Here is a 58663-nt window from a genome sequence, read left to right as displayed (position 1 = left end):
AGCTCAGGGATGATGTTCACCATACAATGCACAATCCCTTCTCTAGAAAGGGTTATCTTACTTAAAATGTTAATAGTGTAGCTGAGGACTTCTAAGATATAGTTTTTATTTTTTGACCTTATAAAACTCAAGAGACAAGAAAACCAAAGCAAAACAACTTAGACAGCTGTAATAATCTTTTTTACTTTACATGATTTTATTGGCTTTTTGACAGAGTCTTGCTCTCTATCTCCGACTGGTCTCAAATTTGCAATTCTCCTGGTTCTGCCTCTTGGTTGCTGGGATTAAAAGCATGTGTGGCCACATCCAATAGTTTATAAGGAAAAACAGTCTTGGGTTTTCTAGCACTTAAGTTCACTTGCTTTTCCTAGCATATTATTAAAATGGCACATCCATAACACAGCATAGTACAATAGCAGTCAACCAAGATTAAAAACTGATCTATTCATCTCCATCAGACCCTCCAAGGTGCATGGAACATCGCAAAAGAGGTGGAAGTAAAAATGTAAGAGCCAAAGGATGGGGAAAGAGTACATAGACTGCTCTCTTCCAGACATAAAGTGGCCCTGGCATTCATGATCTCAAGGTTGTCATTACCTGCACATTCCCAAGCCCATCAACATGTTATCATGGGTGACAGAGGGTGGCATAAATAAATAAATAAACAAACAAACAAATAAATGAAAGACATCAAAATAGAAGAGGGACTAGCTGGATAGAAGGCATTCAGTGGGAAGAGGGGTGGGAGAAAGAAGACAAAACAAAGAGAGGGAGTTGTGATCAAAATACACCATGTATATGTATGAAAATTATCAATAAAAAAGTCAAATAAAAAATGGATCTAAGACTTTAGATATAATAAGTTTTATTCATCTGGTGGTACTTGATGCTCACAGGGCACCGTACAACAAATTTAAAAAATACAATATGAAAAAAATTGAACAGCCAAAGAGATTAATTCCATCAGAGGGCAATGGCCCACAGGAAAAACAACAAAAGCTCACCGAAAAACCCACCCTCTGTCCCCTTAGAACATTTTCTTCCTGTTGAAGTTTGGCCATAAGAAACATCAAAACAAAGTGCAAAAGAAAAATCTTTGAGAAGAGTTAAAATTTCACATAGCGTCTTTCACAGATATCACAAAATGCTTTCCTTATTTAGTAAGTACATAAACAATCTGAACATCTGTTAGCATCTATTTGGTCCAAATTTTTGAGGGCGTAGCCTTCAGCCTTTTTTCTCCCCTATATTTTCAAATTATTTATATTAGCAAAGTCACTTAAGGGGTAGTAGTCTCTTTTGAACTATATTTCCACTGCAAATCTTAGATAGCAAGGGATCAAGCAAACTAAAGTTAAGTACTTAATTGAAAATACAATTAAACTCTACTAAGATTAGTTTTAAAGCAAATTTTGACTTTGAGAACTAATTGTAATCAATTCTCAAGATTAATAATCACTAAAGGTCATAAATACAAAGCAGTATACAGGGGAGAGATATTGCTAGAAAATTGGTAAGAACAGGAAAGTGGCTGGGAAACTGGTGTTTAATTTCACTGCACAATGACATGTTCTCAGAAAATCATACCACACAATAAACAGTGAAGGCTTGCAAATTCTCCTTAGGACAGTTAACAGTATCAATTCTATAAAAGCCAAGTACAAGCTGTTTCTATCTAAACTTGTTAATAATACATGTTAATCTGCATAGAAGTGTTTAGAGTAGCAGAGTCATATGACAGTAACACTTCTTGCAGAATTTCCTTTCCCTTTAGAATCCACTATAGTAGTAGCAGATGGAGACAAAACAAAGTAAGGATGGATGTTAATAAAAGGTCTAAAACTAAGAATGTGGTGGGCATATTAGGAAACACTGTGATACTTTTATTTTTGTCAAAAAAAAATCCCAAAACATTAAGTACTTCCTTAATGCTTGGTTCCTCTAGAACTAAATGGTATTCTGCTTATGCTGCACACGTAGACCAATGTATTAATTACTACATACAAAACCAAGAAAATCTCAGCATCTTAGTTGCTGCTGTGCAGTAGTACCACAGTATAGAAGAGATCTGTAGGATGCGCCTCCCCTTTGCATTATATCAGTTTCTAAGGGCAAAGGCTACATCATATGCATCTTTGCACCCCCTGAATCTAAGTGGCCAGTATATAGTAGGTACTCAACAGGTGTTCCCTGAATGGATATACTTACTTATCTTGAAAGCCCAAAAGATTGTCTTATTCTTAATATGTTAGCACTTGTTAGGCAGCCTTACTCCCAAGCAGAGGAAAATAATTCTAATGTAAAGATAGCTTCTCTACTTTCTACACACAGACCTGTCGAGTTAGACATGACTTGAAACACTTCCTTTACACACGTTCATAAAGCATTTTGAAAAATCAAGAGGTGAAAGGTGCTATATAAGTACAAAATATTCAAGAAGTCAGCCAAGGTGCTTTATTTCTATGGTGATGGAATGGTTGTGCTAGAGTGAGGACTGCGCCCCCAAAGCTACTCTTCTCACTGTCATCAACAGAACAACAAAATGCCATATTCTGGTCACTACATTCTATAATAAACTAAGTGACAGAAAATAAAATCAAGCCATTTACACAAATCAATACTTTATCAAAGTTCTGCATTTTACAAGTCATGTTCAAAAACCACACACAAATTAGCATTTTGTACACAAATGTTTTATTTCTCAATTAAACATTCCCTTTAAACACAAGGAATGAATTCTAAATCTTCATAAAGATGAATTAAAAATGAATTCTTTCCAGTATAGTGTGTGTAATCACTGTGTCCTTGGTCACTACTGGCATTTACTGTTTAACATAAAAAAACAAAGGTTATTTAAAAATCATGCTACTGGGTTTCTAGTTCTTCCTCTATGACCAGCTCTATACTGATCTGCAGTGTTTGAAAAGTTTGTATCACCAAACTGAAGCAAGTTCAGGTGTGAAACAGCTGTGTATTAGACACAAAATAAACAAAATTACAAGATATAGTCAAGTTCATAACGAATATAGGAGTTCTTATCATCATTGTAGATTCTTGGGTAATGTGCTATAAGTGCATCCTGGGAACCAATGTAGATGGAGTTGTAAATTTTCCAGTACACATCTCTGACTTTCCGAGCTGGGTGAAACAGACCCTAGAATAATTAAATGGTAACATTATTTCAATTTTCAAGAACATAACCTTAATATAACTATAAATATATTATTTTAAGTATTTCCCTTTAAAGGGGAAGAAAAATATTTGGGAAACTACACAAAATAATGATGGGCAATGACAAAAATAAAATTCTTCCCCAACATAAAACTGTTCTCCCATATGGCTTAATATATACCCTACTGATAATTAGAAACAGTGATTTACTTCAAAATATTAAATTACTTTGCTGAGTCATCTTTTTAAAAACATTTAACCTACCTGTAAACAATACTGCAACATTCTACATGGTCCAATAGCAACTCTGAGGCCCTCCAGGGCTCCCATCACTGCCTGGATTACATGGGGAGAAGTCTCAAACACATTGGGCCATACATAGTTCAGTAAGTGATTCAGAGAATCTTCACAACCAAATCCATAAACCCCAAGTGACATGTGCTGTACCACCGCACTAGCTGTCTGTCTGTGTACAAGGTCCCTGTAAGAAAAGAAAAGTTTTCTCTTTGGTTAGATAGTCTAAGATTTTTTTTGTTTCCTTTTTCAAGAGAGAGCAAGAAACATAGAGGACACACAATGGGTGCACAAGACCTCTAGCCACTGCAAACAAACTCCCGACACATGTGCCACCATGTGCATCTGACTTATATGGACACTGGGAAGTCAAGCCTGGGTCCATAAGCTTCGCAGATAAGTACCTAACTGCTAAGCTATTGCTCCAGCCCCTAGCCTTAGGTTTATAGGAAATACTCATTTGCCCATTAAAAATAAAATGAGAGCTAGGTGTGGTGGTGCACGCCTTTAATCCCAGCACTCGGGAAGCAGAGGTAGGAGGACTGCTGTGAGTTTGGGGCCACCATGAGACTACATAGTGAATTCCGGGTCAGCCTGGGCTAGAATGAGACACTACCTCAAAAAAAAAAAAAAAAAAAAAGAGCCGGGCGTGGTGGCACACGCCTTTAATCCCAGCACTCGGGAGGCAGAGGTAGGAGGATTGCCATGAGTTCAAGGCCACCCTGAGATGACAGAGTTAATTCCAGGTCAGCCTGGACCAGAGTGAGACCCTACCTTGGAAAAAAAAAAAACCAAAAAAAAAAAAAAAAAGAACTGTTCTGGGCTGGAGAGATGGCTTAGCGGTTAAGCGCTTGCCTGTGAAGCCTAAGGACCCCGGTTTGAGGCTCGGTTCCCCAGGACCCACATTAGCCAGATGCACAAGGGTGTGCACGCATCTGGAGTTCGTTTGCAGTGGCTGGAAGCCCTGGCATGCACATTCTCTCTTTCGCTCTCTGCCTCTCTCCCTCCCTCCCTCTCTCTCTGTCACTCTCAAATAAATTTAAAAACAGAACTGTTTCATCCTGTGTTACCTGAATTTATGTTTATGACAAATTAATGAGTTACTTGTTCCAAAATTATTTTGAGTACAAACATGAGTTTAAATACTACTTGCATTATCAGGTGTGGTGGCACACGTCTTTAATCACAGCATTGGGAAGCAGAGGTAGGAGGATTGCCATGAATCTGAGGCCACCCAGGGACTAGAGAGAGAACCTACCTTGGAAAAAAAATAATAAATTAAGTAGCATCTATACACAGTACCCTAAAAAAGGAAAAACACCACAACTGTATAGGAAAATAAGATCTAGGCTGGAAAGATGGCTTAGCAGGTAAGGTACTTCCTTGCAAAGCCTAATAACCCAGGTTCAAATACCCACAAAAAAGCCATATGTACAAAGTGGAGTTGGTTTGCAGTGTCTAGGGGTCCTGGCATGTGCTCACTCATATTCATTCTTGTTTATTTTCTTTCTCTTTCTCTCTGCTCCCAAATAAACATTAAAAAGAAAAAGGAAGGAGGAGGAGGGAGAAGGACTGAGGAGGAAGAGGGGAAGGAAGGAAGGAAGGAAGGAAGGAAGGAAGGAAGGAAGGAAGGAAGGAAGGAAGGAAGGAAGGAAGGAAGGAAGGAAACAAGATCTGCCACAATGGTGCACGCTGGAATCCCAGAACAGCACTTGGGAGGTGAAACAGGAAGTTCAAGAATTCTCAGTAGGGGCTGGAGAGAAGGCACCTGCCAGCAAAACCAAAAGATCCTGGTTGATTCCCCAGTATCCACTTAGAACCAGACACACAAAGTAGCACATGCAATATGGAGTTCGTTTTGCAGAGACTAGAGGCCCTGGCATGTCCATTCTTATTTTCTCTCTTATTCCTTGTAAATAAATTAATTTAAAAAAACAAAAAGAATTCTAAGTTACACAGTTACAAAGCCAGGTCCAGACTGGGCTAGGCAACATGAGCCCCTGTCTCAAAACAAAGAACACAAACAAACAAAAATCTTAATATCCTTCTTTCTCTTAATTCTCAATATATTTTCCAACCAAAGTAGTTTCTCGAGTTAGTACCTCAGTTTACTGATAAGCAACAAAATACAACTTCTGTTGTTTTGTGAAGCTGTACCTCACTGTAGCCCAGGCAGGCCTTTGAACCCCTAGCAACCCTCTCACCTCAGCCTCCCAAGTACTGGGATTAAAGGTGTGCACTATCATGCTCAGCTCCAGAATATAATTTTTTTTCATCAAGTCTCATCCATCAATGACTGTACTTTGACACTCAGGCTCTCCTCCTCACAAGAAACATGGGAGCAAGTAACTCCATTTTGTTTGACCCCAGGAAAGAGGCTTCTTCTACAGAGCACAACTATTCTTGTTTCCACATCTTAACATATATACCTTCTATAGTTTATTCAATATAGTTGCCCATAGGAAGGTCACTAATGAGTGTCTAGTTGTACTAGCAACTGAAACCACAGTCTCATGCTAGGATGAGCCCCATCCATACCACTTTCAAAGTATTTTGAGGGTTGGAGAGCAGTTAAAAGCACATGTTTGTAAAGCCCGGCAGCACAGGCTCATTTCCTCGTAAGCTAGGCACACAAAGCAGCACGTGCATGTGTCTCAAGTTTGTCTGCAATGGCAGGAGGCCTTGGCATGCCACTTTTTCTCTTCCCATCTCACGTTCTGTCTCTCTCAGATTAAAAATACAATTTTATTTTGAAAAGGGATATTGCTAGGCTGCACAGGCTAGCTTTGAGGTTGCACTTTTGCCTTGACCTCTGGAATAACAGAAATTATAGGCAGGTGCCACAGCATAACAAATTTAATGAAAAACTTTAATCTGTACACAGAAGTAACTGAAAAATAGACAGCTGGTGAAAGTACATGGACCTTATACTTTCCATTACAACCTTGTTGGAGTATTCTCTAAGTCTGTATGTCAAAACCTATATGGTAAAAATATATTTATAAACACACGTGAAAGGAGACTAAAGGGGTATAAGGATTTGGAAGAAAAAGTCTAAGTAATTACAGCACAAAGATAAAAAATTATGTTTACAGTTCTGAAAACTCCAGGGAATTGCCTTAATAAATTCTAAAAATGACGGAAAACTTGCATTTTCTTGCTTTAGCTCACATCACTTACCGATCCATTAAAGCGTCCTCAAGCAATGGTGTTACTGCATAAATGTAGTCCTTGCCCATCTCACCAATGTACTCAAATAAGAAGGACAGGGACTTTAAGACTCCGTTTTGAACATTAAGCTCAGGAACTCTGTACTCATTCATTAAGGCAGGGAGTACTGTGAAGGGTGAACACGTTTCTGCAACAATAGCTATTGCCACAGTGGTACAAACTCTGTTCTGCCTTTCCTGAACTTTGAGGTTATTTAAAAGTGTTGCCAATACATCATGAGGGCTAGAAAAAGAAAAATATTGTCAGCAAGCTGTCATGTTACAAGTCCAAACTTTTTCACAGGGAAATAAACAGTACAAAGCAATGGAACAACTGGCAACCAATAATTTTAATATACAATTTAATGCTTTCACATCACAAGAATTGTTTCTACTTAAGAACTTCATACAAATTATCTGAAATATTTAAATTAATTCAACTGGGACTCATTTTCAGTCTTTACATTTTCTAGAAACACAGGAAACCTAATTAAACGTTCAGACTAAATGGTGAAAATAGACACCAGCTAGGCAGCATTATAAATGCAGGAGTATCCACAACTCTGGACTGCTATGTTCAAACATATAAAATCTATGTATGTTATTATCTTTCCTACCATAAATTCTCTCACGCTTTAAGATACCTACCACCCACCCATCCATCATTCAGTTTTCTTAAACAGGGTCCTCCCCAGCTGGCCTCAAGCTTGCACTAATCCTCATCCTCTTGCTTTGCCTCCCCAATCACAGGCATGAGCCACCACATCTTAGAGGGACAATGGAGTTAAAATTTTACACAATAGCTATGTGTTACCAATATTTTTATTATCACCACTGAAATAAACATTACTATAGCTAAGAAATAAGGAGTGTATGTTTGTCATGGTGAAAGTCTATATTTTTTGAAATTTTTTCCTTAGGAAATTATATGTTCATATAGTCATTTCCTACAATTACTGCTTCTCCTAGTTTGGTTCTCATAAAAAAGCAAAGAAGCCGGGCGTGGTGGCACCTTTAATCCCAGCACTCAGGAGGCAGAGGTCGGAAGAACTTCGTGAATTCAAGGGCACCCTGAGACTGTATAGCGAATTCCATGTCATCCTGGACTACAGTGAAACTCTACCTCGAAAAACCAAAGGGGGGAAAAAAAAAAGAAAAAGGAAGGAATGGAATTCACTTGCAGAAGCAAGACACCCTGGTATACCCATTCTTTTTTTTTTTTTTTGCAAACAAATAAAAAAAAAAAAAAGAAAAAACACAAAATGCTGCCAGGTGTGATGGTGCACACCTTTAATGCCAGCAATTGGGAGGCAGAGGTAGGAGAATCATCCTGAGTTCGAGGCCACCCTGAGACTATATAATGAATTCCTAGTCAGCCTGAGAGTGAAACCCTACCTTGATAAAAAAAAAAAAACCACAAAATGCTAATATAAGACATGAATCATATGAACTAAATGAAATCTCCCTTAATATTTGAAGCAATATCCTACAAAATAAATAAAGAAATAAATATGAAAGTATCCTGAAAATGGGACTGTTTCTACTTCTGAAAATACCTAAATCTAGCTAAAGGAAAATTTAAAGCTCAATTAGCTGGACATGGTGGCACAAGCCTTTAATTGTAGCACTTGGAAGGCAAAAGTAGGAGGATCACTCTGAGTTCAAGGCCACCTTGAGAGTGCATAGTCAGCCTAGGCGAGACAGAGTGAGACCCTACCTCAGAAGGAAGGAGGAAAAAAAACAATTTTGAGTTGATTAATCACATGATGCCTAAAGATATTTCAACATGGAATCACCTTCTAATACCACAATGCATTTATTATAATGTAGTATAAAATGAAAATACTTACCCAATGGCCTTTGCAATATAACCAAATGTATTGACTGTAGCTCTACGAATAGCTTTTTTGTGGGCTTTTAAGAGTTCTAAAAGCTCAAAGCAAATTCTCATCCACTCTCTTGCAGACACATATTCAGCTCCCCTAATTAAAAACAAATATTTTTGTGGTGTTAAGGTTTTGTTTGGTTTTGTTTTCCTTTTTCCCAGCACTGAGTACTGAACCCAGGGCCTTGTGCTCGTCCTCTGAGCTAAGCCCCAGCCCCAGCTTTCATTCATTGTTCCTGTGGTGCTGGGTATCGCACCCAGGGCCTCATACATATCAAGGCAGCCTCCTACCACTAATCTATACCTCTAATCTGAAGAAAAAAGTTTTAAAAGGTAAATCTGCATATTTAGAACATTTTAAACATTAAATCACTTTATTATCAATTATTATCACTCTTAGGAAAGGCTTGTTTGGTATTAGAACTATTGTACTACTTCCTATTACCAGCCAAATTGAAATATGACAAAATATTAATATTGAATGATTATATATACTTGTATCAGTAACATTAAACAAACTGCTAATTGACAAATATGAAAATTAAAATGTTTAGGTAAATTGCTTACCTGTCAGCAATACGCCCAACAAGATCAATACAATTTTCTTGTACTTTTTCATGTCTATTCTTTAAGATGGGAGTGAGTCTGGGCAGGAGATCTTTAATTGGTGGGGTCATCTTATGCATACCTATTTAATAGAAATCAAGAAATTATCAATGAGCATTTGAACTGCAGCCTTTCTTTGTCTTTACTTTGCAATGTAAAGCATATTATCTAGGCATCAATATAAACTTACAAGCTACCTATGGAAAGAGAAAGCCCCAGATTCTGACCAGACTCAGAATTCTTTTTAACTTTTTATTAATAGCTTCTGATTACATGTAGAAATGAAAGACATCAGTGAAGTGATTTAAAGAATGATGGATATTCAGTAACAAAAAGTTTTATCTGGTTCTCAAACGTATTTGTACACTGACATTGAAATATGGGGACAGCTTATGTTCCGGCCATACATAACAATATAAGCCAGAGGTAGACATGTTAATTAAGCAAAATTTTCCAGAAAGGGCCCCCTTACCCTTTAACTGCAAAACAAACAGATCTCCAGTCTCCCTGCAATGCAGGGCATACTTGGATGGTATTTACACCTATGAAGAGAGAAAAAAGGAGGCAGCTGGCAGGGGCTCTTGCTCTGACTAGAATTGCTTGCTCTGTTTCTCTCTCCATTGCTTTTCCCATGTATCTCTAACAAACAATATGGTTTACAACTCCCTGCAAACCAGAGTCCCACACTGGCCATGTGACTGATTTTCAGCAAGTTACTATTTTTCAAGTATGTAGGATTGGGCTGAATTGGGAGTTATATGCAAATGCAAGAGTTATAACATTTATTCTGCATGACGACTCCTTACATAGACAGCTAGCTATTTTAACTTCTTGGCCCTATCTGACCTCAGTCTTAAAAGAGTTATTTGTGACAGACAGTAAGCTATGTTCAAATACAAAGAGAGGTCATAAGAAAATAGAACATAAGAAATCATGTTTATCATTTTTCTCTCCATACCCAAAATATTGTATACTCTGTTAATACACTTTAGGTTAGAAAATTGAATAGTTTTAAAGACTTGGGTATAGGACAAGATAACTCAATCAATCCACTGTCCAAGCTAATGTCTGTGAACATATATCAAACCAAAAATGAAAAGAATTTTTTTAACTTGTCATACTACCTTACTAAATACAAAAGACTGAATAAATACAGGTATCTAAAACTAAATCAGAACTTCAGGGTTGTCTCCTCCCTTGCAAAACATGGCAGAATGTGTTTCAGGTGATGTTACTAATTCTATAAGGGTCTTCTATTCCATGACCTCAACTTTTTGGGTTGCAATTATTTCCACAACTATTGTGTGGTCCTAAATTTGTTGTTTGTACTATTTTAAAGTAAAAATACAGACAGGCACAGGGAGGTTAAGACTTTTGTGGCATACCCTGATCATCTTGAAGTACTTTAAAAAAAAAAAAAAATCAACCAATCCCTAAAACTTCAAAAATATAAAGTTTAAAAAACAACAAAAAATATATATAACCAGCAAAGTCCATACCTATTACATTAACAATAGCCTTCAGTGCTCCAAGAATGCTGCCCAACACTTCAGGGTACTCTTCACCCAAATACTCATATAACACCACACCCAAATGCCCCATCAGTTTTTCCTATAAGAAAATAAACAGGTTAAAATTACTGCTTACATTAAACTATCTGCTACAGAAATACAAATCTGGTATAGAAGATTACCTCTTGGCAAGTCTTCATGACAACAGCAGTTCGAGAAATCAAATCAGCTGCTTGTTGCCTAACTTTTGCTGATTTGTTATTTAAGCGCCATAAAACTGTACCACAGATCTGAGGCAAGTATGGCTTCACTCGTTTGCCAAGAGCATTAACAACTGTGCCAAAGCCATTCAACATTACTGAATCCTAAAAAAGAAAAACTATATTATATATTTTTTAAAAATACATTCACTAAAAAACAATTCAGTTTTCTTGAGATTGACAGTTGATACGTAACATTCAGCCTTTTCCAACCACCCAAATGCCATATTTTTAAATTCAAATCCAAACCTGAGATAAAAGAACATTTGATTAAGCAACTGAGTAAAATAAGTGTTTCATAACATTTCAAGTTTACATTGCATTTTAAGAGATAGTTACCTGAAAATACAGTTTTCTACAGTTATCAAAGTCAGCAGCAATTTGCCACAAAAATGAGTTATCATTACCTCTGTAGTCTGTTCTTGGAAAGCATAAAGAATGCCATCAATCAGCTGCTCTTCGAGTTTATGATCAATATCTGCTGCTCCCAAGTTGCCCATAATTTTCTCAATTGTTTCCATGACCATTTTTCGGTATTGTTCAGCTTCATCTTTCAGATCATCCACAATCCTAGATATGATTTCTGCTGCACCTACTTTGTTTGCCAACTCCACAGTAGTATCAACTAACTAAAAAGACAAAAGAAAAAGCTTCAAATCTATTGCTTTTCTAAGGAAATAAAGCAGTGTAAACAAAATGTTCTAAGTATATTACTTAGCTAATAAAAATAACAAGAATGATCAACTCATTATTAAACTTTAAAACTGAATACAGCTAGATGTGATGGCTCATGCCCTTAAACTGAGAACTCAGGAGAATGAGCCAAGAGTATCAAGACCTTTGGGCTACAGATTAAGACTCCAGGGCTGGAGAGATGACTAAGCGGTTAACCGCTTGCCTGTGAAGCCTAAGGACCCTGGTTCGAGGCTCGGTTCCCCAGGTCCCACGTTAGCCAGATGCACAAGGGGGCGCACGCGTCTGGAGTTCGTTTGCAGAGGCTGGAAGCTCTGGCGCGCCCATTCTCTCCCTCTCCCTCTATCTGTCTTTCTCTCTGTGTCTGTCGCTCTCAAATAAATAAACAAACAAATAAAAAAAAAAAAAAAAAAAAAAGACTCCAGCTCAAAAATAGCCACAGGCAGCTGGCGGTTGTCCACACCTTTAATCCCACCACTGGGGAGACAGAGGTAGAAGGATCACTGTGAGTTGGAGGCCAACCTGAGACTACATAGTGAATTCCAGATCAGCCTGAGCTAGAGAGAGACCCTATCTCATAAAACAATCAAACAAAAAAATAGACACAGGCGAGAGAGATGGCTTTTCAGTTAATGCACTTGTCTACAAAGCCTAAGGACCCACGTTTGACTCTTCAGATCCCACATAAACCAGACACACAAGGTGACACAAGTGCACAAGGTCACACTTGTCTGGAGTTTGATTACAGTGGCTGGAGGCCCTGGTGCATCAATTCTCTCTCTCACACACACACATAAAAAAGGCCAGTCTGCTAGGCTAACCTCCTCCTCAAAAAAAAAAAAAAAAAAAAAAAAAAAGCCAGGTTTGGGCTAAAGAGAGAGAGCTCAGTGTTTAAAGGCACTTGTTTGCAAAGCCTGACGGCCTGGGTCCAATTCCCATTATCGATGTGAAGCCAGATGCACAAAGAGGCACATGCATCTGGAGTTCATCTGCAGGGGCAATAAGCTCTTGCAAACCCATATTCATTCATTCATTCTACACCCTCCCCTACTCTCTCCCCTTATAAATAAAAAACATTAATAAATAAAGCAAGCTGGACATTGTGGCACACGCTTTTAATCCCAGTACTTGGGAGGCAGGGTAGGAGGATCGCCCTGAGTTTAAGGCCACCCTAAGACTACATAGTGAATTCCAGGTCAGCCTGGACTTGAATGAGACCCTACCTTGGAAAACAAAACAAAAAAATATTTTGTGCATGTGCATGTCTGGTAGTGGTGTGTGGTGTATGCACATGTGTGTGCAGTTCTATGAGGGCATGTGAAGGCCAGAGGACAGCATCAGGTGTCTCTCCTCCATCATTCATCACATGTTTTCTTGAGCTGGAGTCTCAAAATCAACCTCAAAACCAATAAAAACAAAATCGACAAAATCAACAAAAACAAAATTAAATTAAATATAAATATAAAATATTATGCGTACGCGTTGTGTTTAAAAAAAAAATAGTCAGGGTCTGGAGAGATGGCTTAGCGGATAAGTGCTTGCCTGTGAAGCCCAAGAACCCTGGCTTGAGGCGCAATTCCCCAGGACCCATATAAACTAGATGCACAAGATGACACATGCATCTGGAGTTCATTTGCAGTGGCTGGAGGCCCTGGTGTGCCCATTCTCTTTCTCTGTCACTCTCAAATAAATAAATTCTAAAAAAAAACTTAAAACAAACAAAAAATAGCCATGTTTAATGGCACACATGACTGTAATCTCAGAACTTGGGAAGAGCAAAGGACCAGAAGTTCAAGGTCATCCTCACTTATATATACAGTAACTTTGAGGTCAACTACATATATATGCATCCTGTCTCAAATTAAAAACAAGAGCAAAAGAACTGTATATGTAAGTCCATCTCCTTTCACATCAAAGCACACAGGAATTGTAAAATACGTCAAAGTAAAATATTTTATGCAATATGCAAAGTGAATAAAGAATTAGTCAAAAAAAATTGAAAAACAAATTTTAATAATTAAAGGTTACCTGTCGGTAGTTTCTTCTATCCAAAGCCATTCTGTGCTGCCAGAAGTGTTTAAAGAAAGGAGGAAGAATCTCTGTTTTAATGTAGTTTGCTTCTACACCATCTGTCCCACAGCATTGTTTTACCACCTAAAAGGTTCAAAAACAATACTAAATCAAACACAATTTTGATGCAACATAATATAGGGTTCTTTTTTGTAATGTTATTAAAATTTTTAAACCATAAATCAGGTAAATAGGCTAATAAATCTCTACCAACAATATGAAATGATAAATTACCTTAAGGACAATTTTCTTCATTTCTTCATCAGGAGACTGGAACTCTCGGATAAGGATTAACATCACTTCTCTAGTATAGTAGTTGGCATACTCAGCATCCATGAGAGGAATAAGATACCCAATGGCCTTTAAAAAGGCAGCCAAACCCTATTTTTGAAATAAAAAAAAATATATGCTTCAGTAAATTTGATTTGCACAGCCTTACCTTTAAAAAGTTAAAAAACAGGGCTGGAGAGATGGCTTAGCGGTTAAGCGCTTGCCTATGAAGCCTAAGGACCCCGGTTCGAGGCTCGGCTCCCCAGGTCCCACGTTAGCCAGATGCACAAGGGGGCGCACGCATCTGGAGTTCGTTTGCAGAGGCTGGAAGCCCTGGCGCGCCCATTCTCTCTCTGTCTCTATTTGCCTCTTTCTCTCTCTGTCTGTCACTCTCAATTAAATAAAAATGAACAAAAAAAAAAAAATCTGCTGGAGAGCTGGCTCAATGGTTAGAGCCATTTCCTGCAAAGCCTGCCAGCTCAGGATGTTCCCCAACCACCCACAAAAAGCTGAATAGGCATTGGTTTGCAGTGGCAAGAGACCATGCCACATACACACGCATGCACGCCCACACACATGCAAATAAATACAGCATCTAACGGGTGAAATTACCTTTCCTCTGTGTTGGCGGATACCCTTCCATAGAGGTTTGAGCACAGAATCAAAAGATTCAATACCATACGGAGTTGCTGCTTCAGCTAAGGCAGCAATGGCCAAAGCACTGATGGTCCGAACTTTCTGCTGCTCATCCACAAGACCTATACAACCAAACACAGGTTTGAAATATGTCCCAATGCCACCTAATATCCACACTATAATTCATATGCTACCAATATAATCAACCAACCAGATAGCCAAAATGCAAAATCTTTTACATTACACAAAATTAAAAACTTGTATGGAGGGCTGGAGCAATCAATGGCTTGGCAGTTAAAGCGCTTGCCTGTAAAGCTGAAGGACCCAGGTTGGATACCCCAGGACCCATTGCAAGTAAGCCAGGTGAACAAGTTGGCAAATGCACCTGGAGTCCACTTGCCGTAGCTAGAAGCCCCAACACGTTCATCTGCCTCTTTCTCAAATAATTAAAAAAAAAAAAAAAAAAAAAAAAAAAAAACGGGCATGGTGGCGCACGCCTTTAATCCCAGCACTTGGGAGGCAGAGGTAGGAGGATCGCTATGAGTTCGAGGCCACCTTGAGACTCCATAGTGAATTCCAGGTCAGCCTGGGCTAGAGTGAGACCCTACCTCAAAAACTCAAAGAAAAAAAAAATAATAATTTAAATAAGAAATTTTTTTAAAAATTAAAAAAAAACTAGTATGGAGTACAGTTTAATGGTAGAAAATACTATGAACCTCATTACAAAACATATTAAAGCCTTGCCATTATTTCCCCAAATCAGTTACAGTTCAGAGAAGTTGATATGTAAAAGAAAAAATTATATTATAACTTACCATGTTCAATGATTTCAACTAAACTTCTGAGGTGTGGCAAAATAGCACAGCCCATAAGAATAGCTATCTGCTGTACAATCTTAATACCAGTGTGCCTCGCTTGCCAAGACTTCTTGCTTTTGCACACAGCTTTTAAGAAGGGCAATAAAGAAGGAATGCCCAGGGCAGATGCTACAACAGCAAAAGCTCGAGCTGTTGTGTTTCGGACATACTCATCCATGTTATCGATATCAGGTCTCATGGTAGAGATCATAGTAGCCAGACCAGCAGCCTAAAGAAATAAATACGAGGACAGTCTGAGTTGGTACCATTAATTATGAACCCATCAATACACATAAACTTTCTTCTACAGAAATATAATGTAAATACCTTTGCCAAATTGGAAATAATCTCTCGACCTTCCACTCTAGCATAGTAATCTTCATCAATCAACAGTGGTTCGATGACCACAAGAATCTGAAAAAGAAAGTACATAGAAGGAGGTATACTTCCACAGCAATTAATGGCATCACATGCAACACTAACATGAGAAAAACTTTGGGGCTGGAGAGATGGCTTAGCAGTTAAGACATTTGCCTGCAAAGCCAAAGGACCCCAGTTCGCCCCAATTAAGCCAGATGCAAAAGGGGGCGCAGGCATCTGGAGTTCGTTTGCAGTGGCCGGAGGCCCTGGTGCACCCATTCTCTCTCTGTCTGCCTCTTTCTCTCTCTCAAATAAATGAATTATATTTTTAAAAATTTTTAAAAAGGGCTAGAGAGATGGCTTAGTGGTTAAGTGCTTGCCTGTAAAGCAAGACTCTGGTTCGAGGCTCGATTCCTCAGGACCCACGTTAACCAGATGCACAAGAGGGCACAGGCATACGGAGTTCGTTTGCAGTGGCTGGAGGCCCAGGCATGTCTATTATCTCTCTTTATCTGCCTCTCTGTCACTTTAAAATAAATAAATAAAAATAAGCAACAACAAATTTTTTTTTTTAATTTTTTAAAAAGAACTTTGTATGGAGGATGCTATTACTATTATTTGGTAAATGGATATATTACACCCACCAAATTGCTTCTAAATATTTAGGTTTATGCCCACATAGCAATGCTGCTCTCATTTTTGGTTAGTTTCATCTCAGCACAAATGGAATACCTCCAACACTCAGGGGCCACTGATGAAGAGGGCAGGAAGAATATATAAGATCCAAATGATACAGGAGTGCTTTGGAAGCTGCCTTATGACACAAAGTGCGTTCATGACCTCATGTCATTACCTGCACAGGATCTACATAATTTTGAAGCCATCAAAATGTTGTCATGGATGATGGATGAGGGCAAAAGCAGAAACAAACAAAAACATCAATAGAAGAGGAACTAGTTGGGAGGAAAGAGCTTAATGAAAAAGAAATGGGGGACATGAGACAAAATATCGGGGAGGCTGAGAAGAAGGCTCAGTGGTTAAACGTGCTTGCTTTCAATCTTCCAGGAGGGTTTCAATTCACAGGTCGGACACAAAAAGTGGAGCAGAGAGCCGGGCATGGTGGCACTTGCCTTTAATCCCAGCACTCAGCCACATAAGCCAGACGCACATGGTGCCACAAGTGTCTGGAGTGCATTTTCAGTGGTTAGAGGCCCTGGTAGCCCATTCTCTCAGCCCTTTCCCCCAATAAATAAAACATATAATCTTTGAAAAAGATCTGAGCCAAGCATAGTAGTACATGCCTTTAATCCCAGCACTTGAGAGGAAGAGGTAAGAGGATTATGATGAGTTTGAGACTAGCCTGGGACTACACAGTAAATTCCAGGTCAGCCTAGGCTAAAGTGAGACCCTACCTCAAAAAAAAACAGGAGAAATAACCGGAAACTGGTCCATGGTAGTGCACATCTATAGTTTTAGCACTCAGGAAGCTGAGACAGGAAAGTCTTAAGTTTGAAGCCAGTAACAAAGTGAAACTGTTTCAAAACCCCCAAAAGATCAGACAGCATGCACATTCAACACTGGTTAACTCTGACCTGAAACTCAACACCCAGTCCACCACACACACAACCCAGACCTGGGGAGGCAGAGGCAGAGACAGCAGAATACTTAGGTTTGGTCATCTAGCTCATCCAGGTAAATCAGCAGAGCAGCTAGAGAAGACAGCCACAATGACCTCTGGCCACACACACACACACAAACACACACGCAAAAAGCACTGACTGAACACATGAGAACAAACCTTGTGTACATATGGTCGTACTAAGTCATCAAGTTTGTACAATATTCTATCAATAACTTTCACAAGTAAGTGACGCTCTTGATCCTCAAGTGTAGGAGACATCAGAAGAGGAAGAATCTGATTAAACAAAGGTCCAGCTCCAAATTCACGTGCTTTATCAGTAATCTGACGCAATGCAGCCTGGCGGGAAAAGATAGAGTAAAACAAAAGTTATGGTTTGTTTTTTTGGGTTTTTCTTGTTTTGTTTGTTTGTTTTTTTTTTTTTGTTTTTTGTTTTTTTGTTTTTCGAGGTAGGGTCTCACTCTGGTCCAGGCTGACCTGGAATTAACTATGGAGTCTCAGGGTGGCCTTGAACTCATGGTGATCCTCCTACCTCTGCCTCCCAAGCGCTGGGATTAAAGGCTTGTGCCACCACGTCTGGCTAAGTAATATATGTATATATATGTTAAAATATTTTTTATTTTATTAAAATATATCTTTTTTAAAAATATTTTTTACTTTTACTTACTTATTTATTTGAGAAGCAAACTGGGAGAGGGAGAAAGAGCATGGGCATGCCAGGGCCTCTAGCCACTGCAACGAAACTCCAGATGCATGCACTACCTCGTGCATCTGGCTTACATGGGTTCTGGGAAACTGAACCTGGGTCCTTTGGCTTTGCAGGCAAGTGCCTTAACTGCTAAGCCATCTCTCCCTATCTCCTAATCTAGTATTTTGAAATAGCAAACTATCCCAGAAAGATTTTCTATAGCATTTTAATGTGCATCTTTGCAGACACTTCAAGTAGAGCAGCATGACTTCATTTCTAGCAACTGATCTAAAGTTTGAACTCAGTTCAATGTTTTTTTTTAAGTAGTTAAGGAGGAAGAAAATGAGTTTACTTCATAAAACATAAAGTGTAACATAGCAATGAAATACACATGTTAAAAGTACTTCATACAAAAAAAAAAAATCAAAAATTTTAAAAAGTGAAATCCTCAAGCACCGGTACTCAAATTCAGAAGGGCACACTTCCAAGGACCTTAAGAAAACTCGAAGCTGTAGCACTCATCTGGAATGTTTTCTTTTATCCAAGTGTTTTCTTCCACACTTATGCAGATGCAAACATGACCTCACACATGGCTCCCAAGGGTTCCACTGTCACTGTCACCACCCTGCATTTCCATCTGCACCTGCACCTGCATCCTTGTAATCATCTCCTGCATGCGGCACAGCTCAGTCTCCTTTTCTAATAAGATCTGGTATTTATTCATGTCCTCATTCTCCACTTTCCTGCCACCTCTCTTGAGTCTCTCAGAATGGAAGTTTTCACAGTGAAGGTCCTGGGTCACTTCTTGGAGATCCTGCATGTGAGTGATGAGCATTGTTCTCAGCTTCAGAAAGTCACTGTGCTCTGGGTTCTCCACCTCCACAACACCCCATGGGTAGAGGCGACCTCTGACCTTGCCTTTGGCTTCAATCAATTGGTTGGAACCAACCACAGAGAACAGGATACTGGCCTTGAGAAGTCTAGTCTGCTCTTTAAAATCCTCATCTTCATCTGATTCTGCATCAGGTAAATGATAGATTTTGATGCTATGTTCTTCAATTTCATCCAAAATCCTTTTTTTCAGCCACTCACGTTCCTTCAGAGTAAGAGTATCAGCTTTTGCAATGACAGGCACAATATTCACCTTGTTGTGTATTGCTTTCATAAATGCAACATCTAAGGGCTTCAGTCCATGCCCAAAAGGCGAAATGAAGTAGAAGCGACAGTGCACCCTGTTATCAACGATGTGCCACCTGTTCAATCCACTCTCATCGTGCAGGTACCGTTCAAACTGCTCGTCAGTGTAGGAGATGATGGTCTTGAAACAATCCCTGCAGTTGATGGCATCCCCATAGCCAGGTGTGTCTACAACTGTAAGGCGCAGCTTGAGCCCCCTGCTCTTCAATCTCAACAGTTGAAGCCTCAATTTGGACAGTTCTTTCAATTTTCTCTGCAGCTCCAGGTATAATTCTTTCTGGGTAGAGGTCAGTCAGGAACAGGTTGTTTATGAGAGTTGATTTTCCTAGACCACATTCACCAACCACCATCAGTGTGAACTCAAAACCTTTTTCACAGATTTCCGGTGAACTTGATTGGGAAGATTTACAAATCCAACATATCCTGGAGTTTCTGGATTTATAAACTGAGCTGGCTGTTGCTTAGACATCTTCCTTGGTTTTTCTTCCGCCAACCAGCCGCAGATCCGGGCTACACCGACCACAGTGCGGACCTGCCCTCCCCTCGCGCTCAGTTCAATGTTTTTAGCTAATTCAAAAAGGGTAATTTACACGACTGTAGAGATGGCTCAGCAGCTAATACACTTGCCTTCAAAGCCAAAGGAAATAGGTTCGATTCCCCAGTTCCCACCAAAAGCCAAATGCACAAGGTGGCACATGTGTCTGGAGTTCATTTGCAGTGGCTAGACACCCTGGAAAACCCATTCTATCTATCTGGCCCCATTCACATAATTAAGTAAATAAATAAAACATTTTTAAAGGGTAATTTACTGTACCTCCAGAGCCACAGAAGTATATACATACTTTCCTTTAGTTCCCCCCAAAGGGCCTTCCATCATCTTTAAGCCACATATAGTGTTAATACAATTCCTCACATACTTCCACTAATTACCTTTAAGTCCCAAGCATATTTTAAATACCTCAAGAAGAAATAAAGAGATTTTAACTTGTCCATATTCTTTATAGAACAAAATCCTTTCATAGCCAGGTGAAAGAGGCAGGAGGATTGTTGTGAATTTGATGCCAGCACCAGACTATGTAGCCAATTCCACGTCAACCTGGGCTAGAGCATCTTGAGCCCTATCTCAAAAACCCAACCCCCCCCAAAAAATGTTTTGATGAAAGAATTAAAAACAGGCTGGGGAGATGATCAGCTGTTAAGAGCACTTCCTGTGCAACCATGAGGATCTAAGGAGGCCAAAGAGATTATTTAAGTTTGATTCCCCAGAACTCACATACACAGCTAGGTGAAGCCATGCCTGTTTGTAACCCCAGTCCTGTGGGGAGCCAAGACACAGAACAATCACCATGTCTTAAAAACAACAACAACAACAAAAAAAAAAAAAAACACCACCAGCAAGCTTCAGGACCAGGATCTGTAAGAGATGCTATCTCAAGAACATGAAGAAAAGTAATAGAGTAGGACACCCAGCATTCCCCTCCAGCCCCCACAGGAAGAGTGCACTCCACCACCGGCAAGCATACACACCACGTCCACACACATGCCAAAAATGAAAAGGAATTAAATTCATCAGGCTTGAGGCACACGCCAGGCCAGGCAAAATTATTCCAAGATTAAGGATTGCCTGGGCTACAGAATAATTTCAAAGCTAGAGTAAGCAAAGTCCTAAAATATATAAATGCTAGGTGTGGTAATGCATGCCTGTAATCTCAGTGCTGGGGCAGTGAAGAAAGAGGATCCCTAGGACTTCCTCATTCACTGGTCTAGCCAAATTGGTGGGCTTCAGGTGCTGTGAGAGACCCTATCTCAAAAAAATAAGCTACAAGGCTAAACAGATGGCGCAGCAGCTAAGGAATATGCCTGTAAAGTCTAGTAACCTGAGTTTGATTCCCCAGTACACATATAAAGCCAAATGCACAAAGTGGTACATGTGTCTGGAGTCTGTATGCAGTGGCTAGAGGTCTATTCTCTGTAGACAGGTGTGGTGGTGCACCCCTTTAATCACAGCACTCAGGAGGCAGAGGTAGGAAGATCACTATGTGTCCAAGGCCACCCTGAAACTGAAACTACATATAGTGATTTCTAGGTCAGCCTGGGCTAGAATGAGACCCTACCTAAAAAAAAAAAAAAAATCAAATTTTTTAAAAGGAACCAAAAAAAAAAAAAAGAGGAAGAAAAGATACAAAACAAATTAAGAAACTTTTATTAAATTCAACCTATTATAGCCTTCATATGCATGTACATATGCATCCACACCACACATTAGGGGGAAAAAAAGGAAAACTAAAGTAACAAGAACTGGGTATGGTAGCCTGTTCTAGTGATCTTAGTGCTCAGGATGCTGAGACAAAGGGACTGCTGCAAGTTCAAGACCCATCTATGCTACATACTGAATTTCAAAGTTGGGCTACCAATAAGACCCTATCTCAAAAAGAGAAAAAACAGCTGACAAGATGGCTCACTGGTAAAGCACTTGCCATGCTAGTGTGAGGACCTGAACTAGGCTCCCCAGAACCTATGCAAAGCGGGATGCAGTCTCATGTGTCTGCAGTGCTCCTACAAGACGGAAGGCAAACAGAAGAATCCCCAGAAGCATGGGCCAACTAGCCTGGAAACCCAGCAGCAAACAGAGACCCTGCATGAAATAAGGTGGAAGTCGACCAACATTCAAGGTTATCTTCTTGACCTTCACATGTGCACCAATGAATGCATGCACGCACACACGTGCACACACAGAAAAAAAACCAAATAAAGAATATGATAATTTAATATACTGGACTTACTTTTCTCATTGGAGGTGTACCATTCTTAATTTTTAAAAGCAATTTCATAATTTTTCTCTCTTTTTGCTCTTCTGGACTAAGTGTTGATTCATCAACATCAACCTACAATGAAATGTGCAGAAAGATCAAGACAATGATTCATAACTGCCAAACAAAAAGCTGTACTTCCTATCTGCCACTGTCACTTACCAATAGTTTATCAAAGTACTGAATGTCATCAGGTTTTAAAAACGGAAGATTTCCAGATGGCTGGTCATTAACACTTTTCATAGTTCTGTCTTCAGTCTGCATGTGAAAACCAGTCATACCGCCCAAAGGTGTGGGAGTTGCCGTCAGCTTCCGAGCTGGTGTTCGAATAGGAACATACCCAGCTGGAGGTGGAAGCACCTGACAAAATGTTCAGAATAGTTAGGAAAGTTTCAGCATTGAAATACAACATCATGAATATTTTGCAGTTAGAATATTCTACAGTTGGGCTGGAGAAATGGCTTACCACTTGCCTGCAAAGCCAAAGTACACAGTACACACATAAAGCCAGGTATACAAGATACTGTAAGCATCTAAAGTTCATTTTCAGTGGCTAGAGGCCCTGGCGTGCCTAAAATATATAAATGCTAGGTGTGGTAATGCATGCCTGTATCAATCTCTCTCTCAAAAAAAATTTTAAAAATTTTCAAAGAATTCTATAATTTTTTAGTTAGGAAGCCTTTTTATTTACATGGAAAAAAATAAACCTAGCTACTATACATACCGCTTTCTATCTTAAAAAGATTAAGTATCTAATGGAAAATATGTATTTATTTGCTAGCAAAATTTGTTAAGAATATCAGACTTGTTAGTAAATTGAGGATGTATATGAAGCAGTCTTCTAAAATTCTGATCACTTTCAAACAATCATCTATATAAACATATTGGTAAGCCAATCCATCAACTCAGCAAAAATTTAGAAATTATAAAGCCTGAGTCAGTAGAGTATGGTGGCACATAGGTTTAAATTCTAGCACTCAGGAGGCTGAGGGTGAGATAATTGCTGAGCTCAAGGCCAGCCTTTGCTACAGAGTAAGTTCCAGGTCAATCTGGATTAGGGTAAAACCCTGCCTCAAAAAAATAACATAAACAAAACCAAAACCTGATTTCGGAGTCAGGCATGGTGGTGCACACATTCAATCCCAGCATTTAGGAGGCAGAGGTAGGAGGATCCCTGTGAGTTCATGGCTAGACTGAGACTACATAGTGAATTCCAGGTCAGCCTGGATTAGAGTGAAACCCTACCTCAAAAAACCAAAACAGGCATGGTGGTGCACACCTTTAATCCCAGCACTTAGAGGTAGAGGTAGGAGGACTGCCATGAGTCCAAGGTCACCCTGAGTCTACAAAGTTAATTCCAGGTCAGCTTGGGCTAAAGCAAGACCCTACCTCAAAAATACAAACAACAAAAAACCCAAAACAAAACAAAATACCATTTTTTGGGCAGCCTAAACAGATCCACTTGAAAAGGATGTAACTATGGTGTCTAAAAGCATCAATGAAGACTGGAGAGGGGGCTTACATGCAGTTAAAGGCACTCAATTACAAAGCCTGCTAGCCTGGGTTCAATTCCCCACTAAGGAAAACCAGATGCACAAAATGACACATGTATTTAGAGTTCATTTGCAGCAGTAACCATACATACTTTCACTTTTCATCTTTCTCCTCTCCTCTCCTCCCTCCCATACCCCTCCTTGCAAATAAACAAAACTATTTTTAGTGGGCTGCAGAGATGGCATGTCGGTTAAGCTGCTTGTCTGCAAAGCCTAAAGGACCCAAGTTTGATCCCCCAATACCCAAATAAGCCAGATACACAAGGTGCAGCATGTGTCCTGAGTTCATTTGCCATGGCTAGGGGCCTTGGTGTACCCATTCTACCTGCCTCTTTCTAGCCCTCAAATAAATAATTTTAAAAATTAAAAAAAAAAAAAAAGGCCAGGTAGGTGGTGCACATTTTTAATCCCAGCACTTGGGTGGCTGAGGCAGGAGGATTACTGTGAGTTTGTAGCCATCCTGGTACTACAGAGTGAGTTCAGGTCAGCCTGAGCTAGAGTGAGACCCTACTTTGAAAACCACACAAAAAAAAAAAAAAAATGCAGGGCTAGAGAGATAGCTTAGCCATTAAGGCACTTGCCTACAAAGCCAAAGGACCCAGAATCAATTCCCCAGGACTCATATAAACCATATGCACAAGGTGGTGCATGCATCTGGAGTCCATTTGCCATGGCTGAAGGCCTATTCTCTCTCTCAAATAAATAAATAACCTTAAAAGAAAGAAAGAAAAATCAATGGAGCTGGGCATGGTAGCACACACTTTTAGTCCTAGCACTCAGGAGACACAGATAAAAGGATCAACATTGAGTTCATGGCCACCCTGAAACTATGTAGTGAATTCCAGGTCAGCCTGGAGTAGAAAAAGACTCTACCTTAAAAAAAAAACAAAAAGAAAGAAAATAAATCAACGACTACAACTGAGAAAGACACACATCGGTAGTCAATACATAAAGCATTACATGGAGACTATAAGGCTTTGGGCCAGGCATGGTGGTGCATGCCTTTAATCCCGGCACTTAGAAGGCAGAGGTAGAAGGATCACCATGAGTTTGAGGGCACCCAGAGACTACATAGTGAATTCCAGGTCAGTCTGGGCTACAGTGAGACCCGACCTCAAAAAAGAGAAAGGAAAGGAGGGAAGGAAGGGAGGGAGGGAAGGAGGGAGGTCTTAGCTTTTCACTTGTTTCTTAGGTTCTGATTGATCAACTCATCAATTGTACCTTCAATTTAGTGTCTCTGGTGATTACATGCAGAGCTTTACGCTCTCAGGCAAGTGCTGTACCACTAAGCTATACTCCTGACCCATAAGTTTTAAAGAATATGTTTACCTAAAACAAAATATACAAAGCTAACTGGAATGAGAAAGTAGTGCAAAGTGCAAGCTGCTATAATTTAATAGTCAGGGCTGGGGAGGTAGCTCATTTGGTAAAGCGCTTACCTTCCAAGCATAGGAACCTGAGTTTGATCTCCAGCACTCATGTAAAAATATCAAGCATGTTTGGTTGCATGTGTATACTCCCAGCACTGGGGAAGATGGAGATAGGAAAACTCCTGGGGCTCACTGAACAAAAAATGTAGCCTAATTGGTGAACTTCAGGCCAATGAGACACCCTGCCTCAGTGGAAGGGGACCATGTTCCTAAGGACAGCATCCTAGGTTGTCCTCTGGCCTCCACATGTACGCACTGGCACTACATGCATGCATGTACTTCTTTAAAAAGGGCAAAAGATGGGCTGGAGAGATGGCTTAGCGGTTAAGTGCTTGCCTGTGAGGCCTAAGGACCCTGGTTCAAGGCTCAAGTCCCCAGGACCCACGTTAGCCAGATGCACAAGGGGGTGCATGCATCTGGAATTCATCTACAGTGGCTGGAAGCCCTGGCGTGCCCATTCTCTCTCTCTCTCCTCTCTCTCTGTCGCTCTCAAATAAAAATAAGCCAAAAAAAATACTTTAAAAAAAAAGGGCAAGAGTAACAGGCTCTCTAAAGGCAATTCGATGATTTAGGATACAGTCTTGGCAGCTATTATTACAACATATAGACCTTTAGACTAGCAAACACTTCCATAGTATCAGGTACTGAGAACATTTTATAACTCAAACTTCAATAAAACTGGGCTACACAGCAAGACCCTGTCTTAAAACAATAAACTTCAAATTTCTCTGGCAAAGTGTATTATTGTGTTCATTGGCAATATGAACTTATATACATAAAATTTCACTGAAGCACCAAGTAAAACACAATGATCTAATGACAGCTTAAAACTGGAATGCTGGAAAACTGAAGTAAACCATTACCTTCTGCTAATTCAGGGGTTCTCAAAATATGATCTATTAATCCTAGAAATCAAGATTTCTCATTTTCAAAACCTGAAGCTTGCCAGGCACAATTGAACATGCCTTTAATCCCAGCACTTGGGATACAGAGGTAGAAGGATCACCATGAGTTCAAGTCCAGCCTGACATTATATAGTGAATTCCAGGTCAGCCTAGGCTAGAATGAGACCCTACCTCAAAAATTAAAACAAAAACAAACAACAACAAAAAAAACTAAAGCTTCATGTTACTCTTTTCATCTAACCAACTACCTTTTTGGAACCAAAATGGAAATGTACTCAGAAAAACAACAGAATAGAATTTGGGCAAGGCCAATACAAGATTATCAAACAATTTTTCTTTCATCAGCTACTTAAATTCATATCCTAAATATCGCAATCATAGTCACTGCTACTACCTTATATCCTTCTGGGAACATAGCATCTAATTCTTCATCAGAGAGTGGGCGATTTCGCTCATCAATTTCTCTCTCCCACCGCCAAGCCTGAAGTTGTTCAGGAGTCATGCTCATTATGTGACCTACCAAAAAAGCACAACTTTTAACAATCGATAGTGAAAGACTTTTATTATTGCCTAGGTCCCTCGGATAGAAAAAATTTGAAGATAGATCCTAATGGCTGATTCCCTTTGTATTACAAATGCAAACAAAACTAATTTTTTAATATTCTTATTCTTGCTAAAAAGCTGAAGTCAGTGGAACAGAGAAGGCCAAAATAATAATAATGATAATTGTTATTATTGTTGTTGTTGTTATTATTATTATTATTATTATTAAGTGATTCCAAAGAGAACAAACATTATTTTCAATGAAAAATGTTTCTACCTGGAGTAGGGGTAGCCATGTTCATGGCTGGTGTGCCAATGGGTGTTTTTCCAGGGGTCAGAACAGGAGTACTTCCACCCATTTGACTAGCTGGTGTTTCATCCCAACGTGACTTTCTTTTACTTGCGCCTGGAGTTGGTGTTTCACCAATTGAATCTCCACCTCTATCAGTTCGAGGAGTCTCAGCCCATCCACTTCCGTGTCCAGGGGTATCTTCGAAGACAAAGAAAGAGCCAGTAAGAACACACTGTTAACCACTGCCAAAACAACACTGTTAGGGAGATGGCAGGCGCTTGCCTACAAAGCTTAAGGACCTGGGTTTGATTCCCCAGAACCCATGTAAAGATGTACCGAATGCACAGGGAGGTATATGCATCTGGAGTTTATACGCAATGCCTAGGGCTATCAGCATGCCCGTTCTATGTATGTGTCTGTCTCTTCTCTTCTCTCTCTGCTTGTAAATAGACAGACATATAGATATATAAATTTCTTAAAAAGCTAAACCTAGGCTGGAAAATGGCTTAACAGTTAAGGTGCTTGCCTGTGAAGCCTAAGGACCTACATTCGACTCCCCAGATCCAATGTAAGCCAGAAGGAAAAGGAAAGAAAAAGAAAAGGCACTTGGGAGGCAGAGGTAGGAGGATGGCTAGGAGGATGGCTAGGAGTTTGAGGCCAGCCTGAGACTACATAGTGAACTGCAGATCAGCCTGCTCTAGTGCCAGACCCTATCTCAAAAACTAAAAAAAGGAAACACACACACGCACACAGAGCTGGAGAGATAGGTTAACAGTTAAGGCGCTTGCCTGCAAAGCCAAAGGCCCCAGATTCAATTCCACAGTACCCATGTCAAGGCAGATGCACAAAGTGGGTACAAGTGTCTGTTGGCTAGAGTTCTGGCATGCCCATTTTTTCTACCTGCCTCTTTCTATCTCTCCTTACAAATATGAAATAAAATAATAAAAAAAATAAAAAACACTGTTAGGACTAAGGATACTGTGTATGCCGTTAATCCCAGCACTCAGATGGCGAAGGTCAAAGAATCCTCTGAGTTCAAGGCCAGCTACAGAGTGAGTTCCAGATTAGCCTAAACTGAATGCATCCCTACCTAAAAAAAAAACTGCTTTCAAACAGATTACATACTCATCAGTAATCTCAAAAGCAGAATGTCCTAGAGCTGGAAATATGGCTCAATAAATAAAGTATCACCCAAACATGAAGACTGATAATTCAGATCTCTAGAATCCACTTACATGACAGGCATAGCAGCATGTGCCTATGATCCCAGTAATAGAGAAGCAGAAACAAGCAGATCCCTAGGAGAAGCTTGCTAGCTAGGCTAGCCAAACTGATGAGCACTGGATTCAGTGAGAAGTTGTCCCAATAAGATTATTCAAGACACCTGACTCTACCTGTGGCCTCCATTATATTCACACATAATCATGCTCAAACATACACATGCACCCACATACATACATACATATTCACACACCACACAAATGAATGAATCAATGAACAGAAGGCTACTCCTACAATAGGCATATATAAAGTTTTCATGTTCTAATGCTTTCCATTATTTTTTCTTTTTCACTGATTATAATTGCATACATAGTAACTCAGGAAAACAGTAATATTTTTTTGACCATTCAGAGTATCAGTATACAGAGCTATCCATTGTTTTATCTTAAGCCATATCCTTTATTTCTGTGAAGCTGAAAGCACTGTTCATGGGGAATTCCATACTGTTTCATTCATCCATTATATATTAAGCACTACTACACATTGTTAACAATTTATCAAGCAGGTGTGGTGGCTCATGCCCGTAATCTCAGCATTCCAGGAGCTGAGGAAGACTGCCATCAATGAGTTAAAGGGCAGTCTTGACTTACATTAGTGTTTCAATACCAAACTAGATTACAGTGTGAGACTCTTGTCTCGAAAAAAGAAACTTTTTAAAATATAGCAAACATACTATTAATTTAGCAGAGCTATTCTCACTATACTTAGAGGTTACCAGGACCAGAAAAAGGGAATGGGAAGTCTTATTTAATTGGTACGGGTTCTACTAGGACACAAAAAAGTAACTGTGATGTGTGCTCCACAATGAATATAATTAAAATCACTGAATTATGCACTTAAAATTGTTTCTTTCGGGCTGGAAAGATGGCTTAGCAGTTAAGTGCTTGCCTGTGAAGCCTAAGGACCCCAGTTCGAGGCTCAATTCCAAAGGACCCACATAAGCCAGATGCACAAGGTGGGTGATGCATGCATCTGGAGTTCATTTGCAGTGGCTGGAGACCCTGACACACCCATATTCATTCATATTCTCCCTCCTTCCCCTCCATCCCTCTCTCCCTCCCTCTGTCTCCCTCCCTCCCCCCCCCCTCTCTGTCTGTGCCTCTCTCTCTCTCTCTCTCTCTCTCTCTCTCTCTCTCTCTCTCTCTCTCGGCCTCTTTCTGTCGCTCTCAAATACCTAAATAAAAATAAAGCAAAAAAATTTAAATTCTTACCCCATTGTTTCTTTTGGGGGGTTAATTTATTTTGTGTATATATGTGCCTAGGCATAGGCATGTGTTTAGAGGGCAAAGGACAGTCTAAGGGTGTGTCTTCTCTCCTCACACCTTCATTTGAAACAAGTTCTGTTTTGCCACTGTCACTTGCAAGCTTCAAGGTTCTCCTGGCCTTACCCTCCAATGCCATAGGCATATTGGGATTATAGCACAAGCACCACCATGTGTCTGTCTTTAAATGGGAGCTGAGGTGGTTTGAACTTCGGTAGTAGGCTTGTAAAGAAGCACATTTAACTGGTAAGCCAACTCCCAGACCCAAATTGGTGCATTTTAGGCTAGGTATATTTAACCACAATGAAAAAAGTATTTAAAGTGACATTCCTTTAAAAAAAAAAAAATGGGGCTAGAGGGATGGCTTAGTGGTTAAGGTATTTGTCTGCAAGGCAAAAGGACCCAGATTCGATTCCCCAGGGCCCACATTAGCCAGATGCATAAGGGGGCACACACATCTGGAGTTCATTTGCAATGGCTGGAGGCCCTGGCGTGCCCATTCTCTCACTCTTTCTCTTTGTCAAATAAATAAATAAACAAAAATATAGATATTTTTTAAAAAATGGTGGCACACACCTGTAATCCAAGCACTATGGAGGTTGAGGCAGTAAGATCAGCAGTTTAAAACCAGCCTGGGGGCTAGGGGAAATGACTTAGCAGTTAAGACGCTTGCCTACAAAGCCAAATGACCCAGGTTCAATTCCCCAGGACCCATTTAAGACCGATGCACAAGGTGGTGCCTGCATCTGGTTATTTGTTTGCAGTGGCTGGAGGCTCTGGTGCACCCTTTCTATCTGCCTTTCTCTCCCAAATAAATAAAAATAAAATACTGGGCTGAAGAGATGGCTTAGCGGTTAAGCGCTTGCCTGTGAAGCCTAAGGACCCCGGTTTGAGGCTCGGTTCCCCAGGTCCCACTTTAGCCAGATGCACAAGGGGGCGCACGTGTCTGGAGTTCGTTTGCAGAGGCTGGAGGCCCTGGCGCGCCCATTCTCTCTCTCTCCCTCTATCTGTCTTTCTCTCTGTGTCTGTCGCCCTCAAATAAATAAATAAAAAATGAACAAAAAAAAAATTAAAAAAGCGTGTGTCACCACGCCCGGCTTTATAAAAAAATAAATAAAATACTAAAACTAGCCCAGGCAACAGAGTTAAAACCCTGTCTCCAAATAAGTTTTCTTGTTTGCTTGCTTGTTTTTTGTTAAAGGAGTAGAGGGTTGGGGTGTAGTTCAAATGGTACAGTGCAAAACCCAGATGCAGACCCCAGGGCATGTGCAAGCTTCTCAAGGGTCACCTGCTTATCTCTTTATCTGTTGGCAAAGCAACTGGTTATGTGCTTACCCAGCAAGGACTAGAACATATCTCACTCTGAAACAAACCACTCAAGTCAACATCCCACCAAACATGTATACCCATTCTACCGGAAGTACCTCTCTCTGTTTTGGGGGTCTCATCCCATCTGTTTTTGCGAGCACTGGAAGTTGCACCCCCATGGCCTGGTGTTGCATGGCCTGGTGTATCGCCTCGTCCAGGAGTAGCAGCTCCCGCAGGTGTATGGCTGGGTGTAGGATCCCATATTTTTGAACCTGGAGTTGCTCCAGGAGTCTCACTTCCTTTTGCACGACCTGGTGTCTCATCCCATCTTAAGGAAGGAGTATGTCCAGGGGTCTTAGGAAAGAAAAAGAATTTTATTTCACACATGTACAAACCCATAGAAAAATAAACAGAAATTTTCTGTTAAACCAAAAAACTTTTAAAAAGTTGAGTGTGACAGTGCACACCTTTAATCCCAGCACTGAGGAGGTGAAGGTAAGAGGATCCCTGTGAGTTCAAGGGCAGCCTGAAACTATAGAAAGTACCAGGTCAGCCTGGGCTACAGTGAGACCCTACCTCAAAAAAACAAGGGCTGGAGAGATGGCTTAGCAGTTAAGGTGCTTACCTGTGAAGCCTAGGGACCCAAGTTTGATTCCCCAGAACCCACGTGTGCACAACGTGGCACATGTATTTGAAATTTGTTTACCATGGCTGGAGGCCCTAGCGCACCTATTCTCTATCTGCCTCTTCCTCGCTCCCCTCAAATAAATTTTTTTTTTTTTGAAAACCAACAATACATTCTGGGCATGTGCCTTTGATATACTACTAAGACCTCTGTAACTTTAGGGATATCAATAAGGTTTTCTACCCAGATCTACAATGGAAGACTTTTTGTCTCTAATTTACACTAGTCCTTCAAATTGAGGATTAAATGTATGCACCACCACACCAGGAAAAAAAAACACTAAATGCCAGTCACACAGTATTAAAGTTAATCATTAATTGCATTCAAGAGAATCACATTCTGTCACGTATCACTGAGGGAATGGAGAGTCCCCAGGATCTGTCTAAAAGCATACTGTTCAAAATTTGCTAGGTTTAATGTAACCCAATTCTGAGAATTGGGAAAACACTACAATGGTTTGATGGTTAATTTTTCCTGAGATATAAATTATCTGCAGTAGTCAAGACTAGAGCTAATAGCAATTTAGATTAGGTTGATAACAAGAGACGCCACAGAAAGTTGCTAGATCCTGAATTATCAGGTGGAACCACACATACACAATGGCTTTCTGCAAAGGATGGAAGATAAATTAAGAATACAGGCTGATTCTTATCTTTGGCTGGAGCCAAACACACTTAGAAAAGACCAGTGGAAGCTGGGGCGTGGTGGCTCACGCCTTTAATCCCGGCACTTGGGAAGCAGAGGTAGGAGGATCGCTGTGAGTTCAAGGCCATCCTGAGATTACATAGTGAATTCCAGGTCTGCCTGGGCTACAGTGAGACCCTACCTTAAGAAACCATAAAAAAAAAAAAAAAAAAAAAAAGGCCAATGGAGCAGGCTGGAGAGGGACAGAAAAATAAATAAACAGAATAGCTTATTTTCTTTCAAAAATAATCTTGAGGGCTGGAGAGATTGCTTAGCAGTTAAGCACTTGTCTGTGAAGCCTAAGGACCCTGGTTCAAGGTTCCATTCCCCAGGACCCACGTGGCCAGATGCAGTGGCTAGAGGCCCTGGTGCGCGCGCGCTCTCTCTCTCTCTCTCTCTCTCTGTGTGTGTGTGTGTGTGTGTGTGTGTGTGTGTGTGTGTGTGTCTGTCTGTCTGTCTGTCTGTCTGTCTATCTGGCTCTTTCTCTCTCTGTCACTCTCAATAAATAAATATGATAAACAAAAAATTTTAAAGGAAAAATAACCTTGAAATATCAGCAAGAGATGGTGGCTCATACTTACAATCACAAAAATTGGGAAATATAGGCAGGAAGTCAAGAATACAGTCATTCTTACCTATATATCAAGTTCAAGACCAGCCTGGGCTACATGAAACCCTGTCAGCTACCTACATAAGACCATCATAATAGGAAGAAAATATCATGACTTCAAAATAAGAGACAGACTGATGGGGTGGGAGGGTATGTGATAGACAGTGGAGTTTCAAAGGGGAAAGTAGGGAGAGAGAGGGAATTACCATGAGATATTGTTTACAACTATGTAAGTTGTCAATAAAAATAAATAAGTAAAATTTCAAAAGGTGTCAGGTTAGATAAATATCTATGTCTGAGGAATAGAGAAGAATTTCTAAATTTTGAGTTGCTACATATAACTACTACATAGACAGAAATGAGATCCTTGGAAATGAAAATAAGTGGGAAAAAAATTCAAATGACACCACACTAGAGTAACCCAATGTTCATAAGCAAGAAAGGAGATCCAACAATCAAGAATGAGAAATAGCTGCCAATGAGGGGAATATGAAGAGAAAATGAAGCCCAAAGGCTAAGAAAGAAAAGGGTCTCCAGCTTAATGGTGAGGCTAATAACAAAATCTCATTGGAGAAGACTTCTGGATGTAACAAAGTTAATGGACTGTAATAAGATGTTTAGATGGAGGGATATATGCCAAAGACCAGAACTAGACAGCAGAGAGCTCATTCCAAAGGCTTTGTGGTAACGAGAAATGGGATGGTGTCTAGAAAGAGGGTATAAAGGTCAATGGAGGGCTGGACAAGTGGCTTAGCAGTTAAGGCGTTCGCCTGCAAAGAGAAAGGACCTAGGCTCCATTCCCCAGGACCCACGTAAACCAGATAACCAAGGCAGTACATGCTCTGGAGTTCATTTGCAATGTCTGGAGGCCCTGGTGTAAACGCGCGCGTGCACTCGCTCGTTCACACTCTCTCTCTCTCTCTCTCTCTCTCTCTCTATATATATATATATATATATACTCTCTCTCTCTCTCTCTCTCTCTCTATATATATATATATATATATATATATACCTGCTTTCTCCCTCCCTCCCCCCCTCCCTCCCTCCCTCCCTCCCTCCCTCCCCCTCTCTCTCTCTCCATATATATATATACCTGCTTTCTCTCTCTCTCAAATAAATAAATAAAGTATATTTATTTTTAAACAAAAAGGTCAGTGGAAAGTTTTCTGTGGGGCTTAGAAATGAAGAAACAAGAGCCAGAGGTGGTGGCACATGCTTTTAATCCCAGCACAACAGAGGCAGAGATAGGAAGATAGCTGTGAGTTTGAGGCCACCTTCAAACTACACAGTGAATTCCAGGTCAGTCTGGGCTAGAGCGAGACACTACCTCAAAAAAACTTTAAAAAAGAAATGGTGAAACACATTTCCTAATGTTAGTAACAGAGAACCTAGGGTAAGTACTCTCTGTGAAAACAGAGAATTACTAAAGATTATAGATTCTATTGAGGGTGAATTGCAGAGAAATGACAATGTTACATATACTTTACCACAGCAGATATTTTTTTCTAAGCAAACATGTCCTCTAGAAGCATTAGCCCAAAAAATAATAGTGTTACTAAACTGCCAACTGTAGTCAAAGGCTTAAATTATCCATGTAGAAAATTAAGGAAAACTACTACTAAACTTCCAAAATGTAACATCATATGTTTAAAGTTAATAGCTGGACAGATGGCTTAGTGGTTAAGGCGCTTGTCTGCAAAGCCAAAGGACCCAGATTTGATTCCTCAGGACCCATATAAACAAGATGAATAAGGTGCTGCATGTGCCTGGAGTTTGTTTGCAGCAGCTGGAGGCCCTGGCACATTCATTCATATTTTCTCTCTCTCTCTGCCTATTTCTCTCTCAAATAATAAAAATAAAACATTCTGGGACGGAGAGATGGGTTAGTGGTTGAGTCATTTGACTGTGAAGCCAAAGGACCCACCTGGTTTGATTCCCCAGGACCCAGTAAGCTAGATGCACAAGGTTACACATGCGCCTGGAGTTCATTCAGTGGCTGAAGGCCCTGGTGTGCCTTTTTTTTTTTTTACCTCCCTCTCCCTCCCTCTCTCTCTCAAAAAAAAAAAAATTGGGGGGGGTTTGAGGTAGGGTCTCACTCTGGTCCAGGCTGACCAGGAATTAACTATGTAGTCTCAGGGTGGCCTCAAACTCATGGCGATCCTCCTACCTCCGTCTCCCAAGTGCTAGGATTAAAAGTGTGTCCCACCACACCTGGCTAAAAAAATTAATAAATTTTAAAAGTAGGGGCTGGAGAGATGGCTTAGCAGTTAAAACACTTGCCTATGGAGCCTAAGGACCCCAGTTCGAGGCTCAATTCCCCAGTACCCACGTAAGCCAGATAGATGTACAAGGTGGCACATGCATCTGGAGTGTTTACAGTGGCTGGAGGCCCTGGTGCACCCATTCATTCATTCATTCTCTCTCACTCTCTCCGTCACTCTCAAATAAATAAATAAATAAAAATTTAAAATTTTTAAGTAAATATATTTTTTAATTTTTTTAAAATAAATACTACAGATCCCTAAACTCTGAGGTATATATGATCATTTGCCTCAGATTGTTAGTTTTTATAACAATATTTATGCCTACTGAGTCATCTGTTCTATCAACATGCCTGCCTCTAACAGGCTGACACTTTCTTCTAATGTACCGCATTCATGTTATGAGCTAGGATAGGAAGTTACCAAGCCTAGTCAGTGTCTACAGGAAGTCCTGGGCAAACTCTAGGTGCACAGTCTGCACCAGCTCCTTTGGTTGATTCCTAGTTACCTCCTGGCTAGTCACAGCTCCTACGGAAGGCTAGACTTTTCGGTTGCAACCAAGTAAGATTCTACCAATAAGAATGGTGCTGGAGATACAAGTAACTAGCAATGTGCCAAAGTACAGCAGAGTCGCAACAGAAAGCTCTCTATTTATACAGGAATCTTTTACGCTTTTATGACAAAAAGTGCAAAATAAAAATTCAGGTAGATTTAATACTACTTTAGATGCCATTAAATTTTGTCCATAATTTACATTATATGCTTAAAGTATGTTGTTATAAAGACATAGTTTAGTCTCATTGTAGACTGAGATTATACAAGAATATATATTAGAGATTATTCTAAAATATGTCCTAAGGATTTCTCCCATTCAAATGATAATGGAATTTATTAAGAGAAAAATTTCCAAACTACCTTTATGCTGCTCTTTTTGGTTGCAAATGAATCAATACAGATATGGGTTTTAAAACCCCATGGAATACATCTCACATACACACCTCCTCATGTATGTGTATATAAGTGTCACTATAAGTAAAAGTTCAACAGAAATAATAAAATAAATAATTTTTAATATCTAAAAAAAAATTCATACTCCAGGGGCTGAGATGGCTCAGCCGTTAAAGGCATTTGCTTGCAAACTCTGCTTGCCTGGGCTCAATTCCCAGTACCCATATAAAGCCAAATGTACAAAGTGGGAGGCAGGGGCATATGTCAGGAGTTCATCTGCAATGCCAAGAGGGCCTAGTACAGCCATGCATGGAGTGTCCACACACTCTTGTACACTCTCTCTCAAATAAATAAAAGTATTTTAAAAATAAATAAGAATGGAATTTCAAATGGGAAAGTGTGGGGGTGGGGAGGGAGGGAATTACCATGGGATATATTTTATAATCATGGAAAATGTTAATAAAAATTAAAAAAATAAAAAATAAATAAAACTGGTCTGGAGAAATGGCTTGGCAATAAAGCACTTGCCTGCAAAGCAAAGGACCTCAGTTCGGTTCCCCAGTACCCACGTAAGCCAGATGCACAAGGTGGCATGCGTTTGCAGTGGCTAGAAGCCCTGGCACGCCCACTCTCTCTCCCCCTTTCTCTCTCAAATAAAGAAATGAGAATCTTTTTAAAAATAAGTAAAATTGCCAGGCATGGTTGCACACACCTTTAATCCCAAGACTTGAGAGGCAGAGGTAGGAGGATCACTGTGAATTCAAGGACACAGTGAGACAACATAGTAAATTCCAAGTCAGCCTACCTCAGATTGAGACCCTACCTCAAAAAACAAAAATAAATAAATTGACAAAGCTATAGCACTCCTAAAGCATATATCCTAAGGATTCATCTCATTACCATAGAGATACTTGCTCATGTTTAATGTCACTCAATTCACAATTGCTGGGAAATGGAACCAACCTAGATGTCCCTCAACTGATGAGTGGGTAACAAAGATATGGCACATTTATATAATGGAGTTCTACTAAACGGTAAAGAAAAATAAAGTTACGAAATCTGCAGGAAAATGGATGGATCTAGAAAAGATTAAACTAAGTGAGGTAATCAAGGCCCAGAAAGCCAAGTGCTGCATGTTCTCTCTCATATGTGTATCCTAGCTACAGATGATTGGACTTCTGTGTGAGTAGGAAGAAAACTCAGTAGCAAAGGCCAGTAAGCTAGAAAAGAGATATAAAGTGAAGAGAAAGGAAGGGAGGGGGGTACTTAAGAGGATGGTATTATATATGTGTAAGTAGAATAATAGATTAATGAAGGGTAAAAGGCCCAAGCGAGGTCTGCTGATGGCTGGATAAATGTATATACTATGCTTATCAAACTGACCAGTAAGTACTTCTCTTAATATTCATACCCTTATATTAATGCTACTCTCACTTTGGGTAGAGAATCTTCTCTTTTCAGATAGCAGTGACTTTGGGTCGACTCAGAAGGTATCCTAGTGCTGGAAAGAAGTGACTGGAGTACTGAGTAACATCTTGATCACACCTTCCAAGGCTCAGGGTCTAATGTGGAAGAGGTGGCAGAAAGAATGTAGGACCCAAAAGAAGGGTAGGACTCCTTACAATGTGCTCCCTCCAGACATTAAATGGCCTGGATATCCATGATCTCACTGTGCCTGACGCAACCTACAAAAGGCCATCATAAGAGGAGGAAAAGATCATGACATCAAAATAAAATAGAGACTGATTGAGATGGGGAGGGGATATGACAGAGAATGGAAATTCAAATGGGAAAGTGGGGGGAGGGAAAGTATTACCATGGGATATTTTTTATAATTTTGGAAAATGTTAATAAAAACTGAGAAAATAAATTTAAAAACCTTAATATATAAGTAAGTACAATGATTGTGATGGAGAGGTAATATGATGGGAGAACGAATTTCAAAGGGGAAAGTGGGGGGGGATTAACATGGGATTTTTTTTTTATAATCATGGAAGATGCTAATAAAAATTAAAAAAAAAAAAAGACTAAAGGGTAAACTTACAACAATGAATGAGCTAGATAGTATTCCTTCCTATCTATACAAACCCTGAGTTCTGGCCCTCACAGAGCAATTCTTACCAGACTTCAAGGCTGAACTGAATAATACTAACTTGAAATATTTCATCTTTTGTTGGCCTCAAATGGTGGAGGGCTGCTTTCCTATGGGAATGAATTGAGAGAATATTTCTTACGGACTTTGTGAATAACTTTTCTGGGAATATTTCTGAGGGATGTCTTTTCTTTTTAAGCTCTTGTCTTGATCCCATAACTAAGTTAAACATATGCTGTATAATTATTTACAACCAAGTACTCAACTTGATTAAAATGATGCATTTGAGTTAAAAAAAAAAGAAATTGAAAAAAAAAATAAAAATTTTTAAATTTTAAAAATGAATAAAAATTTTTACTACAAAAAGAGCCCAAGGTATGGAATGAACTGTGGCCCTCTACACCCATTCGTGTATTGAGCTTCTAACCCTGATGTGACTTATATGTGGAGCCTAGACTTTTAGTTGAAGGATCAAAGTTAACTGAGGTTACAGGGTGATGTCCTCATAAAGGAGGAAAAAGTCCAGAAAAGGAAATTTAAGAAAGCCATGAGAAAGTGACCATTTGTAAACTAAAGAGAAATCTTTCACCAAACACTAACCCTGCAGGCAAGAGCTTAGACTTCAAATATCCAATCCATGGTGGCTTGCTGTGGAAACCCAAACACTAATATGGTCTATAGAAAAAAAAAATTTAACCAGTAACAAATAAAAACATTACCTCTGCTTGATCCCAACTTGAAAGCTTTTTGGGAGTGGCACCAGGGGTCTGATCGGCAGTTTGATCCCAACGCCGTTTTCGTTTTGAAGGAGGCTGGGAGGCTGCTGCTCCATTGACGACTTTTAGCTCTCCAGCTTTAGCTTTTTCTGCTAGTTGTTGCCTAATTTCTCTCTGGGGGAAAAAATTTTTTTTGAAAAAGCGGAAAACTTTTTTTTAGACAAGCACTCAACTCTATAACCCAAGCAGACCTCAACCTCTCAGTTATCCTACTACCTTAGCCGCTTGAGTGTTAGGATTAAAGGAGTGGGGGCTGGAGAAATGGCTTAGCAGTAAAGGCGACTGCGTGCAAAACCAAAGGACCCAAGTTCGATTCTGCAGCATCTACATAAAGCCAGATGACAAAGGTGGGGCATTTGGGGTTTGCTTGCAGGGGCTAGAGGCCCTGGTGTGACCATTCTCACCCACCCTCAATAAATAAATACAGGACTTAGCGGTTAAGGCAGATGCCCACAAAGCCAAAGGACCCAGGTTCGATTACCCAAGGCCACTTAAGCCAAAAGCCCAAGGTGACACATTCATCTGGAGTTCATTTGCCCTGGCATGCCCATTCTCTCTGACTCTCTCTCAAATAAATAAAAGTATTTTGTGACATGTCCATTCTCTCAGTGTATCTTTCTCTCTGACTCTCAAATAAATAAAAGTATCTTAAGCAGGGCCTGGTGTCACCCACCTTTAATCCCAGTACTCTAGAAGCAAAGGTAGGAAGAACACTGAGAGTTCCACATCAGCCTGGGCTAGAGCAAGACCCTACCTCAAAAAAATAAACAAACAAATACATAAATTTTAAAAAGTATTTTGTGGGCTGGAGAGATGGCTTAGTGGTTAAGCGCTTGCCTGTGAAGGCTAAGGACCCTGGTTTGAGGCTCAATACTCCAGGACCCACATTAGCCAGGTGCACAAGAGGGCACATGTGTCTGGAGTTCATCTGAAGTGGCTAGAGGCCCTGGCGTGCTCATTCTCATTCTCATTCTCTCTGCCTCTTTCTTTCCGTCACTCTCAATATAAATAAATAGAAATTAAAAAAAATTTTTCAAAAATATTTTGTGAAGAATACATTTTCAGGGATTTTTTTTGTTTGTTTGGCTAGTTGGGGTTTTTTTTCGAGGTAGGGCTTCACTCTAGTCTAGGCTGACCTGGAAGCCACTATGTAGTCTCAGGGTGGCCTTGAACTCTACCTCTGCCTCCCCAGTGCTGGGATTATAGCTAATTACCAGATGTTTCTCTGTGTGGAGTACTGGAATTCACGAGAAGGCGTATTTTTTCCTGAGTGTAAAGTTGGCTTTTGGAGTTGCTTTGCTGCAACCATTATTTGCCATTAATGACATTCTTTTTTCTTTTTTGGGAAACTTAGAGGAAATTTTAAAAAAGACTACTATGGCTGGGCATGGTGGTGCAGGCCTTCAATCCCAGCACTGGGGAGGCAGAGAGGTAGTGTGATCAGCATGTGTCTGAGGCCACCCTAAGGGTACAGAATGAATTCCAGGTCAAGCTGGGCTACAGACCCTACCTCAAGAAACAAAAACAGCCCGGACCAGAGAGAAACCCTATCTTGAAAAACTGAAAGAAACAAACAACAACAACAAAAAAAAAGCGGGACCTGGTGGTACCTGCCTTTAATCCCAGCACTTGGGAGGCAGAGGTAGAAGATCACTCTTTGAGGCCATCCTGAGACTACATAGTGAATTCCAGGTCAGCCTGGGCTAACGTGAGACCCTAAATTGGAAAGGGGAGGCAGTGGGCAGGGTGGGAACAGTCTCTCACTCTCACTTTTCCTTACAGTATCTCACAACCATTAAAATAAAAGGCAAGCTGACATACCTCCTCTTTAGTCAAGTGCTGTTCTCGCATAACATCCATGTAAGTTCTAGCATTCATTTTAGGATCAGGGGTCTTCCCTCCTGCAGAAAAGAACAGCAACAGGACAAGAGTACAATAAATAAAGGATAGTATATTTAACTGATTTCTGCCCTGCTCTAATATTATGTTATTCCATATCATTTAATTTATTTTTTGATGGAAAACTTTAATAATTATACATCTTACTTTTTATTGAGTTTGCTGATCAATTTAACCTGTTTGAACACAAACATATCTACAGCAGTTTAAAACAAATATTTTAATGCATATAAAAACAAAATGACAGCACAGTTTGGTCTTCAGAAGTGATGGGTTCCTGGGTTGCTAATCCGGAATACGTACACTTTCGTGCCTTTGTCTCCATCAGCAGTTCTGACTTCAAGCAGCAGAATAGAAGCCTAGAAAATTATCTCTTTACCATTAGTAACACTTTGGAAAGATATTTATATTCAAAACATTACCTGTTACAAGCTGTTAAAATCCTGACTACAAATAACTGACTAGGTAAGTTCTTTCATACAGTGTTCTAAATGTAGCTCAGAAAATCTGATTTTTAAAAATTTACCTATAATCTTATTCTGATGTCACATTACTAAAAAGGGCTTCATAGTTGTTAAATTTTTTGACCCAAAACAATTTTATTTCATAAAGTATAAATTACAACTGGAAACATATTACTTAAGACATATTACTTCTACCAGTTATGAAGCCCACAGAAGTACTGTACAAAGAGATGTGTTAGTCTCTTGGTTCAAGTTTCAACATCTGCTTTTTAAACTTCAAAGTATCTTAAAGAAGCCCAAATAGTATATAACAAGATTAACAAAGGTACACTATACTTTAGAAATGTGATAATTAGCTATACAAGTAGTATAGCATTATAAATTTGAAAAAAAATAATAAAATTCTAAGACATTTCCTATGCTGACAATCATGCCCAATTTATAGTGTCATTCTTTCTGACACTAACTCTGATAAGACTTCCTTTGGAATACTTTTTCACCATAATCTAGAGAGGATGTGTTGAACTGCACCCTTAAGAATGCAGACAGGACTGGCATATAGCAGTACTGCTGTAGGAAAGAAATTAAGGACAGTTAGTATGGGCCTGTGAATTCTGACATACATGTTTAAATCAATTACAATTATGCAAGTAAAGAAAAGAATATCCCTATTAATTCATGCAGGCTGAAAGTCTAACTTGTAAACCTGCAGCAGAATCTAATTTTTTTTTTTTTTTTTAAACAGGCACCTAATTTTGACTGTGGAACTCACTCACCTGAGGAAAGCTTCCATCAGGCTCACTATGCCCCTTGTGCTGACTTGCACACTAAAATTAGCAAAACAGACTCCAACTATTAAAATGATCAAAGTCTTTGTATACATACTTTTGCTTTAACTTTAAGTATGCTTAGAGCAAAGTAGGTGCATTTACTAAGCTATAACAAACAGGGGACTCTAGTGTGAGAAACAGTTTCTCAAAAGTAACATTTCTAAACTCTAGGTTTTGGAATGAAAACTTTCAATAGTCTGAAAGTATTTTGAGCAGAAAAACACATTTGTTCAAAGTATAGAAAGAGTACCCAAAACAAAAGTAAAAGAAAAACCTTTAACCCTTTGCGTTTCTATGGCATTGGCTCATTATTTTCTTGTCCTTCTACCTGGAAAGAAAACTTGTATTATAAAGGCGAATATTGCATCTGTGACTTCAACCAAATATATAAATCTATAACGGGGATTTTTAAAAACAAAAAGCAAATTCATAAGCATGCCAAAAAAAATCAAAGGGCTAAAGACAACTTAATACAAATAAATGTCTGAATACTTATAGAAAAGTGGGAAATAAATTACCATCTGCAAAAGGATCAAGACGTTCCGGGGAAATTATCATGGTCCGCCTATGTTTTTTGTATTCATCTTCCCGGTCTGCAATCTTCGGAGGACGGTGCTCAGCAAATGGATCATACTGGGGAAAAAAAATGGCATGTCTCATTTAATGCCCACTTGATTAAATAATTAAGTAGCATAGCATCAACAAAAATCAAAGCATTATTGTATATATGTAAGTACAATGATTGTAATGGGGAGGTAATATGATGGAGAATGGAATTTCAAAGGGGAAAGTGGGGGGGGAATTACCATGGGATTTTTTTTTTTTTAATAATCATGGAAAATGCTAATAAAAATTTTTAAAAAATCAAAGCATTATAAAACATTCTTGCACTCTCTCTCAAATAAATAAAAGCTTCTCAAAAATAAAATTGGGCTGGAGATGGCTTAGTGGTTAAGGAACTTGCCTGCAAAAACATGCACAAGGTGGCACATGCATCTAGAGTTCGTTTGCAATGGCTCTAAGCCCTGGTGTGCTCATTCTCTTTCTATCATGCCCTCCCACCCCCCCATCTATCTCTCTCCCTCTCGCTGAAATAAATAAAAATATTTTTCAATTAAATTGGTTGAGAGGGTGAGGGGATATGATGGAGAGTGGAGTTTCAAAGGGGAAAAGGGGAAAGTGGGGTGAGAGAGGGAATTACCATGGGATATTGTTTATAATTATGGAAGTTGTCAATAAAAAAAAATTTTGATAAATAAAATTGACAGGCATGGTGGCATATGCCTTTAATCCCACCACTCAGGAGACAGAGATAGGAGGATTGCCATGAGTTCAAGGCTACCCTGAAACGACATAGTGAATTCCTTGTCAGCCTGGGCTAGAGCAAGACCCTGCCACAAAATAAAAAGTCTTTGGCTGGAGATATGGCTCAGTGGTTAAGATACCTGTGCCTGCAAAGTCTAAATACCTGGGTTCAAATCCCCAGTACACACATAAAGCCAGATGCACAGAGTGGTACATACATCTGGAATTTGTTTACAGTGGCTAGGGGCCCTGGTATACACATTCTCATTCTCTCTCTCTGCTTTTGCAAATAAATAAATAAAAATATTAAAAAGAAAAACAAAGCTGATACAGAAAACAAAACAAAAACTAACAAGAGTAGGGATTGGTGAAATGTATATTGCTCAGTGGTGAAAGTTTGGCTAGGCATATGAAAATAACATATGGAAAATATATGCATGTCATTGCTTCACCAAACGAATACTATTATAAACACAATTTTATCTAATTCTCCCCAAATCAGCTCTCTCAAAGCATTCTCAGAATTGAATACTAAAGTTTATGGGCTCCCACAGGACCTCACTTTTATTAAGCTCAATAAAGTTTTTTAAAAAATCACCTGTTCTGTTGACTGTGGTATATCATTAAGCAATGCCACAGGAGCATGATATCCAGGCTTCTTCTGACCAAGCAAACTTGTAGATGATGAGTAGTCATCGTCATCCTGCAATGAAACCCCCCAAAAAGCCAAAACAAAATGTTAGAACTTAAATATCAGCATAATGAAATTTCTAATTTAAGGGTAAAGTGGGGAGAGGGAAGGAATTCCCATGGGATATTGTTTACAATCATGGAAGTTATCAATTTTTTAAAAAAAGGAAAACTAAAAATAAATTTGTAATTTATCAACTAACAATTCTACTGAGAACTCTTCAGCTTCCCTTTGGTCAGTCAAGTTTTTTAACATGGTTTAACTATAGAATCCTAGTGGTATGATTAAAAAGAACAATGTTTATATGCTGTTACCTTCTTGGCATTAAATACTGCAACTCTAGGGCTGGAGAGATGGATCAGCAGTTAAAGGCACTTGCTTGCAAAGCCTAACAGCCTGGATTCAAGCCCCAGGCCCACATAAAGCCAGATACACAAGGTGGTACATGCATCTGGAGTTTGTTTGCTGTGGCAAGAGGCCCTGACATACCCATACTCACTCACCCTGCCTTTCTGCTTCTGTCTGTCTGCCTCATGAATATTAATAAATAAAATATTTTAACTAGTTATTCTTAAGATTTTAGCTCCTCAAATATTTAAAAATATAAAATGAGAATTTCTTTCTTAGCATGCGAAATACACATTAGCTATTAAAAAGCCATTACTGTCTTTTATCATTGGCGTAAGAGAACCAAATGCTAAGGCTAGACAAGAGTGCATATCTATAATCTGTAGTCCCAGTACTCAGAAGCAGCAGCAGCAGGAGCATCCTGAGCTGTAATGAGCTCAAAATGAGTTCAAAGCTAGCTTGAACTACAATAGCAAGATCCTGTCTTAAAATACTGAAAAAGAAAAGTGAGGGACAAATGCCTCTTAGCAGCCTCTAAAAATTTCATCTTTGAGACTTTCATATTTCCACATATCTCTCAAGAAAAAAATGTGCTGCCAGGAATGGTGGTGTACTCCTTTAATCCCAGGCAGAGGTAAGAGAGATCAATGTTGAGTTCTAGGACAGCCTGTGGTTAGAGTGAGTTCCAGATCAGCCTGGGCTAGAGTGAGAAAGGGAAAGGAAAAGGGAAAAGGTAAGGAAAAAGGGAAAAGGGAGGCAGGGAGATAAGTTTTATGCCAATAGTAAAATGTGACTTGAATGTCACAAAAATAACCAGTTAGACAATCTGTAAACAAAGTTTGTCTATCTAGTGGGAAGCCTTGCATGGTGGCACACGCATTTAATCCCAGCACTTGGGAGGCAGAGTAAGAGGATTGCCTTGAGTTCGAGGCCATCCTGAGACTACATAGAGAATTCCATCTCAGCTTTAGTTAGAGGGATAACCTACCTCAGAAAACCAAAAAGTTTGTCTAACGGTAAATCATGTAAAAAGTGTGCAGAAGTCAGTCACAGTGGCTTATGCATACACTCCTAGCATTTGGGAGGTTGAATTAGAAAGACTGTTTAAGGCCAGCCTGGAATAGAGAATTAATTCAAGACTAGACAAAGGCCAGGTCTCAAAAAAATAAAATAAATAAGGGCTGAAGAGATGGCTTAGCAGTTAAGGCATTTGTCTGCAAAGCCGAAGGATCCCAGTTCAATTCTCCAAGACCCACATAAGCCAGATACAAAAGGAGGCACGTGTGTCTGGAATTCGTTTGCAATGGCTGGAGGCCCTGGCGCACCCATTCTCTCTTTCCCTCTCTCACAAATAAGTAAGATACATCTAAAAAATAAATAAAACCAACAAAAAAGGGGGCTAAAGGCCTGGAGAAATGGGTTAGCGGGTAAGGCGCTTTCCTGCAAAGCCAAAGGACCCAGGTTCAGTTCTCTTAATCCCAGCGCTCAAGAGGCAGAGGAAGGAGGATAGCTATAAGTTCCAGACCAGTCTGGGACTATATGAATTCCATGTCAGCCTGGGCTAGAGAGAGACTCTACCTTGAAAAAACAGAAACAAGTCATAAAAGCTAAGCATGCTAGCATCAAGTCACTAGGACAAGTTAAGTACATATATGTAATCCTAGCATTTAATCTGGTCTACATAGTGACACACTGTCTCAAAAACAAACACTGAGGAGGATGGGCTAAGGCATGAATTGCTCGGTGTTAAAGTGTCTATAGTGAGCAAGACCAAGGGTTTGATCCTCAGAAATAATGAGGTCAGAGAAACTGGGTAAAGTAACACACAGGCCTGTAGTGACATACAGTCAAGTCACTTCTTCCACAGGCTATTCAAGATAAAATTAGGAGCCAGGCTGGTGGCACACACCTTTAATCCCAGCACTAGGGAGGCAGAGGTAAGAGGATCACCTGAGTTCGAGGCCACCCTGAGAATACAGAGTGAATTCCAGGTCAGCCTGGGCTACAATGAGACCGTACCTCGAAAAACCAAACCAAAAAAAAAAAAAAATAACAAAAAAAAAATAAAATTAGGTAGCAACAGGGATTCACTTTACAACAAAATGATTTGTACGTGCTACGTGACAGAAATCTTCAATAGAAAGACTGAGGTAGGTACATCCAGGCAGTTTCTGAACCTTAGAATGCTGGCACACAAGGGACTGAGGCACCTGGATTCCATAGGAAGATTCTGTCTCAAAAACAATAGAGGGAGGGAGGGTAAAGGGAGGAAAGTGGGGGACCCAGTGACTCACAACTATAATCCCATAACCCAGGAGGTAGAGGTAGGAGGCTCAGGAGTTCAAGACCAGCCATGGCTACATAGGCAGTTTGAGGCTAGCCTGGGATACATGGGGACCCTGTCTCAAAATTACCCACAAAATTAAATTTTAAAACAGTGCCTCTCCTCCCAGGCTCAGGGAACATTGTGGAAGAGGAGGTAGAAAGATTCTAAGAGTCACAAGATGGAAAGGAAAAGCCTATGGCATTGTCCAATGCTACAAGACTGACTAGTGCATTCATAACCCCACACTGAATAATAGTATAACCTTATTGAGGAGAACCTTTAGAGGAATGGAGGTGGGGAAGAGGGAACCTAATGAGAATGACCAATATGCAATATGTTCAAACAATGAAGTTCACAATTAGCAAAAATCAAATTAAAAATAATCAGCTCTCTCCAGAGTAAACTAGGTTTAAAAAAAAAAGTTTCTATTTCTTGCTTTCTCTAAAAAACTTAAGCCCAATCAGTGACTTACATCTTCAAGTTCAGTTGCAGCAATTGATGTCACGTATCCAGCAAATCTGCTATCACTTCCACCATAAATTTCCTGATCATAATAACCTGTAGAATCAAGACCCACTCCCTGGGCTTCATCAAGAGCTGCCTTCTTGCCTTGTATTTCTCGAATCTGTGCTTCAATATCTGTAAAAAAGAGAACACAATATGAAGTTCCAAGCAGCACCTGTGATACTTTATATTGTCAGTCTGACAGGACCAAGAATCACCAGTGAGGAATTATCTAGATTAGGTTAGCCTCTGAGCATGCCTATGAGGAATTGCTTGATTAGGTTAACTGAGACAGGAAGACCCACTTTAACTGGGGGCAGCACCATTCAATGGACTGTAACATCTTGGACTGGATGAAAAGGATACAAGGCAGACACAGAAGCATCATCGCCTCGAGTTCAAGGCCAGCCTGAGTGAATTGAGACCCTACCAAAAAAAAAGAAAACTAACTAAATAAATAAAAAGATAGAGGGGGAGACTGGAGAGACGGCTTAGCAATTAAGGCATTTGCCTGTGAAGCCTAAGAACCCTGGTTCAAATCCCCAGATCCCACGTAAGCCAGATGCACATGGCAGCACAGGTATCTGGGCTTTGCAGCAGCTAGAGGGCCTGACATACCCATCATGCTCTCGCTCACTCTCTCCATCTCAAATAAATAAATAAATATAAGCCGAGCAGGGTGGCTCATACCTTTAGGTAGGAGGATTGCTATGAGTTCAAGGCTACCCTGAGATAACATAGTGAGTTCCAGATCAGCCTGGGCTAAATGAGAAAAAAATTAAAAAAAGAGGGGGGCTAGAGAGCTGGCTCAGTGGTTAAAGAGCTAGCCTGCAAAGCCAAAGTGCCTATGTTCAATTCCTCATTACCCACATAAAGCCAGATGCACAAGGTAGCACATATACCTAGAGTTTATTTATAGTAAGTAGCTAGAGGCCCTGGTGTACCCATTCTCTCCCTCCCCCTCAAAAATAAATAAATAAGTACTCTGGGGCTGGAGAGATAGCAAGCAGTTGAGCACTTGCCTATGAAGCCTAAGAACCCCGGCTCAAGACTCGATTCCCCAGTACCTACATAAGCCAGATGCACAAAGTGGCGCATGCATCTGGAGTTCATTTGCAGTGGCTGGAGGCCCTGGCGTGCCCATTTTTTTCTATCTGCCTCTTTCTCTCTCTGTCTCTCTCAAATAAACAAATAAATAATTTTTAAATGTTTAAAAAAGGGTTGGAGAGAGGACTTAGTGGTTAAGCACTTGCCTGTGAAGCCTAAGGACCCTGGTTCAATGTTCCATTTCCCAGGACCCATGTTAGCCAAATGCACAAGCAGGCACACATGTCTGGAGTTCCTATGCAGTGGCTGGAAGCACTGGCATACCCATTCTTTCTCTTTCTCTCTGTCTGTCACTCTCAAATAAACAAACAAACAAAACCCAAAAAAATGTTTAAAAAATAGTACTGTGAAGACTATACTTTCAGGGTCATTTCTATAGCTCATTACTAGATGTTCTCTGTGTGTAGTACTGGAATCCATAAGAAGGTATTGTGTTCTCTCCTGAGTGTAAAGCTGGCTTTGAGAGTTGTTTTGCTACAACTGTTATTTGCCAGTGATGATGTTCGTTCTTACTCTCTTTTGGGAGAGTTAAGAGAAATTTTTAAAAATTGTGGCTGGGTATTGTGTGGTGCATGCCTTTAAGCCTAGCACTTAGCAGGCAGATGTAGGAGGATCACTGTGAGTTTGAGGCCAGCCTGGACTAAAGTAAGACCCTACCTTGAAAATAAAAAGTAAAGGCTAAAGACATGGCTTAGTGGTTAAGCACTTGCCTGTAAAGCCTAAGGACCTGGTTCGAGACTCAATTCCCCAGGATCCATGTTAGCCAGATGCACAAGGGGGCACAAGCATCTAGAGCTTGTTTGCAGTGGCTAGAGGCCCTGGTGCACCCATTCTCTCTCCCTATCTGCCTCTTTCTGCCTGTCACTCTCAAATAAATAAATAAAAATAACAATTTTTTTAAATAAAAAGTAAAATAGGGCTGGAGAGATGGTTTAGTGGCTAAGGCACTTGCCTGTGAAGCCTAAGGACCCTGGTTCAATTCCCCAGTACAAACATAAAGCTAGATGCACAAATTGGCACATGTGTCTCAAGTCTGGTTTTTTGTTTTTGCATTGGCCAGAGGCCCTGGAGATCCCATTCTCTCTATCTGCCTCTCCGCCTCTCTCTCTCAAATAAATAAAGCCTACATGAGCTGCTGAGGGAAAATGGCTACCAACCTTGTGTGCTCACAGGAGACAGTGCTATTCAAAAGCAACTACCCTGACAAGGTGGACATGGCTGTGTAACAGTGGTACCCAGCCTAGGTAGGTAACCAACAGCTCTCTGAATGGCTAAGAGATCTGCTCTGTGGAATGGAACCCTTAGTTGGAACTGGGAACGGAGCCAGAATCCTATGGAGACCAAAATCATGGTCTCCAACAAGAAGCTCCCACTAGTCTTTAGCCAAAAGAGGCTACAGCCACTTAAATCTCTCTTGGTGTTTACCCCACTGAACCCATGCTGACCCCACTCCTTTGGAGAAGTTGGGAGGCAGAGGTAAGAGGATCGCCATGAGTTTGAGGGCAGTCTGAGACTAAAGAGTGAATTCTAGGTGAGCCTGGACTAGATTAAGCCCCCACTTCAAATAAATAAATAAGTAAAACAAAACAAAACAAAGCATATACAGAGAAAGAGAGAGAGAGAACATTAAGATAACAGCAGTTGTATTTACAAGAGTCATGCTAGGGCTGAAGAGAGCTCAGCAGTTAAGTGTGCTTCCTTTACAAATATGGGGGTGCTGAGGGAACCTGACACTGTTGCATTCAAACCTCCAGATCCCACATAAAACAGCTGGGCATGGCCATGCACCCCTGTAAACCCAGTTCCACGGGAAAACAGACATTTCCCCCCGGCCCAAGTTCTGAAATTAGTAAAAAGAAACCCTGGCTCAGTTCCAGATCAGACAGGAAAGTAACGAGAGCAACACACTCTGGTGGTGTACTCTGGGCCTCTGCAGACCCCCCCCCCCATCCCTGCTGCAGGGAGCATATGGGTCCCAGCAAAGACAATAAAAGTAAAAAATAAATAAAGAGCTTAAGATGTCCCCTCAAGCTGAGCATGTTGGCACATGCCTGGAAAGGTGATGTCAGGAAGATCAGGAATTCAAGGCCAACCTCAGCAAGATAGTTTTCAAAGTAAACTGTCCAGAACAAGGTCTTTCTCATTTCTTATCATTGGGTATCATACAGAACTAATTCAGGTAACAAATAAGCTTGTTAGAAATACGTGGGAGCACAATTCACTGCCACTGAAATTATGGTGGAAGGAAACTAGAATGTGCCACTCTGGTAAGATTTCCTTCCTATGGCTACTATAAGGCATACCTCAAGTATGGTTTCAAAACCATACTTACTCCTAGAACCAATCATTTCCTTGGTGATTTCTTTGCAGGAGGCCCCATGCAAGCCTGCAGCAACAGTGGTAGAAGCTTGTAAGAGGAGATGGATGTTTTACTGACACCTTCCCCCTCCCCTGCAGACTATAGGAAACTGCAACCAAAAGTGCTGCGGGTGGGAGGCCGGGCGTGGTAGTACACACCTTTAATCCTAGCGCGAGGTAGGAGGATCACCAAGAGTTCGAGGCCAGTCCGAGACTACATAGTGAATTCCAGGTCAGCCTGGGCCAGAGTGAGACCCTACCTCAATAAAAAAATTTAAAAAAATTAGAGGCCAGGTGTGATGACACAGGCCTTTAATCCCAGCACTCAGACAGGAGGATCACTGTGAGTTTGAAGCCAGGCTGGACTACAGAGTAAATTCCAGGTTAGCCTACGCTAGAGTGAGACCTTACCAAACTAAAAGAGAGACCATTCTGCATACAAGTTCAATGGGAGAAAGAGAAATCACCAGTGAAGATCCTCAACATTGGACACTGCAAGCCTTATAATTGGCCAGCCAGGCCAAATGAGCCAGTGGGTACAATGGTAGCACGTCTATTATGGTGGAAACCAACTGCCCTCTAAGTGGATTGGAGGCCTGCTCCATGGAAGGTATTACATCCCTGATACTGAAAACTTAAAACACAGGTTTTAAGCCCTAGGGTTGTAACATCTGCTGCTGTCTGGCTAAATGCATATACTATGCTCATGAAACTGCACAGTAAGCACTTCTTTTAATGTTCATACCCTTATATTAATGCTACTCTCACTTTTAGTAGAGAATCTTCTCTTTTCAGATGGCAGTGTCCTTGGGACAACTCAGAAGGTATCATGGTGCTAGAAAGAAGTGACCAGAGCGCTCAGTACTGTAATATCTCTATCACACCTTCCAAGGCTCAGGGTCTAATGCGAAAGAGGTGGTGGAAAGAATGTAAGAGCCAAAGAAAGGGCAGGACTCTGCAACGTGCTCCTCCAGACTCAAAATGGCCTGGATATCATGACCTCACAGTGCCTGACACTACCTACACAAGACCATCATAAGAGGAAGAAAGACCATGACATCAAAATAAGAGACTGATTGAGGGGGGAGGGGATATGATGGACAATGGAGTTTCAAAGAGGAAAGAGGGGGAAGGGAGAGCATTACCATGGGATATTGCATACAATCATGGAAGTTGTTAAAAAAAATTTTTAATTAATTGCTAGATCCTTCTCTCCTGGCCCCCTGCTTGCAAGTAAATATTTAGAAGGGGGGGAGCTGCAGAAATGTCTCCACAGTTAAGGCACTTGCCTGCAAAGCCTAACAACCCAAGTTCAGTTCTCCAGTACCCACATAAAATCAGATAAAGAGAGGCTTCTGCATCTGCGTTTGTTTGCAGCAGCTAGAGACCCTGGTGTGCCCACTCATTGACTCATATTCTCTCTCTGCTTGCAAAAGTAAATAAATTAAATTAAAAAAAAAAGGATTGCTAGACTGCAAGATTATTCACTGAAAACTGTACTTACTATTTGACACAATGTAATATGCAAGGAAGTCTAAAACATCTTAATCCATACCTTTAGTTCTCTGAATCCTGGAAAGAAAGCATAAACCACACTGACTAACTAAAAAATCATCAGGTTGGTTAAGAGGATGTTAGGTTGATTTTAACAGAAATGTTTGGACAACTATAATAATTATTAGAAAAGTTACTCTGGGTCAGGGGTGGTGGTGTACACCTTTAATTCCAGCACTTGGGAGGCAAAGGTAGGTGGATCACCATGAGTTCAAGGCCACCCTGAGACTACATAGTAAATTCCAAGTTAGCCTGTGCTAGAGGACAAGACCCTACCTCCTGGGGAAAGGGGGGAGTTACTGAGGTTCAACTCCAAGTCCCCTTCCCAAGTACTCCAACAGCCTAAGAATAGTTGCCCTACCTGCCTCTAAATTTTCCAGTAATGTTCCTAAAACCGAAACTTGTTACGGGGGAAGAGGGCACTTCATTGGCTAAAATGAAATTTTGTGATTTAAAAACCTTCCAAAATTTTATGCTAACCTAACCTTTTTTCCTCAGTCAGGAAGTTCTCTATACACGAGTAAGCCCTGTTTCCCAGTACTGCCAAATGAATATATCCAAGCCTACCAAAAATGAGTTTAAAGGCCCTCTTTTGAGCTACAGAATAAGTTTCACTAGCAAAAGCTTATGTTGCATTCCCTCAAAGTGCTAGGATTGATGGCTCTCAGCACTGAGGGAAAATGCAGGCATGGTGGAGAATGGGCTACAAAGCCAATACCTGGCCAGGTAGGGCTCCACAGCAATTCTGTGTCTCAAAGATACTTAGGAGACAGGAAGGGAGAGATTAACAGTAAAGGTGCTTGCTTGTAAAGCCTAATGGCTTTTCCCCAGTACCCATATAAGCTAACAAAGTAGCATATGCTCCTGGAGTTTATTTGCAGCAGGAGACCCGTACCTAGCATGCCCATTCTCTCTCCATATCTATCTATCTCATTCGCTCCTCCTTTCTCTCATAAAAGACTTTTTAAACACTAGTGGGTAAGTGCTTGCCTGTGAAGGAGTTCTCCCCCCCTTTCCTATGTCTGTCTGTCACTCTCAAATAAATAAATAAAAACAAATCTAGGCCTGGAGAGATGGCTTAACAGTTAAGCACTTGCCTGTGAAGCCTAAGGACCCTGGTTCCAGGCTCAATTCCCCAGGGCCCACGTTAGACAGATGCACCAAGGGGCGCACATATCTGGAGTTCCGTTTGCAGTGGCTGGGGGCCATGGAGCACCCATTTTCTCTCTCTCTTTGCCTCTTTCTCTGTCTGTTGCTCTCAAATAAATAAAAATGAACAAAAAAAATTTTTAAATATATCTAAATAAATAAAAAACCAGCCAGGAGTGGTGCAGCACTCCAAAGGCAGAAGTAGGAAAATTGCCGTGAGTTCAAGGCCAACCTGAGACTACAGAGTTCCAGGTCACCTGGGCTACAGTGAAACCCTACCTGGGGATTTTTTTTTTTTTTTTTAGATAAATAAAAGAAGGTTCTCTTTCTGAAAGCTTTTACAATACCTCCACTGGGCGTGGTGGAACATGCCCTACAATTCCAAAACTTTGGAGGTAAAGGTGAGATCAGAAGTTCAAGGCCAACCTGGGACAAGACCCTCTCTCTCAAATAAAAAAATGTGTGTGTGTGTAGCGCCAGGCATGGTGGTGCACAACTTTAATCCCAGCACTTGGGAGGGAGGGGTAGGAGGGCTGCCATGAGTTCAAGGACACCCTGTATTACATAGTGAATTCCAGGTCAGCCTGGGCTAGAGTGAGACCCTACCTTGAAAAACCAAATAAATAAATGAATAAATAATAAAATACAACCCATATCTGTTCATCAATAAATGCTGACTACTTGAGCACCAGGTATTGGGGATACCAATCTCAGAGCAGAAGAAAATATAACAAATAAAGAAAAGCAAAACTACTCTAAACTGGATGTTATGACACAACTATAATCCCAGAACTCGGGAGGATGCTAAATTGCTAAGAGTTTAAAGCCAGGCTGGGCTACAGAGTGAGGCTAGAATAAGACCCTGCCTCAAAAAAAAAAAAAAAAAAAAAAAAAGACTATTCTAAGACTACACAAAAATTTATAAAGAGTACTAGAATAGCCCTCCTCAAAAATAAAATAAAATCAAGCCGGGCGTGGTGGCACACGCCTTTAATTCCAGCACTCAAGAGGTAGGAGAGTTCAAGGCCACCCTGAGAATACATAGTGAATTCCAGGTCAGCCTGAGCTAGAGTGAGACCCTACCTTAGAAAACCAAAAAATAAATAAATAAATAAAAATAAATAAATAAAATCAGCAATAGAATCAGCTGGGTGGTAGTGGCACATGTCTTTTCCCAAAACTCGGGAGGCAGAGGTAAGAGGATTGCCATGAGTTCAAGGCCACCCTGAGAATACATAGTGAATTACAGGTCAGCCTGAGCTAGAGTGAGACCCTACCTTAGAAAACCAAAAAAATAAATAAATAAAATCAGCAATAGAATCAGCTGGGTGGTGGTAGCACATGTCTTTTCCCAGCACTCGGGAGGCAGAGGTAAGAGGATTGCCATGAGTTCAAGGCCACCCTGAGACTACATAGTGAATTCCAGGTTAACCTGGGCTAGAGCAAGACCCTACCTCGAAAAATCAAAAAATAAAATAAAATAAAATCAGCCAGGTGTGATGGTGGTGCATGCCTTTTATCCTAGCACTCAGGAGGCAGAGGAAGGAGGATTGCTGTGAGTTCAAGGCCAGCCTTGGATTACACAATGAGTTCCAGACCAGTCTGGGCTACAGTGAGACCCTATCTCAAAAAAAATAAAAATCAAGAAATATTGCTCCACCATATCAAAAAGGACTTAACAAATCAAGAGTGGAGCATGAAAAATTATATTCCGCAGTAAACCGTTATAAGGCCATGTAAATATCTATGTATTTTTACTACAAATTTATTATATTCATTCATATCCAACAGTGATGTACAGTAGTATGCTCAGAGACAACACTCCTACAATTATCTTCTTTAAGGCAGCACTTAAAAATTGCAACATTTGCCGGGCGTGGTGGCGCACGCCTTTAATCCCAGCACTCGGGAAGCAGAGGTAAGAGGATCACCGTGAGTTCGAGGCCACCCTGAGACTCCATAGTGAATTCCAGGTCAGCTTGGGCTAGAGTGAGACCCTACCTTGAAAAAGAAAAAAAAAAAAAAATTGCAACATTTGGCCGGGAGTGGTGGCTCATGCCTTTAATCCCAGCACTCTGGAGGCAGAGGTAGGAAGACTGCCATAAATTTGAGGCCACCCTGAGATTACATAGTTAATTCCAGGTCAACCTGGGCCAGACTGAGACCCTACCTCAAAAAAAAAAACAGGAAAAAAAATGACAACGTTTAAGTGGGGTTTGGTGGCGCAAGCCTTTAATCCCAGCACTTAGGAGGCAGAGGTGGGAGAATCGCTAAGAGTTTGAGGCCACCCTGAGACTACATAGTGAATTCCAGGTCTGCTTAACCTAGAGGGAGACTCTACCTAGGAAAAAAAAAATTTCTTTAAAGGGGGGGGTGGGGGTAAGTTTTGCCAATGAACTACAATTGACCAAGGCTTTTAGTTGGGTTTCTGCAATACAAAATCTGGTCAGAATTTTACACTTACACTTTAAACCCCAAGATATGTTATACTGAAGATACCAATACCATGTGATCAAAGCTACTAAGTACCCCTACGTGATGGACCTACCAGAATGGACAGTAATACGTCTTTAAATTCCCTGAGTGTTTTGCAAAATCTCTAGACAGAAGAATAAGACCCAAGACTATTTCTGGGTTTAAATAGTGTAGGAGAGAGCCGGGCGTGGTGGTGCACACCTTTAATCCCAGCACTTGGGAGGCAGAGGTAGGAGAATCCCCTTTTTCTGACTAGCCTTGAATTCATGGTGATCCTCCTACCTCTGCCTCCCGAGTGCTGGGATTAAAGGCGTGCACCACTATGTCCAGCCCTTAAAGTATTTTTAAAAAACTTTTAAATATTTAAAAGAGCCGGGGCTGGAGAGATGGCTTAGCGGTTAAGCGCTTGCCTGTGAAGCCTAAGGACCCCGGTTCGAGGCTCGGTTCCCCAGGTCCCACGTTAGCCAGATGCACAAGGGGGTGCACGCGTCTGGAGTTCGCTTGCAGAGGCTGGAAGCCCTGGCGCGCCCATTCTCTCTCTCTCCCTCTATCTGTCTTTCTCTCTATGTCTGTCGCTCTCAAATAAATAAATAAAAAATTAAAAAAAAAAAAGAGCCGGATGTGTGCCATGAGTTCGAGGCCACCCTGAGACTACCTAGTGAATTCCAGGTCAGCCTGAACTAGAAGACCCTACCTCGAAAAAAGAAAAAATAGTGTAGGAGTTCTGTTCCTTCACTCGGCCCAACTATTCACAGCCAGTCCCTTTCTGATCCTAACCACCCTCTCTCGACTTAACTAATTCCTGCCACAGAGTACTCGACCACACCTTTCAAGACTCACTGCCTTGTTACTTGATGTTCTCTCAGGCTCAGATTTCCTCCCTCTAATTTAAAGCTAATTGACACTTTTAGATCGGCGACACGTCAACATCTCTCTAAAATAACTCAGCATAAATTAAACACGCCGTTTAGACACATTAATTCAAATGCATGCACGACTGTTTCTCCCTTCAGACCGTAAAATTTCCGACAGTCCTAGCCTGTTATCTCTCACACACTATATTGACCCACCAACCAGAAAGAACAGTGCAGTACATGCCAGTGTACACTTTGTATGTCAAGTCAAAAAAACAAAATCTAGAAATGCTGATCCAACCTGACAAGCCCCACTCCGTCTTCTCTGGTAACTTTCTCATGGTTTCTGGTCTATTCCCAACACATTCCTCATTCTGCATACTCAACCCCATATAAGCGATCGCAAAAGCTTCGGCCATCGATCAAATGCGCTTTTCCTGTTTCAAGCTGGTGTTCTACTGATCAGTCCCCAAGCAGAGGCATCAGTAGAGTACGAAAGGTGTCATTAAAGGGAGAAAGTACCAGATCTTGTGCCCTCATCAATTTGTCAAAGGAAAGTCACGTGATCTGGACGTCTGAAGACCCCCCCCCACACACACACACACACGCAATCCCGATAACCAAGGTCACGGAGCCTGGGGGAAGCGAGTTCGAGTCCCGGGGCCTCCCGGACGCGCCCGACCACGGCCGACGACAGCGCCCCAGGAGAGGCGACGGGGCCTGCGGCTCACAGCGGGGTCCTCGACGGCGAAGCGCGCTAACGAGGCCTTCGGCTCGGAGACACAAGCCAAGCTCCGAGGCGGCGGCATCCCAACACGGAACAAAGCGTCTGTCGCGGCTACGACAGACAGGACGCCATTACGCGGGGCAGCGGCCTGCGCCGCCGACGAGGAGCCGACCCAGGTCCCCGGAGCGCGGGCCAGGCCGCCAACGAAAGCACGCCCGGGCAGAGGCGCGAACCTAGCACGGGAGGTCGCCGCAAGCCGACGGCGGAGGAAGCGCGGAAAGAGGGGGCAAAGGACGCTTACCTTCGTGGGTCTTGGCGATCTTCGCCATTTTGTCCACTCGAACACACAGACGGAACTAGCGCTCGCAAGGACTTCCGCTCGTCGCCGCCGCCGCCACCGGGGGGAGGGGGGAGGAGGGGGAAATAGCGGGGGCCGCGCTCTGCGCGTGCGCAGGCGAGAACGCGCGCCGCCCCGACTCACGTGACTGAGCTGCCACCTAGAGGGAAGCGCGAGGTGCATCATGGGTGCGGAGGGCCCTGAGTGGGAAGTGGCTGCCTAGAGGATGTGAAGTTCTGTCGGGGAAGGAATGATGGCTTACCCCGGAAGAAAGCGGATTCCACCCGGCTATTAAGAACGGACCCTAGAACGGCGCGTGGTGGCGCTAGGTGCAACTCCACGCCTTGGGAGGTGGAAACAGGAATATTTGGGGTTCAAGGTCATCCTCTGCTGCACATTGAATTAAGAGGCCAGCCTGGGCTAGTGAGACGTCTTGTATCAAAGGAAAAAAAAAAAAAAAAGAATGAGCCGGGCGTGGTGGCGCACGCCTTTAATCCCAGCACTCGGGAGGCAGAGGTAGGAGGATTGCTGAGAGTTCGAGGCCACCCTGAGGAAATATAGTGAATCACAGGTCAGCCTGGGCTACACCTAGAGTGATACCCTACCTCGGAAAACCAAGAGAGAGAGAGAGAGAGACAGAGAAACTACAGTGGAGGGCATATGTAATGTAATTATTTAGTAACCCTGATTGATAATCTTGCCACCATTTAAGCTTCATGAGTTTTTTTGTTGTTGTTTTTTTGTTGTTGTTGTTGTTCCTCAAGTAGGGCCTTCCTCTAGTGCAGGCTGACCTGGAATTCACTATGTAGTCTCAGGGTGGCCTCAAACACAGCGATCCTTCTACCTCTGCCTCCCCAGTGCTAGGATTAAAGGCGTGCACCACCACACCCAGCGCTTCTTAAACCGTGATGTTAGGATTTATTTTATATTTTGGTGAAATACCTCCCTA

General features: G+C 40.8%; 1 protein-coding gene and 3 pseudogenes across 2 annotated transcripts; 2 read left to right on the top strand and 2 right to left on the bottom strand.

Annotated features, from left to right (window-relative positions):
• Positions 1 to 848: 848 nt before the first annotated feature.
• Positions 849 to 57789, bottom strand: Sf3b1 (splicing factor 3b subunit 1). Of its 2 annotated transcripts, XM_004653610.3 has the most exons (25): positions 57679 to 57789; positions 47122 to 47288; positions 43883 to 43987; positions 42498 to 42612; positions 40608 to 40687; positions 38730 to 38900; positions 30847 to 31084; positions 26865 to 27077; positions 26439 to 26560; positions 22319 to 22516; positions 22130 to 22231; positions 17621 to 17800; positions 15790 to 15876; positions 15421 to 15691; positions 14582 to 14727; positions 13934 to 14080; positions 13658 to 13783; positions 11344 to 11565; positions 10859 to 11041; positions 10665 to 10776; positions 9127 to 9247; positions 8525 to 8656; positions 6646 to 6918; positions 3436 to 3652; positions 849 to 3154 (listed from the first exon to the last, which is right to left on the bottom strand). In XM_004653610.3, the coding sequence occupies exons 1-25, from the start codon at positions 57704 to 57706 to the stop codon at positions 2996 to 2998; spliced, it is 3915 nt and encodes a 1304-aa protein (XP_004653667.1). In that variant the 5' UTR covers positions 57707 to 57789; the 3' UTR covers positions 849 to 2995. The 2 variants fall into 2 exon arrangements, 1 of the variants encoding a protein (XP_004653667.1); XR_006636860.1 differs by lacking the exons at positions 849 to 3154; positions 3436 to 3652; positions 6646 to 6918; ... (14 more) ...; positions 26865 to 27077; positions 30847 to 31084 and adding an exon at positions 40989 to 41044 and having other exon boundaries at positions 38840 to 38900.
• Positions 18733 to 19827, bottom strand: LOC101602279 (annotated as a pseudogene).
• Positions 40049 to 40146, top strand: LOC123460325 (annotated as a pseudogene).
• Positions 48610 to 48809, top strand: LOC123460322 (annotated as a pseudogene).
• Positions 57790 to 58663: the final 874 nt, after the last annotated feature.

This window comes from Jaculus jaculus, chromosome 4 (assembly GCF_020740685.1).
Source record: "Jaculus jaculus isolate mJacJac1 chromosome 4, mJacJac1.mat.Y.cur, whole genome shotgun sequence".
Taxonomy (NCBI): Eukaryota; Metazoa; Chordata; class Mammalia; order Rodentia; family Dipodidae; genus Jaculus; species Jaculus jaculus.
This window is presented reverse-complemented; position numbering and strand designations above follow the sequence as displayed.

Bases quoted from the DNA above. Each gene is read 5' to 3' on its own strand.
- Sf3b1 (XM_004653610.3), bottom strand. From the start codon at position 57,706: ATGGCGAAGATCGCCAAGACCCACGAAG. The intron at 40,688-42,497 runs GTAATTTATTTC...TCTTTTCTGCAG, and splicing joins TCTTGATCCTTTTGCAGATG to GAGGGAAGACCCCTGATCCT. The intron at 22,232-22,318 runs GTAAGTGACAGT...ATTTCATTGTAG, and splicing joins AGTACTTTGATAAACTATTG to GTTGATGTTGATGAATCAAC.